Raw genomic sequence first — 72,089 nt, forward strand, 5'->3', positions numbered from 1 at the left:
GCTGTGGGCATAACATATAGGCAGCACTACTACTGTCGGCAACTGCTGTGGGCATAACATATAGGGAGCGCTACTACTGTCGGCAACTGCAGTGGGCATAACATATAGGCAGCGCTACTACTGTCGGCAACTTCTGTGAGCATAACATATAGGCAGCACTACTACTGTCGGCAACTGCTGTGGGCATAACATAGACAGCGCTACTACTGTTGGCATTACATATAGGCAGCACTACTACTGTCGGCAACTGCTGTGGGCATAACATATAGGCAGCGCTACTACTGTCATCAACTGTTGTGGGCATAACATATAGGCAGCACTACTACTGTCGGCGGCTGGTGTGGGCACTACATATAGGCAGCACTACTACTGTCTGCAACAGTTGTGGGCATGACATATAGGCAGCGCTACTCAGCAACTGGTGTGGGCATTAGGTAAAAGCAGCAATACTACTGTCAGCAACTACTGTGGGCATAACATATAGGCAGCACTACTACTGTCGGCAACTACTGTGGGCATAACATATAGGCAGCACTACTAATGTCGGCAACTGCTGTGGGCATAACATATAGGCAGCGCTACTACTGTTGGAATTACATATAGGCAGCACTACTACTGTCGTCAACTGCTGTAGGCATAACATATAGGCAGCACTACTATTGTCGGCAACTGCTGTGGGTATAACATATAGGCAGCACTACTACTGTCAGCAATCAGCCGTATAATTCCATGTGTGCTGTATCAGGTCAGGGGTGCCACCATCTGTGCCGTATAATTCCTGGGGTAAGCCAAGTCTGGAAAATACTTCCTGGGGTGCTACTGCTGCCAAGTGTGCTGTATCAGTCCAGGGGTGATGCTAAATGTGCTGTATCAGTCCAGGGGTGATGCTAAGTGTGCTGTAACAGTCCAGGGGTGATGCTAAGTGTGCTGTATCAGTCCAGGGGTGATGCTAAGTGTGCTGTATCAGTCCAGGGGTGATGCTTAGTGTGCTGTATCAGTCCAGGGGTGATGCTAAGTGTGCTGTATCAGTCCAGGGGTGATGCTAAGTGTGCTGTATCAGTCCAGGGGCGATGCTAAGTGTGCCATATCAGTCCAGGGGTGATGCTAAGTGTGCCGTATCAGTCCAGGGGTGATGCTAAGTGTGCCATATCAGTCCAGGGGTGATGCTAAGTGTGCCGTATCAGCCCAGGGGTGATGCTAAGTGTGCCGTATCAGTCCAGGGGTGATGCTAAGTGTGCCATATCAGTCCAGTGTTTGTGCCACCCACTTGTGTCGCTTATCATAGTCATCCAGCTACCTTGGTGCAACCTTTTGGCCTAAAAACAATATTGTGGGGTGTTCAGAATAGACTGGAAATGAGTGGAAATGAATTCTGCGATTTTAGCAGTTTTTATGCTTTTTTGAAAAAAACAAAACCTGAAGAGAATCAGAACCCAAGACATGAAAAGTGGCCGGTGTACACCCCTATATATAAGCAAAACTACTACTGTGGACATTTTGTTTAATTGGCACTACTGTGAAGAGTAATGTGAATAAGGGGCACTAGTTGCTGTGCAGGGCAATAACTAGGTGTGTGCCAGTAGTGCCTTGCTTATTTGCACTGTGGGTACATCATGTGCTCCAGCAACTGCAGTTATTGATTGACTGTCAGACCGAGAGCTCTGATTGGCTCAAAAGCTGGTGCCCTATTTGAAAATCAATTCAGTGCCTCTGCTGGCTCTGCTGGGCTCAGGATTGAACAGGACTGGATTACAGAGTGAGCAGTACTGAAGGCATACTGAAAGGCACTTTTCTGGGCATTGTGTGTAAAAGCAGGAGTACTTGGGGCATTATGCATAGCATAATGTGTGGCATAATGTCATATGGGCATTAAAGTGTGCAACATATTGTGTAAGGGGAATTACGGTGTGTGCAAGAATGTGTAAGCGCATCACAATGTGTGTCATAATGTGAATTAGGCAGTACTTTGTGGCATTACCGTGTGTGTCATAATGTGTAATGGGCATTACGGTGTTATTGGTATTGTTATGTTGCCACGCCCCTTCCCCATGAAGCCTAGGTGGAAAAGCATGCATCTTTCAGCTTCAAGTTTGGCAGCTATACTGATGTAGTAACGCAGCCCACTGCTATAATGGCCCCGCCCATTTTGTTTTGGTGCCGCCCACATGAGGCCGCTTCCAGAGATTTTCCAGGGCCACTTTTGGTCCCCAATCCGCCCCTGCTCTCTGTCCTAGTTAAATCTGGTCACCACAGCTCTTACAAATGTTGTTAAATAGAATCACACCATGCTAATTGTCCATTCTGCAGTTTTATTTACAAGATGCATAATAATCAAATGAATGAAAAATAGGCATTAAATATCTATATTCTCTTTACATGGACATCAGAACTCAAAACAGCTTCACTGATCCATAAACATACAGTACAACTATTGTAATCAGTTCTTTATTTTAGCTGCCTGTTAAATTATTCACAAACAAATCATCTATGCTTCTGTTCACAACCACAACATTATAGCACACAATGCTGCTACAGTGTGCTTCTGAATGCTACTGTCAGAGCCAAGATTCACAGAGAATCTACTTAGTGGTGGCAATGACTCCAGGTCTGTATCTGTCTAAAAAAAGAGATATGCATATATTCCAGAATACATGGCAGCAACGTCTTTTAAACAGGAACTGCTATACAAAACAAATTAGTATGCATATCATACATAATAGCAAATAATTCACTTATGTGTATATGTTTATATTATTTTTCCTATAATACAATAACTTTTAGTATATTCACTGTACCAGGCATTCCCAAACAGGGCCGGTGCTAGGGTGTTCCGCGCCCTCCCATACTTTACAATGGGACAGTGCACAGCAGAGGCGCGCGCTGAAAAAAAGGGTGTGGTCTCACAAGAAATGGACGCAGACACGGAATAGTAACCCAATTATAAATTACGACACATGGTAGCAAAATCTTAATCACATTACACAACACGTAGTGCCCCTGATTCTTATTACACCACAGTCCCCCTTATTCACATTGCACTACACAATAATAGGCATTCTCACAAATGCCTACAGTAGTAGCATCCCTTAAACACAAAATAATTCTCACAGTAGTCCCGTCCCTTATACACATAAGACCTTATTCAGGTCCGTTCGCAGCAGGGCTGCGTTTGCATGGGGACCAATGTTGTTTTACTGTGCATGTGCATTTCTGGGCACGTGCATACGCATGGTTCGTGCACCCAGGACATCGGGTGGGGGGTGGAGAGCAGAGAGGGGCGTGGGGTGTTCTCATGCTAATGAGGCCATGATGCGAGTGCGGGGGGTAGACAGCTGACATCACCGGATGTCAGCTGCCCACCCATTACCTTCCCAGCATGCATGCATATGTAAGGTTGCTCAGAGCAAAATGTCGACATGGGGTTTTTCACTGGTTTTTTTTGAGCCCACATGTACCAACAGTCAGTATTTCATGCCCTACCATCTCCCATGTCGACATGTTGACTGTCGACCTAGACACTGTCGAACTAATGACCTGTCTAACTAACCTTTCGACCTAGAACCATGTCGACCTTTTGACTTTCGACCTAGACACTGTCAAACTAATGACCTGTCGGACTAACCTTTCAACCTAGAACCATGTCGACCTTTTCCCATGTCGACCTAATGACTGTTGACCGTCATGCTGTAGATCAAATGATCCCAACCCGCTTCTACTACCATCCCCTTCCTGAAAATACCTCCCACCTGTCCAACAAATGAGACACCAGTGAGACAGAGCTCTCATATAGGGTCTGTTGGGAGATGTGGCTTATTGGGGAAATGCTGATTGAGTGGTTGCTATAGGTAACCTCTCCACTTTATTCTTTCTCATTATTGTTATTTTTTTTCTCAGGGAAGCACATACCCATAAACAGGGTCTTACACTTATTATGATGTGTAAGAAACATTTTGCCACTGTATCCATGCCCAGTTTATATGAAGGATAAATGACTTCCTCAGTCACAATGGAACATTTATACATGGCAGGCTGTGTATTACAAAGACCCTGTAATCAGATTCAGAACACTGTGATCATTTTGAGCATAATCTGCTTGTTATGATACTAAGTGTTTGGGAACTGAGCCCCTGGAGTCAGCATCTCTTATTCGTCAGATCAGGAACATTTTGTCAGTAAAGAAGTCTACACTCCTGGTGCATCTCTTTCCTAGGATACCGGACTTTGTGTTCTCTGTGCCGCAGGAAATTCATACTATAATGGTATATATAATTGCTCATGAGAGATGAGTTACATGTTCATCTGTGTATTCAGTTTTTCTTATAGCAACTCTAATCAAATACAGAGTATTTCGGATCTGTCATTTTTCAGGTTGCTAGCTATTGTGCTTGGCTCTCGCCATCTCCCCAATTCCACCAGTCCCTCTCCCTACCTCTCCCATATCCTCCTGTTCATCCCATCCATCTGCTTCTATTCCTTCTGTCCGGGTTATGATCATTTGGTCTACAGCATGATGGTCGACAGTCATTAGGTCGACACCATTAGGTCGACATGGGAAAAGGTCAACATGGTTCTAAGTGGAAAAGTCATTAGTTCGACAGGTCGTTAGTTCGACAGGTCATTAGTTCGATAATGTTTAGGTCGACAGTCAAAAGGTCGACACAGGGTTTTCACTGTTTTTTACCTTAATGTCAACACAGTCGACATGGACACAGTTTAAAGTGCACCTCATCCCCTCGCATCGCTTGCTATGCGTCGGGCACGGTGCCTCGCTACGCTTGGCACACTATTTTATTCTCCCACCACTCCCTAGTGGATGGTAGGGCATGAAATACCATGTCGGCTCAAAAACAGTGAAAAACTCCATGTCGACCTTTTGACTGTTGACCTAGACACTGTCGAACTTATGACCTTTCGACCTAGAACCATGTCAACCTTTTCCCATGTCGACCTAATGACTGTCAACCATCATGCTGTAGACCAAATGACCGCATCCCTTCTGTCCCTGTCTGTGTGAGAAATGTATTTTATCAGAGAATTAAAGGAACTACCATCACTAGAGACAGGATTATATGCAACATAAAAAGCTTGAAATATGCATGCAAATATGCATGAAAAATACTTAAAATATGCATGAAAAGTGTTAAAATATGCTACATTAAATAATAAAAAGTAATTTTTAACTTATTTATTTAAAAATCAGCATCCTATTAGTTGCAAATAAACTTCAAAAATAGGCCCACAGCACCTGCAGATGTCTAGTGCTATACACAGGATTTTTTTTCTTCCTGGCTGCTACAGCAGACTGCAGCCTCCTAGGCTCTTCTGGCATCAACTACACGGACCCTCATCTCCTGCGCCGATGGATCAAATGTCAGCATAGCGTGTGAGGGCGGCGCAGTGGAAGGCTTCCTCCCTGCACCGCATACTCACTGTGACACGGCAATTCCTCCACGCCGCGTGATGTCACAACTCTTCTGCCCGCCTCCTCTGCTGCAGAAGTCTGTCTCTTGGTGTAAAGTCCCAGGCCAGGGGCAGACAAAGGTTCAGGAGCTTCGTAATGGCATCCGCCCGACTGACTTTTATCAACATGGATTTGCAGCCTAGAGCAGTGTCAGACATATCGTACATCCAAGTTTCCCCACACTGCACACATATTACCCCAGCCTGCACACTCTACCACTACCTGGCCAGCAGCAGCAGGGCAAAGCAGTGCTGTGACTCGTGGGAGGAAAGGGGGCAGGGCCTAAAATATGCACCATCACTAGATTTTAGGTAAAATATGCAATAACCAGTGAGAATGGGCAAAACATGCAAATGCATATGCAAATATGCAAATACATATAATTCTGTCTCTAACCATCACCTTCCAACTGTGACATCTTCCGCATGGCTAAATAAAGGCTCCCATACTGTACTACAATTCCCAGTTTCCCCAATTACCCCAGCCTACGATACCGCTAATCCGCTGGCCAGTGATTGGCGATTCATCAGGGAAATTAAACATGTAAAAATCCCCTGATTAGCTGATGCTGACCATGATTGGTTGAGATATTTAAACAAGTTTAATATTGACTTCCGGTTCCGGTTTTATGGGGAGTGCAGCCTAGCCCCGCAGCTCCGCTCGGCAACCGGCAGTTTTAACTTTTTACACAGCTCTATCAGCCTCCAAGAGCTCCAGCCGCAACCCCCTGACAGGGGAGCATACGGAGATGGACAGAGCAGCACCAGCACCGCAGCCGCCACGCTCCCAGCAACAACAGGGGAGACAGGTGAAGCGAGGCCCGTCCTAGGACATGGCGGCGCCCACCGGAGACGCACCTCACAATCCAGCGGCAAACAGAGGCGCTGAGATAACGCAGGGAGAGGATTTGAATACTCTGCAATCGAGACAAACGGGACCTCTTACCTATGATGACATGGTTGATGCGATCACTGCCACGATGGCGCCCCTGCTAGCAAAAGCGGTGAGTGATATCTCTATGCAAATACAAAATCTCACTGTATGCATGGACACTGCTGAGAACAGAATTGGGGCACTGGCACACAACCTGGCTACATCTCAGGGGGAAATCAAAAGACTAGAAAAAGAAAATTACACCTTGCTTAATAAAATGGAGGAATTGGAAAATAACTCCAGAAGAAATAATATAAGGCTGGTGGGACTACCTGAAACTATTAAGGGCGTAGCCCTGGAAAAATTTGTGTCACATACCCTGCCGCAGATTCTGGGCATTCAGAAAGACTGTGAAAACATGACGGTCGAGAGGGTGCATAGAATTGGCCCGAACCCCAAACCCAATGACCCACGCCCGAGGGTTACAATATTCAAAACCCTAAGCTACACACATAAACTGGCCATATGGAAAGCTTCCAGGAAAATGCCAGTAATTAAATGGGAAGGTAACAATTTAAGGCTTTTTCAGGATTTCTCAGCATCTGTCACTAAAGCACGTAGAGCCTTTTTGCCTGTTTGTACCAGCTTGATTGAAAAGAGGCTAAAATTTGCCCTAATCTATCCAGCAAGATTGAGGATTTTCAGGAATGATAAATACTATGACTTCTCAGTTCCAACTGATGCTACCGAGTTTCTCAGAGACGTGGAATCCCACAGAAGTGAGGACATTACAGACCCGTAATACACTATGTCCAAATCACCGAATAGGAGTATTTGAAAACCTGCTAAAGTTTTTCTTTAAAGCAGCTCGCTTAAGTTTCTAAGCCCGGTACCGGACGGAGTTCTTTTCCGGACACATTTAAGTTCTTATACGTTTTAATAATTACTTAAGGGATGACCTTCCTTTACATTACCTACCGAAAGTTCTTTAAACACGTAGTATACCACTATGCGGCGCTGTGCGCCAGAATGTTCATTTTATTTGTTGTTTGGTGTATGTGTCCCCCCCACCCTTATGTGTCTTTTTCCCTCGTAGATCATTCAGGCCTCGTCTCAATTAAGTCACACCAAGGTAACTGTATGCAACCACACCACACATGCAAGGAAAAATATGGCCAGTATTAAAATAGGTACCCTGAATGTAGGGGGATTTAATTCACCAATAAAACGAAGGAAAATCCTAATGTATTTCAACAAATTAAAATTAGACATAATTTTTATTCAGGAGGCTCACTTGGTTCCGGGTGAATATGTTAAACTACAAATGTTGGGGTGGAAGTTGTTGGATTGTGCAGCCTTTAACTCTAAAGCCAGAGGTGGAACTACCCTCATCAAAAAAACAATACCTGTTGAGATTATAAAATCAATAACGGACCCAGAGGGTAGATTCACTATATCACAAACTAAAATTTACTCCTCTATTTTTACTTTATGTAATGTATATGCTCCGACAATATACAATAAGAAATTATTTTATACCTTACTGAAACACCTGATACCCTTTATGGATGGGGCTCTAGTAATTTGTGGTGACTTGAACCTGGTTTCCGATGTAGGCCTAGACAGGTCAGAGAGGAAAACCCGCCCACCCCCCATGCCGAGACTGGGAATCCCTCAGTTCTCATCCCAATTAAAATTAGTTGACATCTGGAGGAGTTTGAACCCAACGACTAGGGGGTATACTTGCCTCTCTGCGGCACACCATAGTTTATCTAGAATAGACTATCAACTAATATCCGAGACATTGTTCTCAAGGATCACAGAAGTGGAGATAGAACCGATCTCCGTCTCAGACCATGCCCTAGGATGGTTTAAATTAACTGTACCTGAAGAGAGACCTCAAGTTCCGCACTGGCGCTTTCCTGATTATATTCTTACTTCTTCTGATTTTAAAAAATTTGTGGTGGAGAGGTGGGAGATGTACTGCTCCAGCAACCAGTCGCACGCATCCTCAGATCCGTCCCTTTTTTGGCTAGCCGCAAAGGCGGTCCTGAGGGGTGAAATTGTCTCTTATGTAGCGCAATTAAATAGGAAATTCTCCAACTCTTTCCTTGATTTACAGTAATCTCTTACCCAGGCATATTCACAATATGTCCAAGCCCCTACACAAGTAAACAGAAAAAAATTACCTAACAATACAGACACATTATAATTAATACCTTAATAATAAAGCCCATAAATACAAGAAAAATACAGAGAAAGGCCCCAGGGCCAGATGGATTCGGCAACAACTTCTATAAATTTATGTGCCCACACATTATAGACCCCCTCACTAAGGCTCTCAACCATATGCTCCATCAGGAAGAAATCCCCGCCTATTTCAATACTGCACACATAAAAACACTGCCCAAACCAGGGAGAGACCTGACATCACCTGCATCATGCAAAAAAGAGGGAAGGGAAGAGGGGAGAGGCCGAGGGCACTGGGTTATAATGACGGAGGGTAAGAAGGCATACTCCAATCAATGTGATAAAATATAATTGGATATAATAGAATTGTGGAGGTGCATCCCAGGTTGACACCTTTCATACTGAACCCTGGATGACCCTGCATTTCTATGAGAATGTCATTAGAAATGGACTTTTTTAAGCCCACAAAGATGAGGTAATTATAGAGAGGGATAGAGGGCAGACCTTTGCAGACATTGCAGGATTTCAGGGGTTAAATAGCACTGCTGTGGTCTGTTGTGCCACAGAGCTTGCACAGTGTCTTCCTGCATGCTGTGTGATCGCGAATACAGACATTGCAGGCTTTCAGGTGTTAAAACGCACTGCTTGGGTCAATTGTGCCACAGAGCTTGCACAGTGTCTTCCTGCAGCTATGTGATGTCTCTGCAAATCCACAACAACAGGAAGTTGCCCTGCATAGCCAATCAGCATCAGAAGAGGCAACATGTCCCTGCACCTTTCATACCAGCCAGTAACCTTGGAAGGTCCCTGGAGCAACCCGGGTAGCAAGCAGGGTTGAAATCCTGGGGCATCTGTACCTGGATTTTGGCCCTGGACCCTTTCACACAAGCACTAGTCCCAGGGCAAACCCGGCATTTTGGCTTGTGTGAAAGGAGTATGAGCCATCTCCTAAACTATTTGCTCTTGTTAGGATAAAGTTGATTACTTTCAGATAATGTAAGGAGAATATGATATCTCCCTATTTTCATTCAGAAGTAATCCTGTTGAGACTTTTTGCAGTGTAATATATAAATTCCCCTAATGAAATACACTATTTCTGTACAAAATAGTAAAATGAACTAAGTCAGTACAGACAAGAGGAGTCCAGCAAAATTATTTATTAATGATCAATAATCTAAAGGTGCTGACACACAGAGCGATGTGCTCTGTACCAGTGGCGTAACTAGATATTCACAGGCCCCATAGCAAAAGGTCGTAAGGGCCCCCTATTTAGCAGGTGATAAATGTATGTAAAATATATTGCTTACACAGTAAATATGGGCCCCCTGCAGCTCTGGGCCCCATAGCAGCTGCACCCCTTGCAACTATGGTAGTTACGCCCTTGCTCTGTACGTTTTGTACTAGATCACATCTAGTTCAAGGCCCATTCTGATGGTGTGGGGTCTGCATAGGTGCAGACGCCAGCAACAAATGGCTTCTGAGAGTTACATACTTGCTGGGCCGTTCATTGCAGGGAGTGAGGGCCGCAGTAGCGCACGCAGGGGGGGGTTTCTGAGTACCGAGAAACCCCCCAGGAGTCTAAGGGCCCGAGCCTGAAAGCTGAAGGTCCCCTCTTTCCATGGGAACAAGAATTTTAAAAATCGGCCATTGGGAACCGGAGATATCTGACTTCAAAGCAGTGGTCCCCATCCAAGCCTGTTAATTGCCCTTCCCAGTCAGATATTTCAGGTTCTGTCTAACTTAGAGTTTTTCTGAGGGTATATTCCAAAAGATAGGACTCTCCACCCTTGAGGAACACTAGTAGCTTGTCTCTACTGTTCCCACAACCAGAGATATCAGCCTTCCAGCAGCTGGTTACTGCTCCAGCTCCACACACCTGGTATGTAGTTTTATATACTCGTTGGCAGATTGCTCTGCCTCCTAAACTCTGATCCCCTAGACCCCAATATCATTTAGTAGGTGGGATTCTCCAATTTTTAATTCCATTAAAATCTAAGAAATCGATTTCTGGAAACTGGAGATATCTGCAGTCAAGCAAGCTGTCCTCCCACCAGAATATTATGAATAATAAGCCCACTCCACTATACACCCCTCCTCTGCGTATTAAACATCCTCTACCACCCTGGAAGTTATGTATCAGGGCCCGTTCATTAAGCCCAATGCCCCCTTCTCCCACCATCTGTGCAGTAAAGGGGTAATTAGTGGAAATTACTGATCCAGGCCCTACATGCTGAGCGGTTGATATAATAACCCCTACCACCCATGGGACATCAAAGCTTCCCCCACCCCTACCGCTGGAGGATCGGTAGGGGCCCTAATACATTGCTATGCCCAGGGGTCTACACTGCTGTTGATGCCCCCGTATGTATATGTATATATGTATGTGTGTTTGTGTATATATATATTTTTTTATTACTATTATTATATTTATTAACATTTGATCTATCTATAATACTTTAACTGACCCGACATATACTGAGTCACCTAAGTGTCCATCTCCGTGCTTAGCTCCGCCCCTCTGGAAACCCCCTTCTGAAAATCCTGCGTTTGCCCCTGCGCCGGGGGCAGAAACGGGGGGTCCCCATGAAAACGCTTGGTGTTCCCATAGGAACAAAGGCAAGCCAATGCCTGCCGGGGTGGACGGCTGACATCACAGGCCCACTCCTCGCGGACACTGGAGAAAATAAAAGTCAGGAGAAATCATTCAATGGTCGGCGACCATCAAATGATTTCTCTGGCTAGCGAATGCATGCGAGGGGGATGGCCGTTTGGCGGGGCAGCGTTTCAGAGCAATTTTTGCTGCTTAAACAAACTAAGCTGAATCAGGGCCTAGATTTGATGTGATCTAGTACAAAACATACGGGATGCACATACTTTTTGTACTTTGCGTTGTGAAGTGCGCGGGAGCACGCATCTCATGGCAAAAACGTACCGCACATGGACACCTTTAGGTCCAAACTTACTTGAGGGGTGGTTGCAGCTGAAATTGTTTGTGGACAACGCATACCCTATCCCCAACTTTAAAATGGTAAGTTCTAGGATGTTGGTCTCCAAAACGTAATGTGGAATGAAGCCTGAACTAAAGCTGCATTCAATTTTCTCCAGATGTACCTCAAATGCAACAGTAACAGTCTAAATAATTCCAACTGAAAATTAAAAAATCTATTATTTTTCAAGGTAAAAACACTTGTATTTCTAGAAGAGATGTGTGGCAACATTTGTATTTCTGTAAATGCTAATCCTAACGATGGTAGGAAACAGAGGCACGTGAATAGCAGGATTTCAAGAGGAAGTTTAAAAGGTTTCTTATGACTCAATAATAATATAAACTGTTTTGTACTCGACTTTAGAGCATTTAATGCTAATATATTATATATAACGGTCAGTGGCATAACTATCAAAACGGCGCCCCCCCCCCCAGTAAAGATAACAAACACCCAACCCTTGACCCCCCCCCCCCTGCCCTTACTTTCCGCTGTCCTTCAGTGACAGGGAGTCGCAGCCGGCTCCCCTCCTGGCTTCTGCTGGTATGAAAAACGGCCCATACCAAAATGTCCACCCCCGTACTGCAGACAGTTTCAGAGAACTGTCTGCTGTATGGGGCGGACATTTTATGATGGTTCATTTCAGCAGAAGCCAGGAGGGGAGCTGGCTGCAGGTCCCTGGCACTGAAGGACAGCAGGAAGTAAGGCACGGGGACATGGGTGGCGGTGGCAGAGGGAGAGGGGGGGGGGGGGGTATGTTTGGCATTACAATAGCCCCGCAGACCCCCGGCACCCGCACTTACACAGCGCCCCCCCCCCCCCCGTGCACGACTGCGGGGTTTGCAGGGCTATTGTTACGCCACTGATAATTGTGTGACAGTACAGATTCATATTGCTTACGCCACACTGGCTGTCCCACTCCATCACCTTAACAACTGGGTTTTTGTTTATTTACAAACAAAAAATACAAACATATTTAGATTAATATATTATTAAACCAAAGTCTGCTTACCCTCCACAGTCCAATCAAAGCTCAGCCTGGAAGAGTTTTTTTAACACCAAAATGCCAATTTCTTAACAGTTACAGGAGGCATGGTGTGCTGCAGACGGGTGTGGTATAGACGGGTGTGGTATATGGTCCCGACAGTCGGGATCCCGACTGGCCGGACTCAGACAGTTGGGAAAGTGCAACAAAGCCCCTTGCGGGCTCGCTGCACTGTGGTCACGGTGGCACGCAACCTATTCTATTCTCCCTCTATGGGGATCGTGGCCCCCCACGAGGGAGAATAGCTAGTGGCCATCGGGTCCTCGAGTGTCAGGGTTTTGACTGTCGCAATCCCGACGTTGGGGTAATGACTATCGGGATCCCGACTGTCGGGAAGCTGTCCGGAACCCTGCAGACAGTGAGGTACTTATGTAATATCTGTGCTCCCATTTTTCTTATGAGACCGCGTCCCTTCGCGGGGCTCGCCACGCTTCGGGCACGGTGGCTCGCTGCGCTCGCCACACTATATAAAATCAACTCCATGCGTAGTTGGATAGTAGGGGTATGAAAAAATGGGGTGCATTTAACATGGGAGCCCAGATAATACATAAGTACCGACAGTGACATTATCCTGCAGCGACCCTTTAAAAAGTCATGCCCCCTTTTTGAACACACACATCTCTGTTGCTTGCAGGGGGTCTCTTGGCTGCACTGGTTGTCAACGACCCTGATATTGTCGCTGGTCACACACACTGTCATTTTTTTTGTTTATTATATACATTTAAGATCTTATTTAAAATTGTCATATAATGTGCATTCTATTAACTTCGCTATCTAATTTTAATTTATTAAAAATCCATATCTAATCAGTGGCAAACGCAGGATTTTCAGAAGAGGGTTTCCAGAGGGGCGGAGCAAAGCACGGAGATGGACACTTAGGTGACCCAGTATATGCCGGGTCAGTTAAAGTATTATAGATAGACCAAATGTATATAAATAATAATAATAATAAAAAAAAATAAAAAAATAAAAAAAAAATTATATATATATATATATATTACACTTACACCCCCGCAGAAGGATGAAGACCAGCACTCAGGCGAATTTCAGGTGAAGAAAATAAGAAGTTTATTCCATGTGCAAGTAGATAGCAACAATGGCTGTCCCAAAAGTCATGAAAAGTCATGAAAAGTCATTTGCAGGGACAGATGTTACATAGCGGCAATCATTTCGTTAAAAATTAAAAAAGAAAAATGAAATGTTAATTGCGGCAGTGCCACAATTAGTAATACATAGGCCCCTAAAACATAATAGTCACTAAGCAAAGACCTCAGATCTGTAAAATATTAAATAAAATACTTGTTTATAACCGTTACTGAAAGACTAAATGTACTCTATAAAAGCACTATAAAAAAAACTTTAATAAATAATGAATGCTCGTAGTTAAGATCTGTACGCTGCAGATGAATATCCTGGCACTAAAGAACTATCCTCGCTACTTGCATGTGTTTGCTGCCACACACTTGCCTCCTAGTGTTAACATTACGTAAGTGCACCCCTATGTGATTGAGCTCCATCAAAATAGCTTCATGTTGCTGCCTAACAGGGTTTTTAACAGGAAACTTCCCAGGGTTATGACTGACTTGGGTACCTATGTATTATCTGGGCTCCCATGTTAAATGCACCACATTTTTTCATACCCCTACTATCCAACTACGCATGGAATTGATTTTATATAGTGTGGCGAGCGCAGCGAGCCACTGTACCCGAAGCGTGGTGAGTGCAGCGAGCCCCGCGAGGGGACGCGGTCTCATAAGAAAAACTAGAGCCCAGATATTACATAAGTACCCTGACTTGTTTTAGGGCCTATTATAACCACAGGTAGAAGTGGGATTTATATGGACATTAGTATTCTAAGGTGGGTATTCAATCCCCACTGCTATTTCCTAGGCAGGAAGTAGCGTCTATTCAATGCTGTCTTTCCCGACAATATTGAAGAGGTATTTTGGCAGAACATACCAAATTTTAAAAGCAGTCGGTCCCGTTTTGCAAAAGAACAGCCACGGATTGTCGAGATCACGGTTATATCTTGACAATCCACTGCAGTTTACGCGGCCACGCCCTGGCAGGTGGGATATTGAATCCCGACTGCAGATAAACAGGCGAGCAGGCCAAGAACAGGTCAGGATCACGACTGTTAGGACGTCCCGACAGTTGTGACCCAGAAATGAATACTCTCCTAAAATTGTCCCATGCATCATTAACGATGCACATACCCACCGATAGTTAACGATAGTCTATGGTCTTCCATCCATGAATGCAGGAAGATCATAGACCTTTTATAGAATCTTTTGTGAAGTGTATCTGAATGTTCCATGTGTAAGCACCTTAACTTGATACACTGGTGAATTTCAGATTGCTTCCGGCATCGTTCTGTGTGTATGCACCTTTACAGTCTCACAACTGTTACATTCTTATTTCTCACAAACTCCAGTCTTCTCTTCCCTCAGTTTCCACAAGAGAACGTGAGTAGTATCGCTGTAGTGATGTAACTGCTGCAGTTATCATTTTCTATTTGAAGAAACAGGAATAGAAATTACTTTTTGTTAAACGACTTCTAAAGCTAGGAAAGGGGAGTGTTGTGTCAGCACTATTATATACAGTACAGGCATGAACATGTCTTAAGCAGCTGGTGATCCCAGACCTTAGCAATTAGCAAACAATGGGGGTAACTGCATTCCAGCTACAACAATGTTGAAAACAGTATGGGGGAAAAAAAACATTTAGCCTCGACTATGCCAAATAAATAACCTTTGTTTTTTTTTACCAAAATTGCGGGGTTCACCTTGGTTGTAGCCACCTGAGGTTTGTGTGCTTCAGTGAACTGCTGAAAAATAATAGAACTATAGTTTTAACAAACCGTAAATGTGTGATTGTCCAGTGACCATCTATCTGCATTACAGTGGAAGATGACACGTCACTTTATTTATTGTTATTTGTTTTTACACCACCAAAGCTAACCATGCGTTCTCACAAGATACCTACGGAAAATTTTGTTTATGGAGAAAACCCATTCCGAAAACACACAATCAAAAAGATAACCATACCTGGATAATGATGACAGACCATTTCTGATTTCATTACACATGTAGTGATTTAGGGGCATTTTCTAAGCAATCGCACTAGATCGCTTTGAAAATGCCCCTACATCGCTCTCTGTGTAGGGGCACAGCCATAACAATGTGCAGCCCCGCACGTCGCTATTTCCCAATGATTAACTTAGAGCAGTGGTAGCCAACCCTAGCCCTTGAGAGCTACCAACAGTTCACAACCTAGCTGCTGCACAGCTGCACTCATTAATCACTGACACATTTTAAAAGATACACAGATGGAGCTAATTAGCTCACTTGTGATTCTGTGAGGAGACCTGCAAAACATGCACTGTTGGTAGCTCTCAAGGACTAGGGTTGGCTACCCCAGACTTAAATATAAATATAGTTCATTGTTCATTGCCAGGGCCAGTGTTCAGTGGAGAACGCTGGCCCTGACAGATTGCTCAGCACACATCGCTGTGTGCTGAGCGTTCTAGCATCACTCACAATGCATAGCATTGTCCCTACGTGTGTAGTTCCCTTTACAATGAGATAGCTGAGGTAACAGCCAGAAGCCCACATAGATGCAAGGTTCTGCAATTTACTATTTCAGTTCAGACATTAATAACGCCATTTATTAGCTAATCAGGAGGATGGGCTTATTATTAAAAACATATCTATCCTAATAAAATTCAAAAGCAAAATTATTAGTGTTTACTTTAAATGTACTTTATATTGTCTGGTAGGAATATCCTTTTTTTTTTATGTCCGCAGGATGTAGCCTGAAACTAGATGTGCATGTATCAATTACATCGTTTTTATGCTACAGTACAAATGTATAGGTTCCGAGTACAGTCCAAGCAACGTTTGCTTATCCTAACAATGCTCTTCTAATTACACTTCCCAGAAAACCATGTTATTAGTAGAAGCAGAAAGCGCTTTGTAGAACATACAATCCATTTAACTTATTACCCAAAATTACTGCACCAGCCTGCATGGTATACGGTCGTTATGGGGACACCACTTATGTAGACATGCATTGGGTCGACACCTCAGAAAGTTGACAAGCATTCCACAGTCAAAAGGGCGACATGGGGTTTTCACGTTCATTCATTTTGAGCTGACAGGCAGTATTTCACTTGGGCAAAGAGGGAGAATAAAATGTGCCAAGCGTAGCAAGGTACCCTGCCCGAAGTATGGCGAGCATAGCAAGCCACATGAGGGGACACGGTGCACCGATACAGTGTACATGTCAACATCTGGGACAAACAACTGGAAAACCCATATTGACCTTGCCCATGTCGACAATATGTGATGTTGCTCTAAGCCCATGTCAACCTTCAGTGGGTGGACCCAGTGCATGTTGACCTTAGTTGTGTCGACCCTATGACCTATGCCCCCCCTGAATTAGGCTTGTTGTGCTCTCTAGGAGTTTTGTTTTCCCGTATGATTTTTTTTATTTCTGTAATACAAAATCCTTTGCAAAATTATATATTTTTTTGTCTGTAAAGCAACAAGTCCTACTGGAGAAAAGTGCTATATAAATAAAATGACTCATTATTATGGTCTACTTCCCCTGAGCCGGTGATTTTTGCTCCAATTAGTCCAGAAATCCTTTTCCTCTCACAATGCATATGTTGCTCTGAAATTTATCATATACCATCAGTGTCTGCGCTGGAATAACGCATAAATGGCTAGCTGCAATGTTTGCGGTTATTTTCAATCTAGAACCACTTGTTGACATTAAAGAAAATGGATTACTGAACCTGCTGACTCTACTGAAGTGAAAAATGCCGGAGAATGCAGCCTTTGGGCTCAGTACAATTCCATGAGCATTGAATATTCCAGCACAATGTACAGGGATGGTCAGGGCACACATCTTCCATATACACAGTAGACTAATATCATACAACATCCTGCGCACCCCTAGCAATCTGGTAGAAAGTGCACATACTGTAGCACTATGTTCTTCTAGTAGGGAGCAGAAATCCCATTCACAGCTCCCTTTTATACCCTGACAATGTTCGTGTTCTTTACACCCTCTCTTGGAAACAATTGTACTTTAACAGATTTTTAGGCCTTAGAGCAAAAGACTGGAGAGGTACAGTCTCAAATACAGTGCAGAAGTTTTTCATTGCAACCAATAAGCTTTTTCACTGCTTGATAAATCACCCCAAAGGATCTGTGGTAAGTGAAGAAAACAATCATACCTGAACCCACAACAAGTTGCTGAGAGTTGACAGGGCGCTGTGACTTCTCAGCAACTTTTTGGAAAAGCCAAACTCCTACACGCTTTACATACTACTAGTTGCAAAATGTATTATTATTGCACTGTAAACCAGGGGTGCAAAAACCTATATGCATAGAATATTTTGGCGACTTTACGTGCACTTTCTATACGCCTAGCTAAAATGTTGGTATATTTAATACTACTTTGAGCTTGAGCCAGTTTTCATTCTTCTGTATTCCATGCATTCATTTTATAGCATTTATATTTTGTTAACTGTGTTTGACAAGAGAACATTGTTATGACTGGGGCGATAGATTGTTAATGTTATGCACAATTCAGAGATCATTAGGGATACATTACACATATCATATAATATATATGCTCAATATTGTCAATGATCGCCCCTGACCTCCTGTCATATGGCCATGCAGCTCAATGTTGACTATACTATGCATGTACGGAGTGGGGGTCCTGGTGACATCACTTATCGGTCAGTGTGTATGTGCTATATCACCTGCCGCACCGCCGATAGGGTTAACACTACCAGCAGTGCCCAGCATTGCATAGTCTGGCAACAAAGTAGAACAATTACCGTATATACTCGAGTATAAGTCGACCCGAATATAAGCACCTAATTATATTACAAAAAAACTGGGAAAACTTATTGACCCAAGTGGGACCCTCACTCGAGTATAAGCCGAGGGGGCTTTTTCAGCATAAAAAAATGTTCTGAAAAAGTAGGCTTATACTCGAGTATATATGGTACCTAGTTCTGCTGAATTGCAACTTGTCTCGTCTTATCAGCAGTTTAAGTTTGAAAAGGGCCAGGGGACTCATGTGGAAACCAGAAACACAGAGTACCAGATACATGTTCAGCACACAACACATTAACCTGTGTGTCTTTCTGGGTACTTATGTATTATCTGGGTACTTATGTATTATCTGGGCTCCCATGTTAAATGCACCCCATATTTTCATACCCCTACTATCCAACTATGCATGGAGTTGATTTTATATAGTGTGGCGAGCACAGCTAGCCCCGCGGTCTCATGAGAAAAACGGGAGCCCAGATGTTACATAAGTACCTCTTTCTGTACTACGAAAAAAACAAATAACCTATGAAAACTATGAATCAATCTGACATTTGGTATGATGTTGTTTAAAAGATGGTACCACACAAAAGTAATACCAACTTTCTTATTGATCGACCCATGTACATTACAAATGTATGCTGAATATCCATGTGGATTCCTTTTTTGGTTTTTATCCCTAATACAATACAATGCATGCAGACTAAAAGACAACTTTTACCCTCCACCACAAAGTACAGTCTGCTGTAATGGGGTATCAAATGCTAATCATGGAGTTATTCTAGCTGAAGTCTTGAAACACTGACGAATTGCTCTGAGCCTTGGAGTATGATAAAGTGGGGAGAGATAATGTACCAGCCAATGAGCTCCTAACTACCATGTTATAGGTAGGGTTAGAAAAATTATCCAATACAAGCAATCTAGTCTATTGTAATAAAGTGACCAGAGAGTGCATGGTTCCATTCAACCATGGCACTGGATCCAGTGTAACAGCAGCAAAAAAACAAAATAATGCAATTTTGCATTTGGACAAACAAAAAGTCCAACAGGGTTGTATTAATAAATTACCTTAACAAAAAAAAAAAACACAAAAATAAAATAAAAATCAGGTTATACTTCCTGTAACCAGTAAAATTCAAATCAGTCCTTCCTAAAAAGAATCATTATAATAGACCACCAGCACCATTTATGGAACCACTGCTTTACTCCAGCAATAAAATTACTTTAAGCTGCAATTCTTAATATTGACAATGTAGAATACATATCACACTCGACAATCCAAAGGGATCTCATTTTGATTTACAGTACTGCAAGGCACATACATAACTTTCCCTCACTTACACAGCAGATATACTCCCTGAAGTAGAATTTTTAAAAATTCAGAATAAAATTTAGAAATACTATAAAGTTAGCATTTTTCTGGATTAAAAGAAACTGAAGATCATGCAATTTTCTTAAAAATGATTTCATAGATTCATATATACACATTCTCTGTTGCTTATATGATATTTTTTAGTGAAGAAAATTACCCTGAACTGGAACAAAATGCAGACAATTATTGCTTTCGGCATAGGGTGCACCATAAAGCTTCAATATTTCAGTAAAATGTAACACAAAAAGCAAAAATGTGTTTCAAGTAATACTATATTCATTTCTGGCCAAATTTGTAGCACTGTGTAGGAAAAAAATTAAAAATAACAGCGTCTCTTTTCTTAGTAAATACTAAGTAGACAAAGACTCAATGCATATTCATATAAATGTACATTATGTTTGTAAATAAATGTGAGGAGCTGCCCATTTGTTGCATGGATATTTTCAGCCAAATGTGATTGGTCACAGTCAGAGACTGCGCTACAGTCAAATTGGCCAGTGTGGTTTCCTCGTCAGTGCATACTGGACATTGCTTTAAATCAGACAAACGCAATGTAGCAGTTATTTTCCCTTATTCAAAATACAAGTCTGCCAATGGTGCTGAAACCTCCGTCTCCACCGCCTCCACTGGGACCACAGCTTCCCGGAGGGTCGTTGTCATCAAAACCATTAGGCCGGAAAGAGCAGTTAGTGGAAGCAGCTTGTAGGGCACGGGCACGCGCATTGAGTTCTTGTTCCTGGGGAAAAGCAAAATTTAGCAATTACCAAGCATGAAAATCTATGGTAAGCTTTCATGGCATAGTCAGCCAGAGTAGGAAGTACAGGATTACATTCATTTGCTGTCCTCATTTTGGAAGATAGTGTGTGACAGCTGCGACACATGCATGTTAACAGTGTAAGAGCTATACTTTTCTGGCACTCCTCTCTAAGTTGATTCAATGAAAAGCACTAGTCCTATTGCTTTTGATCCCAGTATCACACTAGAATTCTCTAAAGTCTGTCCCACCTCCTATACATGTGTAGGCAAGCACCACAGCCCGTCCAATGACTCCAACTGCTCAGAAGATGGGTCAGATCATGCCAGAGAGGACCAGCGGGGGCCAACAGAAGCGGGGTATTATAGGGAGAGGCAGAGCAGCACTCAACTAGAGGTGCCTATGTCGGATTCCTTCACTAGTTTGTTAACAACTACCCTTTTCATGCACCATAAACATTTTTACCAGTTATTTAAGTAGCACACATATACTAAGCAGTGCTTTACAGAGTATATGTGATGAATTCTCTGCTTCAGTGACCTTTACACTTTGTGTTCCCTACCACATGTACACCAGAGTTGATTGTATGTCTAAGTACAATTAGTCTACCAGAAGTGACTGAGTGTGGGAAAAACCCCTGCAAACACATAAGCACATAAACTCCATGAAGACAGGGTCTCTGGGGAAAATGTAATAAGCTAGATAAAGAGGTTGGTACTTTATCACCAGCCAACCAGCTCATAACAGCCATTGTTTAAACCCAGCCTGTAACTGGGCAGCTATGGGGCTTATTGGCCAGTGACAAAGTACCAGCCACTTAATCACTTGCCAACCTAAATAAAGGGTGACCTGGATGGACCAACTGGTTAATGTGCAGTATTAAAAGTTATAGTTCATTGATAGCAGCAACCTTTTGTGCAGGTAAAATAATGTGACCTGTCAGACAGTAAATGTGTGCGTTACCTGTAAGTAGAGCTTATTATCTTTTGTAATAGCATCCATGAGCTCCTTCTGAAGTGGGGGTTCTCCATTTACCCAGAGTCCATTGGGTGAGTTATATTGCACATTATCCAGATCACCACAGCTGTGCTTCTTATAGATCAGCACATAAGCAGTGTCCTTTGGAAAGCGACTGGTAATATTTAAAACGGATTGAAATGATGTAAAAGTAACTCTACTGTCATTAAACAGAAACCATTCTTTCGACATGTCATTGCACTGGGCACCATTTCCGACAACAGAGCTGGAGCTTTCCCTGCCAACTAAAGAGGGTTTCTCAGGTTGAGCACATTGTGGTGAGCTGGTGACATTCCTGGCGTATGAATAATAATGTCCACTTTCTGAAGAGGTACCAGAATGTACCACAATGGAGCTTAAAACATAAGGTACAAGTTGTGTGCAGCTAAGATCTTCAATACTAGATGGTTTCAGTTTTTTAGCCAAGTTCTCACTGACATCAGGTACATCGTTCTCTGGAGTCCAATCTCTCGGAGAAGCGACAGAGGTAGTTCTCTCTACTGGTAGTTCCAAGACCAGTGGGATAGACACGTTATCAAGAATTTTACGCCTCACATGACATTTGGGATCATATGAAAACCTTAAAAGAGTTAAAATGAGGTATTCTGGCTCTTCCATTATTTGCATAGTTTTTTCGGCATTTTGGAGGGAAGCACACTTTTCACAATGATACCGATTATCTCCATCAAGGATCTCTGGTGCTAAGAAGTAATTTAATAAGTCTGTGACGGACAGAGGTCTTTCCCGCCCACCATTTCTGCAGGAATCCTTACCAGACTCTGCCGTACTTTCACAGGCAGGTTTGTCCAAAGCGCAGTTACTGCTAGACTGAATATCATGTACAGCAGCATCATTCTCAGGTAACGAGGGGATAATTACACTCACACCATCATTCGAAGGTGCTACATCAATCTCAATACAATCGTCATCTTTGTCCTTGGAGCAACAGATCATGTTATGCACAGGTCTATCAGCTGATGGACAGAAAGCTAGGGAAAGGTCTGTGAAGGCTTCCATCTTCTGTGAGGTGCTTCTGCAGTTTAGACAACAAATGCTAGTCTGAAGCTTTCCTCCAAACATGCTTTCTATTAAGGTTTTGTCTTCCTGCCCCCATCCCGTGTTTTGCTCCGGGGAAAGGACGTCTGCACCTGAAGATGAGGAAGGCTGCACTGCGCCATCAGTGATCATAGCCTCAGTACTTTTTGGTGACAGAGCTTTCAAGGTCTTCTCTTCTTCATGCAATCTAACAAAGGGAAAGGTAAACGGATTACCAATCATTTATAACAACAGCACAACGGAGGGTTCTAGGAAATGTTATACAATAAAGTGGAACTAAATGAATCCTATATTAAGGAAATACCTTTCACCAGCAATTTTCCTTCACTTTAGTTATAAACTGAAGAGAACCATGGCAGCACTTTTTGCCTTTATGTAAACAATGGTCTTTATTTACTATCACCTTCTGCTTCCTTCACATTTATAGAACAGACCCTTTCCTCATTAAGGGGGGTATTCAATCTCCCGCAGCCATCTACCTACATGGGAGATGGCAGTGGGGCCCAATTCAATGCAGTCTTCCCCGACAGCATTGAACAGGGGATCTCAACACAACGAGCCCAACTGTTTGTGAAGTGGCCGGGAAATAACCAGCTCCCCGCTGTAGCTCGCCTCCACGCCCCCTTCTCGTCCCGCTGCAGGCGGGACATTGAATCCCGCCTCCAAATTCTCGGTCGAACAGACAGAGAATGGGACAGGGTCACAGCTGTCAGGCTAGCTCGACAGCTGTGACCCAAGATTGAATATCCCCCTAAGAGTTGCAAATATTCTAATACTTTACTCAACAAGAACATTTAAATTTTGTTCAACATCGGACACACAATAGACAATATAGTGCAATATCATTTATGTAGGATCATTTAACCAGTAGTGGCATGTAATCCATTCAGGTGTCTGTGATTAAGTAACTTTCCAGGCATTATATTACTGGCAAATTAAATAAAAAAAAGTCTAAGTTCCACTATACCTGTCTAAAAGAAATCGAAGATACTCTGAGCAGTCTTGCTGAGATCGTGGTGTAAACCAAGGTGGCCTAGAAGCCTCAAAGAAATTCTGAGGTGCATATGCTTCCCGCTGTAACAAAAATAATCAGATAAAGCATTAACATCCTGTTTTAAGCTCCAGCAAACTGTATATGCTACAGCTTTATTTTAATGAGTGATGTACCTGAGTGTGAGCCAAGAAAGCAAAAAGGTGTTGGAGTGTCTTCATCAATGAGTGGCAGCCATTTAAAGTCAGTGACAGTACTTGTCTCCTAAAACTGAAAATAGATCACTGTCATATGTACTTGTTGGTGCACGTGTACAATGGACTACAACTTCATAGCAGCTGATGACATGGTACTTGGGTTCCAAGATCTAATAAATAGACAATCTCCTAAACATTAATCTAATAATGCAAGTTAAAAAGTACAGGCATCATTGTTCCCTTTGCTTTATTTGGATAGATCTAGCCATAAGTAAGCAATTTAGTGGAACAATCTAATGTATTCCATTTAATGATGATAATAGTAAATAACAAAAACAATAATAACATACAATATAAATCAGTCATTTTATTTTAAATAGATTACTAAACACATCAGAGCCCATCCATTACGGGGGGGGGGGGTACAAAGGTGGGTGAAGGACGTCAGTTAACCAATTTTTGCAGCACCCACCAAACTTTATGGCATTGGGATCTCTCTTGAAGTGTTTGCTACTCCATAGAGTAATGAGCACTTTTGAGAGAATAGGGGAGCGAATCGACTGGACAAAGGATGAGGTCGGGCTGGTGTTACCAGTATTTATAAGATGTGGCAATGAAAATTGCCCTCCAATTGAATTACCCCCTTATATTCTTTCAAATATAAGCCAGCTGTAATGGCCTTGACATGGAAATGGCCCCAATAATTATCTTATTCAAAGTGTTACAGATTAAGGGCCAGATTCTGTAAGCATTAAAAGTGATAAAATGGAGAGTGATAAACAGCCAGCCAATGAGCTCCTACCTGCCATGTCACAGACTGTTTGAAAAATGTCAGACAGGAGCTGATTGGCTGGCTGTTTCTCACTCTCCATTTTATCACTTTTGAAGCTTAGTGCATCTGGCCGTAAACATTTCAAGTGTAATATTGATATGGTCCATCACTAAAGCATAAAAGACCCCTTTTGCATGATATAAATGCTACAGACATTTTATCACAAGTGCTAGAAAACTCATTAATATGGCAATTTGCATCCTTTGCCCAAAATTGAATCCCCCTCTTAGGAATCAGTAGATAAATTCTTAAACTTACTCTGTAGCCATAAAAAGTGCTTGCAAGACACTATTCATGTAGCATGTATTTCCTAGGTTAATCAGCCCAGTTTTTCCAGTTTCTGATTTTCCTGACAACCTGGGCAAACATGATGCCAAAGCATTGGATTGAGATGTCCAGGCACTTTGGTTTAATACAAGTTTAACTTTCTCTTCAGGGGGTTTGGGCAAGTCCTACACAAAAAATAAAAAATATTAAAGTTACTAAATTTGTCCCTTTACATTTATCAATTACATCACACAAATCTTGAAATTATACAAAAGGTGTGTACACAGGTTGCAATGTAGCAGATACCAATATTGATTCCGTATCAGTGACTGCCGAGACCCGGCAGGGAGGGAGGAATGGCGCGGGGGAGAGTAGGGACTATGTTGAATTGAGCAGCATGACCCTCCTTTCGGTCTAGCACAGTGATTCTCAACCTCAGTCCCTCAAATACCCCAAACAGTTTACGTCTTCTGGGTCACCCGACAGCTGCACTCATTAATCACTGACACATTTTAAAAGATCCACAGGTGGTGCTAATTATTGCACTTCTGATTCTGTGTGGAGACATGGAAAACATGCACTGTCGACAGTACAGGTCGAGTATCCCGTATCCGAATATCCGTTATCCGAATTATTCCGAAATACGGACATTCCAGAAAGTGAAAAAAAATTTTTTTTTTGCTAAAAACTCACTGGGGACATATGTAACAGCATCACTGGGGACATGATATGTAACTGGCACTATATATGTGCAAGACAATGATTGCTTGGCATTCAAATTCAGTGCTGAGATAGTACACACATTTTGTTTCACGTTTTGAAACCTTGTTTTTTGAACAATTAAAATATGTTTGTGTGTATTTTATGTGGTAATAAAATATATTTGTGTGTATATTATGTGTTTATACAGCATAAATGCAAGATACTTCAAAATACATCATTGAAATATTAAAATATTCCGAAATACGGAATAATCCGTTATCCAAAATTCTCCTGGTCCCGAGCATTTTGGATACGGGATACTCAACCTGTACTTGGGGAACGAGCTTGAGAACCAATGATCTAGCAGAAATAAACTTGCCTGCACCACCTGTTTCTGCTTTCAATCCCAAAACCACAGAGCGAGGATGGAACGCAGCTAACATTGTGCGATTCTGACTTTCTATTTGATTTTGACTATTAAGTAAAAATCGAATAGAAAGTTAGCACGAATCGCACAGTGTGTACACAGCATTACTTCAAACTACTTCGAAAAAAATAATGTGCACCAGGACATCTCTATCGCATCTGCCACATAACAGGCTGGTTTTGCAAAGGTGCAATAATTCATTTTAAATGAATCCTTTGATTTACTCCTGCCTGCTATGACTGCAAAGCTGGAGCTATTAATGTGGATTATATTTTTATTATATACAATATAAAAATGTAGCAAAACATAACAATTTCAGCTTAAATAAAACAACCATTCAGGCTTTGCATATAATAAGCTGTTCTAATATACAGACCAGCAGGTAAAACCCTTCTATCAGGTGAGATTGTTCTGTGTTCCATCACACATTACCTATCTACATGCCCTTCTAATGCCCCTGCAACCTCTCCGTGAGCCCCGTTCATGTGGTCAGACCTTCCTAGATGTACCTTTTGGGCCATCAGAACTCCCGACCCCGGGTGGGACTGACCCCCCCAAAAAACCAGGATGGTCATGTGTAAATAGGGACAGTTGGGAGGCATGTCCGACATACAGATAATGATTGCAAAAGCGTGATGGAATCATACTGCTCAATTCATGGAAACATGTAGGTAATTGTGATAAATAGAGACCTTTTACCTTAAGCGCTTCCAAAATAGGCTCATAAAGGTCTGGAAATCCAGAATAATGATAGATCATACAGTGCATCAGTTCCGAAAACTGGATGAGGAACGTTGTGCTGGATGGGAGACCGTCACTTTTAAAAGAATGAACCAGGTTAACAACATGGGGAACAATCTAATGAAAAAGAAGAAAGCAATGAGTCACAAAGAAAAATGAATCCTGAACAAAATAACTTTATATTATTTGAAAAATAAATAAATGGTGACTTTAAAAATAGTCATGTGCGGGTTACATGTTGTGATTGAAATATGACAATGTAATGTACGGTGGGAATTGTAACTGCAGCTTGCTGCTCGCAACAATGCCTTGCTATGGTCGGCTTTCTCAGGACCAAAGTCATGCAGACCGGATTAGTGCAGCACTGATAAAAGCCAAAATGTATGAGCATGTATTACTACCAGACATGAAGGCAATGCTGGTGCTCCGGCTATAAAGCAGAGGGGAATAATGAGCACAAGATCATGGAAAGCAAGAAGACTGGAGTCCCATTTACTGCTGGTATTGAAATAATGACCTTATTTTCTTTACACCTAAAGAAATGGTGTGTTCTTTGATGGAGGTTTTTCAACCTAGTTTAGTTTGAATTAAAAATATGCCTCAAAATAAGACATTTACCAATACAAATGAAATGTGACATTGACAGCTTAAAATGAAATTAGGAACACATAAAGCAAATGGCTTACCATGTGGAAAGCCTCTGGAGAATGTTGAAAGCTAAGCAACATGTGCGAGAGGACAGCCAAAGCCCCAGGCCTTACCAGCGGAAACCAGAGTCTATTGAACACCTGAAAGAGGGAGACAGTAAAATGTAAAAAAAAAAAAAAAAAAAAAAGTGAAACGTACCATAACTAAAATGATCAAAAATTGTTTATCATGAAAAACATACACCCCACCCCCAGTTCTAGTTGGGCTGTTTAATGCAAAAGGACACGAGATGTACATGGACACACCTGTACAGATAGCTTAATGCTATCAAATTTATCTCTAGGCAGAGTTTGACCTCTCCCCTCTCATTACCTAAATTAATTCTTTCTCCAGGGCTACCCTATGGTGCTCCATGCATCTCATGATCAAACAGACCCTCAGCCTACAATCTTTTCACACCTTTCTTAAAATCCAATGTATCGCTCTTTCCTATTACACCACTCCAAGGCCATTCCTGCTGTATTATTTGGTGATGTACCATTGCTCCTATGGTGTACCTTTGCCTCATTCTTTTATATTGCAAACCATCACAAGAAAGACCTACAGTATTACATCTTATGTCTGCAGCATAATAAATACAGGCATTGTAGAAGAGTGGGAGCGAATTTAAAGTGGCATTATTACATAGTTATAGTTTGAAGGAGGCAGAACATATATTAATTTGGTGTTGTCATATTACTTGTTACACTTGTATTTTGTACCCCACATCTCAGTATGCTTTTTTTTGTACTAATGTATTTATTAATAGGGTGACTTTTATGGCTGATATATTTTGGTGATGCCATTGTCTGAACATGGCACCATATAAAAACTTGGTTAGTAGATTTTCAGAATATTGGTGGTTTAATTTGTGTCTGCGTTTCTGAGATATGGGACATAACGTTTCCTACAATTTATCACCATTGTGCTCTGGAAACCGTGACTGTTGGTGAGCTTTCCATGTGACCTGCAGGATGGCCTGGAAACTGTGACAGTTATTTGCAACCACCCACTACACAGGGATTCCTTTCACAATTAGGCTCCTAAAGGTGTAAAATGTTCCCTCCAGCTAGTATATTTGTACCCCAATTATCACTGAATAGAAATAAACATATTAAGACATTCTGTAAAGTAAGGATGGCCACAATTAGCAAGTTTTTATGACTTTCCACTGATGACTGGTTTTCAAATGATGGCAGGTCAGGGGTGTGGTATGGGCCTCCGACAGTGGTGGTCCCGATAGTCTGAATACCGACTGCCGGTGCTCTGGGGCGAGTGCAAAGAAGCCCCTTGCGAACTCGCTACGCTGTGGGCCTGGTAGCTCGCTACAGGTTATATTCTCCCTCTATGGGGGTCGTGGACCCCCACAAGGGAGAATAGCCCCTGTGAGTCGGGATCCCTCCCTGTTGGAGCACCGGCAGTCGGAATCCCGACTGTCAGATAGTCATCCGACACCCAAGGTCAGATGGTGGACTGGAGGAAGTAAGCCAAGTGTGCACAGCTCTTTCCAGCATACTACAGGGCAGGATTCCTTAACCCCACCTTCCTCCACCACTGCTGCTATCTACACTATAATATTCACCTATAGCTTGACAGTTTAAAGCTATGGTTTCCTACCATCAATAGAATAACCTACTGTATCCTTATGCACCTTACAAAGAAGTCATCCCAGGAAGCAGGTAACTGCTAATTATGGATTTAAATGGGCCCAAAGATGGCAAATACACCTATGCAAGTAACTTTCTATTTAATTACATATGCACCACTTCAGTGTTACGGGTTATTTGTACAGTTGCTGTCACTCAGATTGAGGTGGTCAGGGATATTTTAGGATGAGAATGTGGGTTCTCTAATGCACAGATAAAAATAATGGTTTGTCTTCAAGATACATTTGCAATCAGGCAGTCCTTATAGGATAGGTGAGGTCCTCACTTCTGGGATTCCCAGTATGTCACTGATGATGTACCCTGCGCACATAGTTAGCAACATCCCAACAGCCCTACATGTAGGGCCGAAGGAAGACGTCACTAGCAAGGGCCATGTTGCCAGTTGCAGCATGGTTGGTACTCCGGTACTGCCAGCATTGGCAACTGTGTATGCACTTGTCAATGCCGGCTCCCTTCGCAGGCAATGTCGCTGGGTACATACATCGTGTAGTGTGTACCCAAGCTTTGTGTTTGAGTTCTCATGGTGATACAAAAATTGGATGGTTTTCATATTTTTATGTAAAATTCCATAGAAATGTGGACTGCTAATTGAACCCCGATCTCCTGAAACGGTCTATACATATGACAACATTTCTAACATCAAAAGTCAAGTTTTGCCTGTCATTGCACACTTCAGATTGGGTAAGAGCTCTATATGCAGGATCCTGCAAATAGAAAGTTTCCAGTAACTGGATAAGCTCAGGTCTTGCTCTATTACATGGATGGGGAACCTTCGACCCTCCAGCTGTTGTTGAACTACCATCCCAGCATTCCCTGTTACAGTTTTGATATTTGGTCATGCTAAAACTACTGCAGGGCATGCTGGGATGTGTAGTTCACCAACAGCTGGAGGGCTAAAGGTTCCCCATCTCTGCTCTATTAGGAAAGTGTACAACAGGGCTGTCTACACATCCCAGCATGCTCTGCCAAATATTTTCTATTAGAGAGTGCTAAAACTGTGGCAGAACATGCTGGGATGTGTAGTTCCCCAATACATGGAGGGCTTTACGTTTGACACAGCTGAAATACATCTGTCCAACAAACACCTTCTGGTTAACCCATTGAGTGCCAATGTTGCGGTCAAAATTTCAGCTAAAAAGGCCAGCGTTGCTCATAGCAACCGTTCTTTTAATATAAATAAATACAAATACAGCCAAGTCATTTCATTGAAGTTTAAATATTGCACCCAAAAAAATCAAAACAGTCGTGTGGCGCTGGCATTTTTAGCGGATATTCTGAGGATCTGTCTAAGCAACTTTGGCACTCAAAAGGGTAAAGAACCACACCATATTACCCATTATATTGGTTTATTTGCACCCTACAAAAACATGCTAGACCTATATATGGAGACAAAACAAACAGTTGTAGTTAAGTAGATCAAAGTCAATTATTGAAAAGTATAGAGGTTGAACAAGTCAGACTTACACAACTTCTAAAACACACGGCAGGTAGCTGCACTATAACAGACACCTGACGTGTGGGCCTTTATGCTTGTTTTGTCATTACAAATAGTGACACAGCACAAAAAAAAGGGGGGGGGGGGGTGTAAGGTGGAGTAGATTTCAGGTTATGTCCTATACAAGAACTTGTTATTCCTATGACACAGAAAGTGGTTAGGGGTTACACAGGTTGCATACCAATTAGCCGGTCCAAGCTAATTATAACTTATACTGTCACACACCGTAAAATCCATAAGACACAATATACATTAACTACACCAGCTGCTTTCTGTCACTACTGTAAGGCTAACATGAGTGCATGTGTGCCAGATTGCTGGGAGTGTTGCTCACACAAATACACACACTCGTAGCTTACCAAAACATACATTTATACATATGTTTATATAGATCACACATATACAAATTTATATTTAGCAAAGTTACAGCAAAAAGGAAAGATAAAACAGGACAGAGTATTTAAGGTTACATGTTTATATTAAGTCGTTATTTTTCTTCTTTTTAAGAGTGATTTTTCCCCAAGGGTCAACATGTCCTTATTGCGCTACGAGTTAGCAGGTGTTTTGTTTTAGGACCCAAGAAAAAGCTAGTTCCCCATTAAGGGGCAAGTTCAATTAGCTGCAAGGTTCTATAGGGGTGACTGTATGAATGCCGACACACATTAGGTCGCCACATGGAAAAGGTCAACAGAGTCAGAAGGCAATGGGAAGGTCGACAGTCAAAAAGGGCGAAATTAGTTTTTCATGTTTTCTGTCCCGGATTTCGATTTAAGTCGACATGGACACCGTGGGCTAGCCATGATTCGGGAAGGGTGCCTCACTGCCCTTGGCACACTATTATATTCTCATTCCACGCCCTAGCGGATAGTAGGGTGTGTACCGCCTGTCGGCACAAAACAAAACAAACGTGAAAAACCCATGTTGACCTTTTGACTAACGACCTTCTCATTGTCAACCTAACGCTTAGGTTGTATTTCCGACCTCGGTTATGTGTCAACCTAAGCCCTTTGGTGGTCTACCTAATGTATGTCGACCTTCATAGTGTCAACCTAGCGACCGTGTCCCGTTCTATCATAACAGTGCAAACTAATACTCAGTAATGTTGGCATTTCTGGACAACCGCGTTCCAATAACCTCATACTCCATGAACATCGTAGTGCTTCCAAGAATGGTTTTCATTCTCTTTGTGCTAGGAGTGTGCTTGTGCATTTATCCTTATTTCTAGAGAACACAGATCTCAATAGCAGTTGACTGTGTCCTAATAAACAATATGTATACCTGTTTTAAAGGCATGATATTAAAACGGTTAAAAAACACAGAATTTTAAGGCTGAAATCATACAGTAGAAGTCATTATTTACGTACCAACTCAATTTTCAGCAATGTGACATCGATGAGAATAGTAAATTTCTGGACTGCAGCCAGTCCCTTCAGCAGGGCAATCACCCATGTCTCCACATGCTGTGCTAGAGGCCAGGAAAGCCAGTCAATCATCCTGAAAGAGGGGACAATATGTTCTTAACATAGTGTTTCTCTAGGCTCAAGAGATTCAATAACGCTAATTAGAGGCTGAGTCAAATGATATGTGTACTAATGAGCCAGGCTGGTTTGTAAACATCACCCTGTGATACCAAAAGATGGGTATGCCGTCTCAGTACACAGTCAACTGCCTATTAGTTTTCATGTAGATAAACCATTTTCAACTCTGTGTGGTCACTGTAGGAGTAACAGTCACTAGAAACAATGCAATACAAATAATCGAAAGACTAATATATGATGTCCATTTCATATGAGAAACAAAACACTAATATTAAAGGACAGGTCAAGCTGGGCGACAACTGGCAAATTTTAATCATTTTAGCCAAAATAGTGTTTTTAACTAAACTAAAAAAAACAAACAAACAAAAAAACTTATGTTTTAGATGTCAAAATGTTTACATTATTGAAAATGTCAAATTATTATTTGAGTGCATTTACTGTGCCCATAAGCGAAACAAAATGTATGAATATTTTTATTATAATGAAAAAGATTGTTGCGAAAAAGAAAAAACCATAGTATTCACAGAAATTGGGAAAAAAAATTCTGATTCAGTGCTACTGAAATCCAGCTCATGCTTTAAGGATTCTCTTAATCAGGTAGAGGTGACATAAAATAGCACATTGTACAGTATCTGCAGCTCCATAAGGGCTAATAAAGACTTTCACACTAATGTATTTGCAAATAAAAACTCTACATTTAGGGGGTTATTCTGGTTTACTCGCAAATGGACAAAACCCATATGCACTGCAGGTGGGGCAGATGTAACTTGTGCAGAGAGTTACATTTGGGTGGGGTGTGTACATCGAACTGATATCTATAGTGCAGTGTAAAAGCAAAGCAGCCAGTATTTACCCTGCACAGAAACCGAACTCTCTCTGCACATGTTACATCAGCCCCAAATGCAGTGAACATGGTTTTGTATCATGGTTTGCAAACATGATACTTCGAGTGCAAATCGCGAGTGTTTTTAGAACCTGCGATATACTGCATGCATTAACTGCCATTACAGCCCATCAGATAAATCATATGGTACAGGGGTATGTAGTAAGATCAATTGCACGCCAGTTGTCATGACTTGATAAATCACATGAGATATAGCTTATGTGCAATAAGCACCCAAGTACAAAATTGGACCTGCAGGACTCCCGGTAAGCTGTCATGGAGTTCAAAGGAAATCGGATGCCGGTTGAAGGCTCAGATAAGTCACGCTAGTGTATGGGCAACTTTTAAGCTGGCCATACACTACTGCGACTTCTCTCCTTGGAGTAGTCACCAGCAATTCCTCCTTGAGCCGCCTGGAACCTTCCTGGGTGGCAGGATCGCATGCAATATATATTGCATGTGGTCCATTTGCAGGCAATAGATTGTATTCAATCGCAGTCAAGCAACAGCTTTCAAGTCCAATAAGATATAGTACTGAGCAGACAAATGGTCATTTCAGTATATGCATCATATCTTCTTTAAGGCAAAAGACCTAAGGAGCCCGTATGGAGTATCAAATACAATGTGCTATATTTGTAAAGTTAAAAAATTACCAATATATGCATTGCGATAGACTTACAGCAGAGAGTAATCCTTGGTTTCGTCTAGTGATGAGCGGGTCCGGATCTCCGAGATCCGGATCCGCACGGACGTCCTGAATCCGAATCCGGATCCAGGACGTCCGCGGACTCCCGCGCAGGCCCGGAGCCGAAATCGAGGCCCGACGTCACATTGGTGACGTCGGATTCTCGCGAGATCCGGATTACATAAAAGCCGGGACCCGCCGCCGCCATCTTCATTCTGTGGGGCGACGCAGAGCAGGCAGCAGTGCTGCCAGAGAGGGGGGTTTTATTTATTGCTCCGTGAGGGGGGTTTGCTGGAGCGTTGTGTGTGTCACTGTGCTGCTTGCTGCTAAAGAGCTGCAAGTACAGAGGGGGTTTAATCATTTTTATTGTGCTGCTGGAGAGTGATTTTTTTTTCTATATTGCTGTAGCCTGCTCATCTGTAATTTGTGTCACTGCTGCTGCTACAGAATACTACAGACAGAGGGGGGTTTATTGTACTGCCGCAGAGGGGGTTTTCTTTCTATATTGCTATAGCCTGCTCATCTCTAATTGTGTCACTGCTGCTGCTAGCCTGCTACAGAATACTACAGACAGAGGGGGGTTTAATAATTTTTATTGTGCTGCCAGAGAGGGTTTTTGTGCTGCCTGGCTACCTGTTATATGGTTGTAAACACCTACCAGGCAGTCACCTCTGTTGTTGCCAGTGCCACTACCTTGTACCTACCTCTCAGAGTATATAAAAAAATAAATAAAAAAAAAATTAAAAATATATAAAAATATAAAAAAAAATAATTAAGTTGTTGTTGTTGCTGACACCACTGGCTGCCGTTAGATATCGCAGACTCAGTAATTAAATTTTTAACTGTGGTTTGCTGACGCCACTTGTTGTGTTACCTACCAGTGTATCCACTTTTGTATCTTGCTGCTGTTGTCACTGGCTAGTGACAACAACCAGCTGATATCTGGGTATCCAGTTTGCTGCCACCGCTGCCGTTACATATATCGCAGTAAATAACTCCGGTTTGCTGACGCCACTTGTTGTGTTACCTACCAGTGTAACTATCCACAAAATAAATATTGTATCTTGCTGCTGTTGTCACTGGCTAGTGACAACCAGCTGATATCTGGGTATCCAGTTTGCTGCCACCGCTGCCGTTACATATATCGCAGTAAATAACTCCGGTTTGCTGACGCCACTTGTTGTGTTACCTACCAGTGTAACTATCCACAAAATAAATATTGTATCTTGCTGCTGTTGTCACTGGCTAGTGACAACCAGCTGATATCTGGGTATCCAGTTTGCTGCCACCGCTGCCGTTACATATATCGCAGTAAATAACTCCGGTTTGCTGACGCCACTTGTTGTGTTACCTACCAGTGTAACTATCCACAAAATAAATATTGTATCTTGCTGCTGTTGTCACTGGCTAGTGACAACCAGCTGATATCTGGGTATCCAGTTTGCTGCCACCGCTGCCGTTACATATATCGCAGTAAATAACTCCGGTTTGCTGACGCCACTTGTTGTGTTACCTACCAGTGTAACTATCCACAAAATAAATATTGTATCTTGCTGCTGTTGTCACTGGCTAGTGACAACCAGCTGATATCTGGGTATCCAGTTTGCTGCCACCGCTGCCGTTACATATATCGCAGTAAATAACTCCGGTTTGCTGACGCCACTTGTTGTGTTACCTACCAGTGTAACTATCCACAAAATAAATATTGTATCTTGCTGCTGTTGTCACTGGCTAGTGACAACCAGCTGATATCTGGGTATCCAGTTTGCTGCCACCGCTGCCGTTACATATATCGCAGTAAATAACTCCGGTTTGCTGACGCCACTTGTTGTGTTACCTACCAGTGTAACTATCCACAAAATAAATATTGTATCTTGCTGCTGTTGTCACTGGCTATATATAGTCCACTGGTGCTGCACTGCTGCCTGCACTGAATCTGCCAGTCTGGTGGTCTGTGGTCTGGGGCTCACAGCCTAATAAATAATAATGCCCTATATCTTATCTAGTTACCTGTGTGGTCTGGGGCTTACTGGCTAATAAATAATTAAATATTGCCTGCCTAATAAATAATTAAATACTGCCGTATATCTCTACCTTTGTGATCTGGGGCTCACTGGCTATACTGCCGTATATACCGTCTGGTCTGGGGCTCACTGGCTAATAAATAATTAAATACTGCCGTATATCTCTACCTTTGTGGTCTGGGGCTCACTGGCTATACTGACGTATGTACCGTCTGGTCTGGGGCTCACTGCCTAATAAATAATTAAATACTGCCGTATATCTCTACCTTTGTGGTCTGGGGCTCACTGCCTAATACTGATGTATCTGTATAACTGCCTGCTGGTGCATACCCACTGACATATATTAATTGCACTCCAGTGGCGCTGTTCTGTGACATAACTCCGCTGCAGTGCCACTCTTACATGAGCCACGTGTTTGGGCCGCACACTTGTGTGGCTTAGCATAGTTATCCAGCTACCTCGGTGCAACCTTTTGTCCTAAAAACAATATTGTAAGGTGTGAGCTGTTCAGAATAGACTGTAAATGAGTGGAAATGAATGTTATTGAGGTTAATATAGCGTAGGAGCAAAAAAAACACCCAAATTCTGCGATTTTAGCCGTTTTTATGCTTTTTAACAAAAAAATCAGAACCCAAAACCCAAAAAATCCAAACACAAAACACTTAGGAGGTGTTTTGCCAAAACCCATTAGAACCCAAAACCTCAAGGTAATCAGAACCCAAAACCCAAAACCTGAAAAGTGGCCGGTGCACATCTCTAGTTTCGTCTGCAGGTTAGAGAAGCTCTCTACGGTCATTAGACCCCAAGATGCTTGGTTTCATTCATTTGCTCAATGCGGCCCTATTCTTTTACAATAATCAAAGTATATAGACAAGACTATGCAGAGAAAAGGCTGGTATAAGCATCACATTGTATTAATGTCTCTTGAGCCTCTGCAGCAGGTGATGATGACTGGTGGTGATGTTATAAAATGCAAGGTAAATGGCTGTGAAATCCAGGGAATCCTCACTTCTTAATGCAAAACGCATAGTGGACGTATGTTGGGGAGAGAGACAGTAATGACTCACAATCCAAGACTAAAAAGGTCAACTTGTGACAAGAGTGAAATGCCTGCCGGCGTCAAGATATAACTAAAGACCTGCCCAGATATAAGGACTACAGAAAAGAAGGATGAGAGCGATTATGTGCCTTATGTTACCAACAGCTCAGTCTACATTAGTGAATTTCACAGGACCAACAAGTGAGGTGCAAACTGCACCTGGGTGTTACCCTGCCAGGAGGTGATACCAAAATGGCTGTTCCTCCACAGTGACAGGGAGCAGTTTTGCGACGTGTCACTAAAGAGGAGTTAACAGTGCAGCCAGTGTCCAGAGACAAACAGGCATCTCTGGGAATGCTGGGCTCCCCCTGGAGTGAATAACATGGGCTACCCACGAGACCACAACCCTCCCAAACTTTCCAACCACTCATATGACAGGCCTATTTGTGGCTTCTTTTGATGATGAATTGTAGATCCGTTGGAAAGGATGAAAAATTTGATGGGGAAGACAACGTCATCTATGCTACTGTGACTTATGATCCCGTCTGGCCAGTCACTATCGTGACAAAAGATAAAGTCATCTCTGAAACCACCTTATCCTCCGGATGTTCGATACTACATTAGCGACTATGTAGATAAAGGTCATCTTTGATACCATAACTTATGATTTGGTCATCCAATTAACCATTGGTAATGAAAATATCTCATAAAAAGCCAGAAAAACTAACTTATTAAGTGGCTTTGGGCTAAGTTTGGCAAAACACAAAAGAAAAAATATCTTGGATTTTGATAAGTGACTTATGATCCTTTAATCCAATGCATCATTGGAGATGATAATGATAACGTAATCTCCAAAAACAGACTCATTAAAGTAGCTTTGTGCCAAGCTTTGCAAAACATCAAAGAGCACCACAAAAGTACAGGCTATCCTGGATTTTGAGGCCACAAAAGAAAAGAATAAAGAGAAAATTGCTAACAAGAAGTGAGGAAAAAGTAATCTTAAAGACTGAAGTAGACACAAACAGAAAGCCATCACTGTCTATGGCTTTGCCACCTGTTGCCTAACATTATAGAAGAAATTAATAAAATGCTTGAGGACTGATAAAACAGGTGGTTTCAATGAGACAATAAAACACCACATACACAAAAAAAATAGCAATAATAAAAAGTATTCACGGTACTGCTGATTACTGGTCGCATAGTAGTTATAAACCTAACAACTGATCTACAGAACTTGGGTACATTTTAAAGTGTTATTTTCCTATTGTTGAATACTCCTTTTACACCCAAATCCCGGATCCGACCCGGCATTTGGAACACGGATCCAAGCCAGGTCGGATCCGGGATTTGCACCGTTTATACTGCGGTGCCTACCGACGACATCATCTCCAAGCGCCGGGACTGCCGATCGCCGCACCCCGCACTGGGGGAGAGCCCAGCACTAAGGTAAGCTGCTGGACTTCCCCCAGCCCCCATTGCGAGGTGAATGGATGCCGCACACTGGCATCCGTTCGGGTCAGGATCAGTTGGTCACCAGCAAGTTGTTAGACAGTCATTAGGTCGACATGGGTCTAGTTCGACAGCGAAAAAAAAAATATTTTTTTTACCCTTACAATAGCAATTAGTACAATTTATAGATTAGAGTTCGGCTGTACCTGCAGAGAGCCCGGGTCATGCTTGCATCTTTCACATTAGGATCAGTGGTCAAACTTCTGATGAGAACAGTAATCATCTGTAGGGGAATGTGCTGCACAAGGCTTGCCAGGGCTACTGACGGTTCAAATGAAGCATCTGAAATACAGTTAATTCCTTTATACACACACTCATCTACGTGTTAAGTGACCTGCCTAGTCTAACAATTTAAACAGTGAGTAGTATGGGTGTGAGTAGTATGGGTCTGACTCTGCGGATAAGTTATATTATCATGTCAGACAAATAAGCTGCAAAAAAGAAAACAATATTTCTCAGGTGCTTCTGCGCTCAACAAGAGTTTGTCTGGCACCGAACAGTGTCGTTACACTAGCAGTCATATGGGGCCTGATGAATTAAGCTTCAAAACATGATAACATGATAAACAACCAGCTCCTGTCTGACATTTGCCAAACACAGCCTGTAACATGACAGTTAGGAGCTGATTGTCTGTTTATCACTCTATTTTATAACTTTTTGAAGCTTAGTGCATCTGGCCCATGGTCATAGAAGAAACAGGATCATCACATTGTGAGAAGTCAAGTGTAAATCTAATTTCCATAATGACGCTCTACAGATTTCTCAAATATAATTATATTTAAACCCCTTTCTTGCCTCTTTTCTTGTGCAAATGACCAACCTCTGTGCACGATAGCAGCTAATTGCCATTTTTAAATGAAATAATTCAAACACATGCTATGTCTCATCAATTCCAGCCCGGTACCAGTGGCAGCGCAGCAACCTCTTTTGGAAGCAAGCATGCCCACACTTCCTGAACAAATATGTATTTGGGTATATAAATAATAGCCGGGGGATACAAGGACAGTAGGTTGAAATTTTAAAAACAATTAGGCATACATATGTAAAAATATTGTCACTTAGCAAATAGCACATGTATTATTTTATCTTATTTATAACGTCCAAACACACACTAACCTGTGGAAGAAATAATTGCAAACACCTCCTGCAGCGATGGAAGTAAAGTGCATGGCTCAGCCTTCCAGATATTCTGTAGCAAGCTACTAACTTTGGTGACTTGAGAAACATATTCCCGGAGCTCCTTTTCTTGTGTGGAAATACACTGGAAATGTCCAATGGTCCTGACAAGCTGCTGGCAAAACGCCACGGACATTTTACCTTTGGGCACACATTGTACAAAGTCACTTAGTAGCTCACTCAGTCTAGCACATAATAAGGGCTCCGGTCTTTCACACACTAGTCTCAGGACTTCCACTTGCAGCACAGCAAAAATGTCCAGGACAGACGGACAGCTCATAATCAACTTGAGTCCACTGTGAATGTAGTCAATAATTGCTACATCTTTGCGTTCTACAGATCTGTACCCTTCCTGTAAAAGGGTCAGGACAAAGTTTCTGTTGAAAAAGTTCTCAAACTCGGTGCGATGATATCTTGCATAGGCTTCTAAAACTTGAACCCCGACTTGCTTCTGAAAGTAGTCCTCGCCTTCCAAAATGAAGCGTGTGGTCAGGCTAAACATAGCTTTGCATTGCTCCTCATTGATAGAGTTCTCCGCAGACTCAACAACCTTTTTCACAATAACTTTTTTCAGATTTAATGGATGGGTAGAGGTTACCAAGCCTTCCAATATCTTGTCCATTTTGACAGAAGTAAGCCTTGCATCTATTAAAGAATAAGACAATTTAGAAAGCATCCAACAAAAGCAGAAGATTTTCACAGAACTGTACCAGTAAGCAGAAGGTAACAAATGTTATTGCAATTAATATAAAGCACTTTTTGAATATGAGCTGATTACTGGTGTAATTAAATTAATCATGAAATTAAAACTACCTCTATACAACATAATATAGTCTAAGCCAGTGGTTCCCAAACTGGGAGCCAGGGGTTGGTGGACCAGGACCAAATCAAGGGGCCCATAAGCAAGTGATAAAAATCATTGCATACGATAAATGGCGCACCAGCCAATCAGCTCCCAATTGTCGTTTTCATGACTGTTAGGGGCTGAATGGTAATGACCCAATGGAGCACGCATTGTTAATAATATAGTAGATACAAAATATTGTTACAATTGATCTTATAGTGTGCACCCAAGTTAAGCTATCCATTGTTTTAAAACCAGTCAAGCCTAAACTTCGCCACCCAAATATGCTTATGGAAAGCTTGGACCAAGTTTAAATAGAACAATCACACTAGACATCACTCAGAAAATACAATTCATAGGTCCGGATTCAAAATGTTTAATTGCGCCCAAACTACCATCTAAAGTGAAGGGAGATTGCAGGGCAATATCCAAATAGGCTTTTTACTCCTGCTCATTAAGGTCAGGATTAGCCAACCTAAATGGGCACGACGCGAAAAGTTCTGTTTGCGTACACAAATGGGTGCCTTTTCCTGCATTTCAGTTCACCAACCCAGGGGGAGGGTGTGATCTGAAATGACCGCGCTGGCAACCATAAACCCTGAATGAAGATACATTTGAATAGCTACAGTGGGCACCCTGTATTTATTGCCGACATGTAATCATTTGAACCCGCCACATAGACAGTAACTGGCTATAATTTAGTACAAGCACAACACACATATTAAACATGGGATGCTGTCAATATGCCGGCAGTCGGAATCTCAATGTACGAAATACCGACACCGGCATCCCGACCGCCGCAATGCCAGCACTTTGGAAGGGAGAATAAAATAGTGTGCCGAGTGCCCCCCCCCTTGTCGGGTTTCTGACCGCCAGCATTTCATACCGAATCCTTAAACATTCCCAGATGTATGCAATTGTCCAGCCACTTTTTGGGTGTAGTATAGGGCTCCGACAGTCAGTATCCCGACTGCCGATACTCCGACAGGGGGGGGAGCCCTTTGCGGGCTCGCCGCGCTGCAGGCCCGGTGTCTCACTATGCTCGCCACAGGTTATATTCTCCCTCTATGGAGGAGGAATAGCCCCTGTGTATCGGGATAACCCCCTGTCGGAGCATCAGCAATCAGGATCCCCACTATCGGAACCTCATCCGGCACCCAGGTATTTATGGTGGCTATCTCCAGATGGTTTTAGCCCATAGTAGCTTTTGAACTACTCCATCATGAATTTTACTGGAGAGGGATACTACTGTACATATTTCTCATCATTGCCCTTGCTACTACATGTGCAGGCCGATGTCTGTGTATGAGCATTACGCCCACAGTGTTGGAATGCCAAAAGCATAGGTGATAGAGATACGATGATACCTACAAGCAATAATTTACACTAGCTTATTACAATTGTGAACAATAGCTTTACGTCTCAATCAATATGTGATAACTTCACAACTTAAACCCCTTTCACACAGCGTCTAAAATCCAGATTGCAGCTTGGTTTAAAAAGATTAACCCGGGTCCATCGACTTGGGAATCTAACCTGGCTAGCGACCCACGGAGAACCTAGATGACCTAGGGCAGTGCGTCCTGTTCACTGCATAGGGAGAGCTGCATGCCCCACTATTTAGTTGCCAAGTGATAGCAGAGGTAAGCCTATATCTCAGGTCCAGTCTGGTGTAAATGGGGTTGAAACACTTTCAGTGCCACAGGACAATTTCAGGGCATTTTATAAGCATTCTGACTATATCACTTATGCCCCTTTCCCACTGCAGCCTTAAAACGGTATTTTGCCGATTTTTGAGGGCAAAATACCGTTTAAGGCTGCAGTGGGAAAGCGCCAGAGTTGAAATACCGTTTAAAGTTAAACGGTATTTCAACCCGTTTCCAAAGCAGAGTTTTACATGGTAATTTACCGTTTAAGAGGCAATGGGAATGCATCTTAAACGGTAGAGATGATGGCTGATTTTTTCAGCCATTATCTCCGTGTGTGTACGCTGCCGGGCTGAAAGATTAACCACTTTCAGCCCGGCGGTACGCCCCGCTGCCGCCGCCCCCCCCCCCCCCCCGGCGTTTATACTCACTTGTCCACGCTGCGTCCGGCTGGCTGCTGCTGCGGCTGGATGACGCTGGTCCGGCCACATGCCCCGCCTCCCTCCGTCCTGCTCCACACGGAGCAGCACTGGCCACCAATGTTTTTTTTTGTAAGCCAGTAATATATAGATTGCTGGCACATGCCAGCAATCTATATATTTCTGGAACCACTGGGCACCAATGTAAAACGTAAGCCAGTAATATATAGATTGCTGGCACATGCCAGCAATCTATATATTTCTGGAACCACTGGGCACCAATGATTTAGTTATTAGGCAGTAATATATACATAGCTGGCACTGGCCAGCAATGTATATATTACTGTCCACCATGGGTTAAATTGAGCCGACATATAGCACAAATGTCGATGGCTGCGGGATTTGTACGCACCACTGGCCCCTCCCCCACCTTTTATTATGTGAAAACAACTGTGGGTGTGCACCTTTTTATCCCTGAAAAGCCCATTAAAGTCACAGGCACTCATTTGTGTTGTAAAAACGTTTTGAAGAGCTAAAACGTTTTACCTGCAATGGGAATGGTACTTAAATGGCATTTAAAACTGTAATCTGCTGCAGTGGGAATGCTAAATACCATTTAAGATCACCTGTAACTTAAAACGGGTCTGCAGTGGGAAAGCAGCATTAGAAAATGGCCCATCTGTGTAGTGGTAGCAGTACTTTGTTTATAAGGCACCACAAAGTGTCCGCAGTGCCGTACATAGCAAACAAACAAATTACAAGGTAACGTATAGGGTGTGTTGATAAAATACAGCATAAATAGGGGTATAGCTGGTAGAACTAAAATCAGCATCAGTTCTGAAGTAGGTGTTGGAAGTTGTCGAGGAGACTGAAGATGAAGTAGAGGAAGGGAAGAACAGGGCAGGAGCACTGGTGAGGTAAAGAGGTAGGGTGAGTACATGAGGAAGGAGGGCCCTACTCCTAAGAGTTAACAGGAGGCGGGGGTCATACAGATGCGTGTCGCTATCGTCCGTCGATTAATTTCTAGCATGCTGGATAAATCTAGTTAACCACCGGTAAGAGCCAGTGTCCTCTACGAAGAACACTGGCCCTGACAGATCACCCAGTGCTGACCCACAAAATCTATGTTTCTCAGATCACTCTGCAGTGTCAACCCCTTTAGTTGTAAAAGGGTTATTAGAGGGTCACACACAAAAAAAAAAAACACATCTTCTGCAAATTAAATTGTCTGATGCCGCACCTAGCTATGTAATAATCTTGGACCACCTGTCCTGTGAATGACATGCAATGGGACAAGCCATGGCAAGGCAGAGTAAGGTAAGCAAAGGTAGGATGTGCTGGGCACTGGTTCATTATACTGGTGTAATATACCATCACTACCTATCTACCCTCCAGTAGTATTCCCAGCCACAGCAATACACAACAGTGCGATATCACACAGCTTGCATTCGTAGATTACACCAGCACAATCTACAGCCAATACATCAATGACTGGTTCATATTATACATATTACATACTGGGAATAAAAATGATACTGCTGATGATAATGGAGGAGCAGATGAAAGCACAGCAGCGGAATAGTGCCATCTGCAGCGCGCTTCCCGGTGGGCACTGTGCTATTGTGCAGTGTGTGTGGGGGCGATATACAGGTGCCAGGCTGTGCTATGGCAGCCCGGCACTTAGAACAATCACCACCATGACCGAGTGCCCCGGGGCTCCAGCCTCGAGAGGGTGAGTCAGTGATTCCGCCTCTGTTCAGCTACATCTCCGGCCCGTTATTACCCTCCCTGACCCGTACACTCACCTGTCGATGCCGCGACGCTGCTGAGTACTCCGCACACACTGCAGGCCGGCAAAGCACCGTATAAATCCGCGTAACTACTGCTTGTAATCGCCGCTGTCCCCAGTTCCCAGGTACAGCGGCGCCATGTTGTTCCCTACGAGCCGGGTCTGGCGGGTGGAGCGATCTCTGTCGCTGAGTGATTGGTGTGTGACCCGTGACGTCACCGGCGACCTCCCTCCGACTCCCTGTTGCCATAAACATCTCGCCCTCGGTTGGCCGCTAGGTCGCGCGATCACGTGATCACAGCACGCAAATCCTGGGCGGCCATTTTAATTGTGGTCAGGACACCACACAGACGGCGACATCGACGTGTATGGTGTTTCCTACTGCTGGAGATACGAGACGAGCGACTGTTCTGCTGCTAGGTCGCATATCGCACATCGAACATCACCGGCATGGAGTTGTCCCTTACATCACAATGCTACAGTACATTCCCCTAAATCATGCACTAGATCTCCCTATATTCTGCACTTAGGGTTACCACCTTTGAAGCTATTTCACACACTCCGGCTCCTGCCGGGCGGCGAAAAACCTGTATGGCCAGGAAGCCCTGCAGCACACAGCAGTTTAGAATGGAGGGGATGGCCACAGCCCGGCAGCCGTCCCTTGCAGTGATGGGATCTTGCAGCCGGGCCGTGGCCATCCCGTGTGAATGGACACAACTGTGGTCCATTAGTAACTACTGTGCACGGCTTTTGGCCGTGCGGGATTTCGCCGCCCGGCACGAGCTGGAGTGTGTGAAATAGCCCTTGTTGTGAGATTCCCGGACAATGCCCCACCCCTTGACACACCTCCGGCCCCAGGCCCCACCCCTTAATGCACCTTATCATGTTTTTTTTTTTAACCTTTGCTTCAATCTATTCTTGATTTTGCACACCGTCATGCCACTTACACGTTACATTACACACTGTAATGACCATTGCACGTTATGCCACCCACCTCTATGCCCATTACATGTTACGCGATACACATTATGCCATACACCGGGATGCCTATTGCACATTATGCCAGGACTCAACAAATTTTTCTCAAATAGGGACATATGGACAGCATACCCTCCAACATGACCCTCTCCATTAGGTACAAAATGCTCTGTTCTTGGACTTCCCTGGCAATGTATGATTGCCATCACCTGTGTTGAACTAGTTAATTGATAATAAAGGGTGTTTGAGCACAGGTGATGGCAATCATACATTAAGAGGGAAGTCCAGGAGCAGAGCATTTTGTACCTAATGGAATGGGTCATGTTGGAGGGTATGGGACAGTGGGCGCCGGAGGAGTCAGGGAGAGTCGATTTGGTCAGATTTAACGGGCCAATTGGTCGCAATCGGACCAAATCGCCTCAGTGTATGGGTACCTTTACCCATAGACATTTCACTTGTAATTTTTTTTCAAATTGCAATACCTGGCACTTATTACCATTGCCACCCAATTGGATACCAATACATTTATTTAATAAAGGGGACCCCTTTGACTCGATTTATATTTTATATGAAAAAGTGCATTACCTATTATAGATGTAAGTTAGGCTTTTATCTTATGTTTTATTGATGCGATATGTTTACGAGTGTAACATGTAAATTTGTATAATTATATATATATACTCGTAGAGTGATTTTTGCGTTACCATCTATATTACAATTGTATTCATTTTGCCATCCCAGACTTGCTAGCTGGGGTACGGCAATTTCAATGAATCTTGTCTATTCCCTGTTAATTGGTGGCAGTAAATGCACCTGGTTATATGTCATCTTTTTTACATTGTTAAATGCTAGCTTTGTTTATTATAACAGCTCTTCAACCTGGAAACAGTTTGCCTAAATTGGTAATATAAAATCCTTTAAACGTCAGCAAACCTAACATTTGCCTGTAGAATACTACAGAATGACATATAATACTTAGATGTCAGAAGGGATATGAGGGGTCGTGCTATTGTATGACCTCTACTGACCACAATTGTCAATCTTCACAAAAAGTATTTTAAACTGAATACCGGTTTAACAATACAATAGCGTCAGTGTTGTTACCCATTGTCACACAAGGTTTGCAGGTCTAGGTCCCTGAATGAGAAAGCCTAATCAGCTATCCTGGGCCGTGTTTTAAAGTCATTATTATTAGAACCATGCTGACTTTGAAATAGGCTCTGTATCTTATATCAAGCAGTTTCCAAATTTGTTCTACCAGGTCATTGTTTCCCGTCTTCAGAAAACCCTAACAGTGCATGTTTTCCACTCTCCTTGTTAGTGCACAGGTGTATCAATTACTGTAGAGGCATTTTAGAATATCCACGGGAAATACAAATTACTTTGCTTGTCATTTTGTTATTCAGCCTTAAAAAGTGTGCTGTTAAGTGTTCTTGAAGACTGGATTTGAGAATCATTGCATGATTGCTTTCTTTTTACTCTTTTGCAAAATACAATTTTTTAGGCATATCCGTATTTTCAGGATTTACTATACTGAAAATCCGATAATTTGTATTCATATTCATGGCACATTCGTATTTGTATTTACAAATACGAATGTACGGTACACACCAGCAAAAGAATACGAATAGGGGTCCCGGGATTTGGCCCCCAAAACACTGGGATTTCAATCCCGGGAGTGGAGTTTCCAATCCCGGGATTTCGGGATTAGACTGCGCATGCGTGCAGTCTAATGCCGGGCAGCGTCTGAGCATCGCTCAGACGCTGCCCGACTTCTCCCGGCAGCACTGCGCAGCGTGACCTCTCAGCGTGAGGTCGCACCCGGCATTGTGATGCCGCACCGCCCGGCCAGCCAGTGCGCCCACCCAGCCAGCCAGCGCGCCCGCCTAGTCAGCGTGCCTACCCAGCCAGCCAGCGCATCCACCCGCCCACCCAGCCAGTACGCACCCAGCGTCATTGACGACCCGTCCCCCCACCAGGCAAACCCTCAAAATGTAAGTGATTGTGGGGCAGTCTTTTTATTAGGAAAGCCAATCCCAAATCCCGGGATTGAAAAAATGTCCCGGGATTGGCTTCCCTAGTTGTATATTGCTGTGGAACTTTGAGTCCCAGTAAGCCTCCCAAGCTTGCAGGGACTTGGAAAACCACAAGTCTCAGCATGCGGGCATTAAAGGGCCTGCTGTAACCTGTAGTTCCACAGCAATACAAATAGTTAAATAAACACACAGACACACAAGAAAAATAAAACGTTATCACATACATAGTCCACACATACTGATACTTATCTACCTTGAGCCCGTAGGTAGCCCTCCATCCATCGTTCCGGTCCTGAAGAAATCCATAGGTGTACCTGTGGAAGGAAACCATACTTACAAGGGTCCTCTGGTGTAGACCTGGTCCTCTTCGTTCCAGTAGCATCCAGGGGAGAAGAAAAATACGGATGTTCGTATTTTTAATTTATTCTTAGTAAATTTCCCCCATTATCTAAAGGCCCCATATTCTTGTCTGATTTGACCTCTTTTCACCCAATTCTGACGTATCAGACTGAGAAATCGGGGGGAAAAGTGACCATCGGAAGTGTTTGACATCCAATATGACATGCGGTTCCATGTGCATCAGAGTCGGAGGTCAGACCTGCTGCATGTCTGACGTCCAACTTGGCCTGCCTCCCGGCAGAGGGAAATGGGATTGCATGCAATATATTGTATATAGATGGACCGCATACGATATATTGGATGTGTCCCTTATCAAAGCTTCCCCTCTTCTTGGAAGGTTTTCACAAGATTTTGGAAATTTGGAGTGGTGGTGCACTCTAGAAATACAATATTTTTGTAATGTTTAATAAGTGAAAGGAGGCGGGCAAGTCCAGTGTCAGGAAGTAAAGTATGTTCACACAGGCCCCCATTGATTGGTGTCTCGCTGCTACTGAGCTCCTGCATATGCAGCAATTCTTCTTTTCATTGCATACCTCATTATATACTTACATGTGAAATAGGAATAGTTGGTTACTGAATTTAGGGTTAGTTATATAGAGCTAGGGTTCTTGCATGTCTGTATCTGGGGTCATTGTTTAGAAGTACACGTTTCCGAGTGACCCATTGTCATTCAGCTTTAGGGTGTACTTCAGACCTGGTCGCACCACCACAAATATGCAGCAGCCAGTGATAAGGTAGATGCCTCCCTGTTATAGTGAAATCCTGCCTTGCAAATTAATGTGTAAGCTGTGCGAATGGATGTGTATACTGTGCGAATAGATGTGTATACCTATAACAGACTTCGCAGCCAAGCAAAAATGACTAAAATCCTTTGTTAGTGGCTCAACATTGAATGATTTTTCCCCCTGGGCACCAGTCATCGCTAGCTAGGAGCAGCCAGGGACTTACTCAGCGGCTGCGATGAATACAGGCATATCTGACCTGGTGCTGAAGTAACACTTCCCTAAAACACTTGGGCGTGCCTGCATTTTCCCTGACACTCCCAGCGCTTTATTTGGCATGCCTAGTGTTTTTGTTGGCACTCCCATTAAACAGCTGGTTACCACCCCCAGATGAATACTTCCTGTCATTCACCTTGCGAACAGCTTGCAAATAGAAAAAGTATCAGGACTTCATCACTGGCTAGCAAAGTGAATACACATTGAGGCCCATAAGCAGTTCATCAATTTGCTGCCATGCCATCAGGTCTGAATGAGCCCTTAGTACGGATTCAAAACACCTTTCACTTGGCAAAAAAATGATTCACATGTCCATGTTAAATAAATGTGGAAAGCATTGATAAGGCTTTTTTTCTTTAGAAAGTGAAATTGTTCTAAGGCAGAGGCCCAGCATTTAAGGAGAGCAGCACTTTGATCCTCACAGTTTTGTTCAAGAACTTTTATTAAATTTACAATTAGGGAATGCCAATCCCGGGGCATTTTTACAGTACCGGAATGCAGGATTGAAAAATGCCCAATCCTGTCATTCCAGGGATCCGGGATTGGCTTCCCTAATAGAAAAAAAACTCCGCCCTGGCCACCCCATATATTTACTTACATGTGCGGCTGGGAGCTATGTGGTGCGGGAGGGAGGGTTGACGGTGAAGCTGGTCAGGTGGGCAATGGAGCTGGTTGGGTGATGCAGCCAGGGTGGGTGGGCGTGCTGATGGAGATGGGAGGGCAGCGCCCCCAGGACGAGGTGGACTGTGCGGCTGTGTAGCCTGCGCAGTGTGACCTCTGACGTTGTCACACTGCACAGAGCCGCACTGCCGTGGACAGGAGAAGCCAGGCAGCGTCTGAGCACCCACTCAGACCCTGCCCGGCATTGAACTGCAGATGCGCAATCTAATACCGAAATCCCAGGATTGGAAACTCCAGTCCTGGGATTGAAATCCCAGTGTTTTAGGGGACAAATCCTGGGATCCCGTGATCCCAATGCTGGGAATGGCCACCCTACTTGCAATCCTTTGTTTTTCATAGGAATCAACTGCATTCTTTTAAAAAAAAAAACATCCATTCAAAAATGTTCAAGTCCAACAGGTCTATACCAAAAATTCATACTTTATTCAAAAATGTATTGTATGTCATACTTCACCTATTTCCTTTATCAAACCATCCATATACTTCCACATTCCATCAACCATCATCTTATAAGTGTCACGGCCTGAAGGGGGACGCTGGCGCAGCGTGGCATACCTTTAAGGGTGCTCTGGAGGGGTCCCACTGGTGGAGGTGCAGGGTGCTGGTGCTGGTCCCGTGTGGCTGGGCGTCCCTCCGGCATGCAGGCAGGATCTGAGCTGTTTGAGCCGGGAGTAGTCCTCTGAGTGCCGGACTCCCGCGGCACCATCTTGGTTGTGGGCAAACAGCCGTTTTTGCCCTTACTTCTGTCCAGGACGTCCCAAACGGATGGGAACCGCCCTAAGGGGTTTTTAAGAGGAAGGCCTGGTACAGGAAGTTGCCAGTGCAACGTACTGTGGCTACTAGTTCTCTGTGCTCTGTTACAGTCGTGTTTAATTCCTGATTCCAGCGCAACTACCGGTTCAGCTACCAGCTTCTGCTGAAGTCCTGTTTGCCGGTATATTCCAGCTTGCCTTGTTCCGCACTCCCGGTGGTCCTCCAAGCCTCTGCATTCCGGTATTACCCTCCGCCAAAGTGCCTACCCTCGCGTCGGCGATGCTGACAAACTTGCGGTTGAACTTTCTGCTACTGTCACAGTCTTACCAATAATAAACCCATTCATGCAACAGCCAATCATTTGTCCAGCACGTTTATTATACAGAGGTCCAGGCACTCCTGAGGTTCCTGTGTCAGTACCGGGTCCACAAATTCCACCAGGCGTGACAATAAGGTTTGATCACTTTTTGACTTTGGGAAATTAGTGTTAGATCTCTGAGCAAGTGTCAATTGAAAATATGGTACCTGTCATGGCCTTCTTTCTTCCCCCTAAATGTGTATGTGTGGAAGTACAGGCATGGTTCGGAATCAGCAGAGAGAAGAATGGTCATGCAAACTTAGGTCAGTGTCACATGGGTAGGTGTAGGGTGGAAGCATAGAAGGAGCATAGAAGCTGGGTTAGTGCACTGAAATCAGATAGAAGCTGAGGTAATGATGGAGACTTTATACTCTTGTACCAGTTTGGTGCACAAAATGGGAATGAATAAAATGTGCAATAGAATCTTGGTGTCACAATAAAATCTAGGTGTCACAATAAAATCTAGGCGGCAAACTGACCTAAGATCCTAAAAGGGCTGTAGAATTGCACGCAAACAACTTGGCAATCCTGCATACAAAGTCAAAGGTGCAGGTGCACAAATTAAACTCCCAATTTAAATTTTTTAAATTGGGAGTTTAATTTGTGCACCTGCACCTTTGACTTTGTATGCAGTTCTACTGAAAGGTCTCCGCAGGGTCGCACCTCTCAATTGGTGTGCACCCCAGGACCCCACCCCTGTATATCTAATGCCGTGTATTTCCATACACATTAGAAGGCCAGAGACCCCTTCTGCGCCTGGTGGTAGCACCCACGCCCACCTGTCCTATATATTGGTTTTAATTAGGTTCCTGACATTTCTTAGACTGCATGCAGAGCAAGGTGAGACCTGCACAAATGTTTAATGGATTATCAGATGGGGGGGTGCATTTCTGGGTTGTGGGCCCCCCTGGACTGGTGTGGCTGTTTGGCCTCAGGAGCAACACAAATTAACACTTATTTTCATATTCACTTTCATCCCTATTGTGTGTTTTATTTCAATGTAATTTATTTCTCACCTTTACCTCTCACTACTTCACCTCTCACTACTTTATCTCTCATTTTTTTACCTCTCACTTACTTACCCCTGCTATCTTTAGCAGCCTCTCTCACTAACCTATCCTCACTTTGTTTCACTATATATTTCTTTCAGTCTTGTGTTGCCCTGGGGTCACTCGGCTGCACCGTTTTGGGGTGCCCTGTGCCCTAGATTTGTACCCCCCAAAATGTTAGGGACTTGCCCGACTAATGAGGTCACCTGGACGCGGTGGGCAAGCCGTTACTTATGGCCATAAATAAGCGAAGAACCTCGCTAAAAATGCAAAATTTTATTGCAAACATTTTTAAATTGGGAGTTTAATTTGTGCACCTGCACCTTTGACTTTGTATGCAGTTCTACTGAAAGGTCTCCGCAGGGTCGCACCTCTCAATTGGTGTGCACCCCAGGACCCCACCCCTGTATAACTTGGCAATCCTGACCAATTCAAGGCAGCATCCAGGCGAGGATGACAACCCGTTGAGGCACATACATTGTTCAGACAATGGGGTTTATTCTAGTTCATTCTTTCTGACAAAATCCTTCTTAGATGGACAAAACCATGTGCACTGCAGGGGGGCAGATGTAACATGTGCAGAGAGAATTAGATTTGGGTGAGTTATTTTGTTTCTGTGCAGGGAAAATACTGACTGCATGATTTTACACTGCAATATAGATCTCACTTTGAAGAAAAACCCCACCCAAATCTAATTCTCTCTGCACAAGTTACATCTGCCCCACCCGCAGTGCACATGGTTTTGTCCATCTAAGAAGGATTTTGTCAGAAAGAATGGACTAGAATAACCCCCAATGTGTTTATCATGATTCAATTTGCACTTTCTTTCATGGTGGCTGTGACCACATTTTTGGACAAATGTGTGTTAGATCTTCACTTAAACTCCATGTTAATTGTAAGGGTTAAATTTAAGAGTTAAGCATGAGTTTATAGAAGTGAGATATGTTGCCCTTAGCCATCAGATTCTAGGAGGTGCTAAATAAATGATAAGTACAATTTGACTGAGTGCTAAGAGATGATGCAGACAATTGAGACTGAAGAAATGTATGGGGGATACGGAGGGGTGGAGAAATGGGTGCTGGGTTAGTAAGGAAGTATCAAAAGTACAATATTTTATATATAGCAAATCCACAGTGGTGTTTTCAGACACGTTGAAGCAGACATGTACACTGAAATACTTTTGACAGTCAATTAGAGAGTTAGTGAGTGTTTGTAGTCTTTAGAGGTTTGAAAATGACACTTAATGACTTATTCTGTATAACTATAGCACAGAAGATCATAGTCATGAATGATTGTGGGAAACAAAAACATATTTTATCAAGCTGACAAGATAACAAAAAGCTATTTGTTATATTCATTAGTTTGCATTTAGACCATTATTGCCAGTATGAACAATTTGCTATCAAAATATTAAGACACTAGCAAACTCGCTCGAAGCAAATGCTTTGAAAGCTAGTCTGCTACCTTGTGATTGCCTCTGTGTTTGTGCATGTGTGAGAGAAAGAGATGTAGTTTTACTCGCTGCCAACAGATGGCAGTGTTTTGGAGACACAGAAATGGACAGTAGACAGAGAGAGAGAGAGATGATTAAAGCTGTGTATACACGCTTCGATTTTTCCCTGTTTTCGATTTGCTTTTTCTTATAGAAGCAAAATCGACTCCACATCAAATGGTTTTTAGGACACTTTCGATCTGCATTCGATTCGATGTACGCTCCCGTTTTCGCAAAATCGAAAAGAAAAATAGACTGTGCAGCCAAGGAAATATCGAATTCGATCCAGTAAATCCAAAGTGTACAATGTACCATGAATGTAAATCGAATTCGATATTGAAATCGATATCTAATACAAAAGGACAGATCTAATACCAAATTGAATGGGAAGATCTAATGCCAGATCTAATAGAAAATCAAATCTAACATTGAATCTAAAGCAAAACGAAGTGTGTGTACCATTGCTGTTACTGAAATGCCCCTTGGGGGGGGGGGGGGGGGAGTGAAAGAAAGAATGTCATGGGAAAGAGAGAGAAAAAGTGGAGCAGGAAAGAGAGGGAGAGAGGGGAGGGCAGGAAGAAAAAGAGGGCTTTGTGGAAAAAGAAGGAAAGATAGAAAGATGTGAGAGCGAGAGAGAGAGAGGTCAAGGAGAGGAAGAAAAATAGGGTATTGGAATGAGAGATCATGTTGGAGAGAATGGGAGAGTGTCAGTTAGAGAGGGGGAGAGAGAGACTATGTCAGAGGCAGGGGCGTAACTAACTATTTATCGCCCCCCCGCCGCACGTTTATTCGGCGCCCCCCACCTAAACTGCCCCCCTTCTTACCTGCGATCTGCGTCCGACTCTCGCCCGGCTCTCTGTCGGGACATTCCTGACGTCACGGTCCCGGCCGGCTCCTGCTGCTACAATGAAAACGGACTCTTAGAAAATGGCTGCCCCCATACTGCAGACAGAAAACTGTCTGCAGTATGGGGGCAGCCATTTTCTAATTGTCAGTTTTCATTGCAGCAGGAGCCGGTCGGGACCGTGACGTCAGGAAGGTCCCGACAGAGAGCCGGACGAGACGCAGACCGCGGCTAACTATAGCCCCGCAGCCCCCCCGGTGGCGCCCCCAATTTCTTTGCGCCCCCCCGCCACCGCGGGGGCTGCAGAGCTAAAGTTACGCCACTGGTCAGAGGGAGAGAGTTTCAAAGATAGAGAAAGAGGAGGACTTCCGGTTCCGCCCCTGGAAGATGCGGTAGTGGGTGAGTGGAGCTCCGCTGACCAGGCACCCCACACCGCTCACCAAACGGCTTGAAAGCCTCCAGACAGCCCGCCCGCCACGCTAAACCTCCGCACATCCCCCCGCTGCATGAAGCGCTACCTCAGCGCCATGCCCAGCAGCACTAGCCGCCAGAAGAGAGACAAGACGCCGGGACCCAAGATGGCGCCGGACGCCATTCCCCGCAGAGCAGCACCTGCCTCCCCAAACGCTCCCAGCACAAACAGAGAAACGCTGGCTACAGGCAGCTCTGACACACACATGGACGCTGACCCAAACCTCCACAGTGAGTACCAGTCCCCAGGGACACACCTGCCGCCCGCATCTGCTCCAGTGACCTATGGAGACATGGTGGAAGCCATTAGAACAGCCATAGCTCCCCTCCTAAAGGCACAAACAGCAGACATTAATAAACAGATAGCGCAGTTGCAGCAGAGGGTACAATCCACTGAACAAACTGTGGGGGCCAACTTTGCAGACATCAGTGAACTTAAAGACTCCCTGCAAGCCTCTCAGAAAGAAATATCATACCTGCATAACAAAGTGCAAGATTTAGAAAATCGCTCGCGCAGATCTAACCTGAGAATTATTGGGCTACCAGAAGCAGTCAGAGGACAAGAACTGTTTGATTTTATCCGCATTACCTTGCCTGAAATATTGCAAGTCTCTGATAAATGTGAAGATTTAATCATAGAAAGAGCACACAGGCTTGGCTCAATTCGCCCACAAGATGGGGCTAGACCCCGGGCAGTGATTTTCAAAACCCTTAACTTTCTTCATAAAGAGCTACTGTGGTCGGCGTCAAGAAAAATTAAGGACATAACATGGCAGGGAACAAAAATTCTAATCTTCCAAGATTTCTCGGCGGAACTATCCAAGGCCAGGAGGGACTTTGCTCCCATATGCGCAAAGCTGATTAATGACGGAACCAAGTTTGCCATGCTATACCCAGCTAGGCTGAGAGTCTTCAAGGATAACACCTTTAAAGACTTCATCTCCCACCTCGACGCAGAAGCATACCTGCAGGAGGAAGCGGAATCCACCCGACCACCTCACGACTGGGCCGATGAACAATCCTAAGGGACTGCACAAAAGACCCAACTCACTGCACCTCATGTTTCTTCCTTTACAGGAACCCCCCCCCCACCCCTCTCCTTTCATTCTCCTCAGACATCCCAATGCAAAAACAGCTTCTGTGAGAGGATTTGCCCTCCTCAGCAATCATCCTCCCTCCCCCCATCTATCCCCCCTTCGCACCTCATGTCACAGATGCTATCTTCACGAAGATCACCCCATTCCCCTAACCGGATCCATAAGTTACCTGTGAACTTCAGTCATGGAGGCAGAAGAGAAGACATACCTCTCTCACCCCCCCCCCCCTCAACCCTCCCCTCCTAACTGGACCTTCTACCCTCCCCTCCCACAGAGGCAAAATCGTCGTAATCAAGACACAGAGAAATGATCTACACGAACTGCCTCCCTAATTTACCACTTCAAGACTCGCGGTCGTTGATATAACCATTTCTCCCCCTCCCCCCCCCCTCCCCTTTCCCCCCCCCCCCCCCCCCCCTGTTTACAGTTCTATTGTTGCCTGTGGCGGGCGATATGTTCAAGTTAACGCCAAATTCAAGTTAACTGTTATAAATATTTGATGTTACACTTTAATGTGTGTGTGGGGAGAACACCTGGGTAGCGGTGTACCCCTGGTCTCCCCAGCCACCCCCCTCCTGCCTGAGTGCCTTGGCTGATGGTCGAGACCCTCAGAATGCCTTTCTGGAAGTCATTGTTTGCATGTTTTCACCCCCCCCTCCCACCCCTTTCTTTATCCCTCCAAGCAGCAATGTTGTTATTGTCAAATGTTGTCCACCAGGACATAAAAGCTTAATGTGTACACCTTATAGACTACCCATTCCCAGCATGGACTTATGTCTGAGCTGACAATCGGTAGTTGGAATGTAGGCGGGATAAATTCTCCGCAGAAAAGAAAACGTATATTACTGTATCTCAATAAGTTACATATTGACGTTGTGTGCCTGCAGGAGACCCACCTTACCCAGCCTGAATCAGCCAAACTCCGGACGCTAGGATGGCAGGTTCTTTCTTCAGCATCTTTCAATTCAAAGGCCCGGGGAGTAGCAATTATAGCGAGAAGACAACTACCCATCACTGCAGAAATACTACATACAGACCCGGAAGGTAGATATACCATATGCCGCATCACCCACACACAATCACAATACATAATTACCAACATATATGCCCCTAACACATACTCCAGACAATTTTTCCTTAACATAATCAAAATTCTCACACCACTATTGCACTTACCCATCATTCTCTGTGGAGACCTCAACTTAATATCTGACCCACAACTTGACAGACAATTCCCCACCCCAAGAAACCTCCCTAAGCTTGGTGTCCCAGCATTGGCGAAAAGACTTAACCTGATAGACGTATGGAGAATCTTCCATCCCACTGAAAGGGATTATACATGCCTGTCCGCCTCTGCTGGAACACTCTCCCGTATAGATCACATTCTGCTATCAGAAAATCTATTCCCAAATATTCTCGCCTCTTTCATTGAACCCATCTCACTCTCTGATCACGCGGTTATCTGGGTAAAAATACGCCTATCCCACGAAAAAAGTCCCATAATAACATGGAGATGCCCCTCATACTTACCTGCCTCTATATCTTTAAAACAGGCGGTACACACAGCATGGGATGACTACGCTCTACACAATAAACCCACTGAACAAACAAACCCCGCCCTATATTGGCAGGCCTCAAAGGCCACCATCAGAGGAACAATGATTGCCCACACTGCATATCAAAGGAAAAATATTGCAAGGGAATTTGTACAAGCCCAAACTTCCCTATCCACCAAATATATCCTCTTTAAAAACTCCCCTTCACCCCTCACCAAAACAGAATACCAAAAGGCAAAGTCCACTTTCGAAGGCTTATTTATCAAGTCAGAATCCCTGTACACTTTTAAATCAAACGCGCGTTTCCATAAGTTTGGAAATAAATCCAGTAAGCTCTTAACTAACATGCTCAAGGGACATCAATCCCCTTCTCTAATTCACCCCCTCAAGAGACCAGATGGATCCCTAACAACCTCAAACAAACAGATAGCCCAAACCCTACACACTTTCTATAGCTCCCTGTACAGCTCCCCAGCTTCAGACTCACGACAAGCCCAACAGTTTTGGGAGGGCCTCCCCATCCCACAACTCCCCCAATCCATAACGGACACCCTCACAGCCCCTTTCACCTCAGAAGAAGTAGCAAAAACAATATCTAGTCTACAATCTGGGAAAGCCCCAGGCCCTGACGGCCTAACTTCAGACTACTACAAACTCCTAGCCCCAAAAATCACCCCCACCCTAGCAGCAGTCTATAATCAAATTATGCAATCCAACAATGCCCCCCCACTCTTTAACATGGCCACCATCAAGGTCCTCCCAAAGACTGGTAGAGATCTCACAGACCCAGGCTCCTACAGGCCTATATCTTTGTTAGATATAGATTACAAAATTCTCACTAAAATTCTCGCTGAGAGACTAAAACCCCTGCTCCCCTCCCTGATCCATACAGATCAGACTGGTTTTATATCAGGTAGAAACCCAGTGACCAACATTAGGAAGGTACTGACAGCCCTACATGTAGCCCAGTGGACGGTGTCGGATGCCCCGCTGGCGGTTTTATCTCTGGACGCGGAGAAGGCGTTCGACATGGTCCACTGGGACCATTTATATGAAACTATGCGCAGATTCTCCCTACCCGAAAAATTCATCAATATTATCCAATCCCTGTACAGAAACTCAGCCTCAAGACTAATGTGTAACGGCCATTTATCAGACCCCTTCCCAATAGCCCGAGGCACCAGACAAGGATGTCCTTTATCCCCATTACTCTTTGCATTAGCCCTCGAACCTCTTGCAATAGCATTACGACAAACCCCCTCTTTTACAGGCATAAAAGTGGAGAATGTGGACCTCAGGGTCTCGCTCTTTGCGGATGATATGTTATTATTTTTAACTGCACCAGAACACTCCCTGCCTGAAGCCCTAAAGATTATCCAAACATTCAGTTCCTTCTCGGGATATAAGATCAACATTTCGAAATCAGAACTTATGATGCTAAGGGGCCCTCCTCCGCTCTTCCGGGCAGGGACCGAGATGCAATCAATAAGAATGCAATCATCCCAATTAAAATACTTGGGAGTCCAAATCCCACCCAAACTGGAAAGACTATATCCATGCAATTTTGATCCCCTATTCACGTCAGTAAATAAGACTATGGATTCATGGACAGACTTGCCTCTGTCCCTGTTGGGAAGAGTGGAGGTGATAAAATCGATCATAATGCCCAGATTATTTTATGTCATGCAAATGATCCCTATGAAGATTAAAAATACAGATGTTAGAAAATTTAACTCCAGAATAACAAAATTTCTCTGGAATGGGAAAAAATCTAAAATAGCCCTCCACAAACTTCAACTCCCCAAAACAATGGGTGGCCTTAATATTCCGGACCTTAAACAATACTCGAAATCTCTCCTATGCCGTTTCGCAGTAGGGTGGTTAACAGAATCAAATAACTACTCAGACTATTCCCTTGACTGCGCCCTCTTACACCCCTTCTCGCCTAATGCCCTATTACCACACCGAAACACAAAATCCCAAAACATATACAACAGAACACACTCTTCTCAGACATTCATGCGGCATGGTGGTCTGTATCTCAAACGTTGAAGCTTGATCCTAAGATATCCCCATGGATTACCCTTTGGGGCAATCCATTATTCCCCTCGGGACTAGACAGCGCGGGTACCCAAAGAATCTTCGCTAAAGGACTAAAAAAGATCTCCCAGGTCTTCGACCCAGGAGGCAGCCTATACTCCGCCTCAACCCTACAGAGCCAATATGGGCTACCCCCCGGCTCTCTTTTCCCCCTCCTCCAAATTTCTCACTATGTGCGCTCCCTCCCTTTGCTTAAACTCAAAGAGCCTGCCATGCTGAAGCTAACCGGAGTGGCCTCCAAATTCACGCAGGGTAAGTTCAAATCTAAAATGTTTTACGAAATACTTGCCGCTACACCTGCTCAGAAATTTATGACACAGACTCTGGGTTTGTGGAAGAGGGATATTCCTTTATTGAATGACTCAAACGAAATCTTTAAATATCACAGTAAAATTATCAAAATACTAAAATCCTCTGTACTACAAGAGGTACATACAAAATTTTTACATAGGGCATACATTTCCCAACATCAAAGAAGCTTCTTTGTGGTGGACGAAGATGGCTCATGCCCGAAATGTAGATCCCCGGGGGCTTCCTTCTTCCACAACTTCTGGACCTGCAGGCACATAACAAGGTTTTGGAACAAATTAATATGTCACATCAGATACACATACGATCTCCCTGCACAACTAGCCCCCCTACCACTCCTGTTCGCCAACTTTGATTCTTGGGACATCCCCCATCCCTCCAGCAACCTTATACCCATACTTACGCTCACTGTTACTGTTGCAAAAAAAGTCATCCTCAACTCATGGATAAAACCCCACATCCCAACAGTGAATGAGGTCGAAACTCTATTATTGAAATATCTATATTATGAAAAATACGACATTATAAGGAACTCCCTCCCCCTCTCACATGAGAAATTCTACAGAACCTGGGGCCCTTTCATCAAAAGCCGCCCGCAAGAGCAAATAACGGAAATATGCAAATTGATAGAATTTCCCCTCGAAGCTGAGTGAGACAACTACAAATTACCAGTCAACTCACCTCGTCTCAATAAACAACTGCTGCCCCCCCTCCCCTCCCTACCCCTCCCCCCTCCGCCCCTTTTAATTTATATTTCACAGTTTATCTTTTATAAATAGAAAAAGAAAAAACTGGTTTGATAATGTGATCTAAGTTATGCTATATGAAGGATGAGACAACATTTAAGATAGCTACAAGAAGGTATTACAGTATGAATAACACACTCTTTCTCAGCCGCCTGGAGGATGAATGTTGTAACCCTCATTCTTAATTGTTGATGTTATGAGCTGTATTTTCTACACCCACCTGACAGGTGGAAGTGATGTAAAATATTTATATCCACATGTCAAAACCTCAATAAAAACAATTTGAAAAAAAAAAAAAAAAAAGATAGAGAAAGAGTCAGGCAGAGAGAGTGTTAGTGAGAGGGAGATGAAGGGGGGGGGGGGTAGACTGATAGACAGAGCACCATGTAGGGAGACAGAATGACAGATAGAAGGAGGGTGCAGCATAGACAGACAGAAAGGTGGTGATAATAGACGGTCAGACAGAGCACCACATGGAGGAAAAGTAAGACAGATGGAAAGGGGGGGGGGACGACCAGGCATGGACAGAACACCATGGCGGGATGAACTCACAAACAGACAGATGGGGGGTGGGGTTGTTCTTACCATCCCCAGCGTGCCCACTTCCTCTCCTCAATGGTATGGCTTGGGGCAGTGGCAGCAGCAGAAGCGGCTCCTTGCAGCGGGTCCACCTTGGAGCATCGCCGGGCAGCAGCGGGTCCCATACCCCCCCCACACAAGGTGGCCATCTGTAGTGCTGCTCCGGGACCCCTCCTCCGCCAGGGTGTGGCTCTGGGAGGCAATGGTAGCCGGTCTCCTCCGCCAGGGAGCGGGTCTCTTGCACAAGGGAGTAGCTCTGGGCAGCAACAGCAGCGGGTCCCCTCCTTCACTCCGGGCAACAGACAGTGGGTATTGTCCTCTTTCCCCCTGCCAGCTCCATCACAGCAGCCAGGCTACGTGTAGGTGTAGCAAGCAGTGGGACTGCATCTGCACTACCGGCTTCCGGGTAGCGACTGTGACTTTCCCCCTTCCTTACCTGCACTAAAAACGATGTCCCCAGACCCGCAGCTGCACTGCTATCTTTAGGGGGAAATACAAATAACACAATTATAGAGGGTGCAGGGGATAGCCTGCTAGGATTTGGGCCCTCCCCGAGACCCGGGTCCCATAGCAGTCGCACCACCTGCACACTCTGTAGTTACGCCACTGGTGTGTACATAGCTTAACATTAGTTCATTTGATTGCACCCAGAGGTAGTTCATCTCAGGTGTTCATTGTGGTTACAGGGCACCAAATTTTTTAGTTTTGACAATAGATTTTGACTATATAGTCAAAATCGCATGCAGATCGCACAGGTTTTTTACCTTGCTATCCTGATGCTCCAGTGACAACACAAATCGAAACCCAGATAGACAGGGCTGCAATGACTACATAGTGCAAATCGAATGTAGATTGTATGAATTGTATGTAAATATTTTTTTTTTTTTTTTTTTATAATTTTTTATTCCATTTTAATATCACATACATATATACATATATCAATTTCATCTCTTTATACATTTTAGTGTTACAATAATAAATTGACATATTAAGAAGAAATTTAACATAGTCCATATTTATAATTACAAACCCGCCCCCCCCCCCCCACCCCCCGCCTGGTTGTTCTAGTATCATTTATTAATATTTTGGTAGTTTTGCGTTTATACTATTCTGCGCATTCACCTAATTTTGTGTTCAGGTCCTGCCACATATGCTGTTGTCGTTACATGTTGGTGATGGGGTTACGGTCATACCTTCGTACTATACGTCTATATTGTCTAAAATTAGTGATACATAAGTGTTAGATAATGATATCATTCTTATACAGTGAAATAAATATGAAAATATCCCCATTGTGATTTATAGGTGTGTTCTATCTATGTTATCTTGGTATTTATTTTACCATTTCTGGTCTCCCTCTATACTACTACCTGTGTATCTAATCAGTACATCTCTCAAATTAATAAATAAATTGAATTAAACATTTGTGTTTGTTCCCCACATAATCATGGGGTTCTATATACTTGTGTTAGAATCTAATTCTTCCCACCGATGCCAAATTTTATTGTGCTTATATAGTACATTTCTACTTATATATAAATATTTTTCGTGTTTGAGCGTGTAGTTAACCAACCCCTTCCAACAATTTAGATCAGGGCCTTTATTCGCCATCCAACATCTTGCAATTACCACTTTTGCCAGCGAACAAAGGTTGTTAATATACTGTCGATCCCCAGGATTCAGCAGGCTTGTGTCTAGAATATTTAGTATACATCCTCTAGGGGTCATAACTTCTCTAGGTATACCGGAATCCACAGTTATTTGTATCACCTCCTCCCAAAATTTAGCTACATGCTGGCATTGCCATAGGAGATGGAAGAACGTGCCATAATTGTCTTTACATTTAGGGCATACTGCTGAGGCTACACCTTTAAATTTAACCAACCGTGTGGCTGACATGTAGGCTCTATGAATTACAAAAAATTGTACTTGCTGTACTCTAAGGGCGTTAGTAGACTGTGCTATGGATGCTACTGCACCTTGCCATTCTTGTACGTCGATAGGCCCTAAATCCTGAACCCATTTATTTCTCAGATCGTCCATTAGTTCCACCCCTTTATCTTGATTAAGTCGTTTATATATTCTGCTAACTAGGTTCCTATTGCCTCCAGCTCTTATCACCTTTTTTATTAGGGACTCTTGGATATCTGGTTGGCCCCTCGAAAATTGGGCCTCCAGGGCTGCCTTCAACTGCAGATAGCGGTAGAAGTATGATGTTGGTAGGCTAAATTCTTCCTGTAGCTCCATAAAGGTTTTTATTCGGCCAGGGAGATAAATCTGCCCGATAGTGAAAATGGCGTACCTATTCCAGACCTCACGAACCTGGATTAACTTCAGTTCACTAAAGGTTATGGGGTCATCTATTAGGTGCATAGGGTCAATCCCCTGTATTCCCAATAACTTTCCCACCTCCTGCCAGGTCTTTATGGCTTGTCGCACTAAGGGTGGGTCGCCTATGTACAAAGATGGTTGAACTATTCTATTTTTAGGGTGGGATCCGGGTGTAGCCAAACTTACCACTCCCAATGCAATATCACTGTCTTCCTGGTCTAGAAACCAGGATCGCAGTTGCGCCATTTGCGCAGACAGATAATAAAGCCGGAAGTCTGGTAAACCCAGGCCCCCGCGCCCTCGACCCATCATTAGTTTTTTTAACTGTACTTTTGGCCGGGTATTGTGCCATATAAAGGAGGACAGTTTACTGTTAAGTTTCCTGAATAGGGATTTAGGGAGGAAGACAGGGGATTGCTGGATTATGTAGAGCAACTGGGGAAGCACCACCATTTTAATCAGGTTAATCCGCCCTGTGTTTGTTAAAGGTAGTCTGCTCCAGGATTTAAATTTCTTATCCAATTTTTCCATTAATGGGGTGATGTTATGTTGTATAAATTCTTCTGAGTTACGGGTTATCTGTATCCCTAGATATTTAAATTTGTTTGACCAAGTTAAGGAGAGAGGTGGCGGCAATGATTGAACCGGCGTGTTTCCCAGATACATCACATGTGATTTATTCCAATTAACTCTGAAACTGGAAAATCGTCCAAATTCAGAAATTAATTTGAGGACGACAGGAAGAGAAGTCCTGTAATCAAATAAATATACCAGCAGATCATCTGCATATAGAGATGTTACATCTATATTATGGGCCATTTGTAGTCCCCTTATACTCATGTGGTTTCGGAGCAAACACGCCAGGGGTTCGATTGCAAGAGAAAATAATAGGGGGGAGAGGGGACACCCCTGTCTAGTACCCCTAGTAAGCTCAAATGCTGGTGATGTCCACCCATTTAGAGTGACCCTAGCCGTAGGGCCTTGGTATAGCAATTGTACCCATTTAATATAGTTTCCACCTAAACCAAACGCTGTCAGGACAGCCCAAAGATATGGCCATTCCACGACGTCGAAAGTCTTGGTGGCGTCCATGGATACCACCACTGGCTGGCTATCTGGTTCAGGTGGCAACTGTAGGTGGGCAAATAGCCTCCGGAGATTCTCTGCTGTCGCTTTACCTGGCATGAAGCCGGTTTGACTAGGGTGTATGATTTTGAGTATATATTTTTTTAGTCTATTGGCCAGGATTTTTGCAAGAATTTTGGCTTCATTTGATAGGAGAGATATGGGGCGGTATGAGTCGAGACTATCAGCCTCCTTCCCCGGTTTTAATATTACTACTACTTTTGCTTCAACCATTGATCCAGGTATCTGGCCTTCTTCGAAACAGCGGGTGAGTATTAAATGAAATATCGGAGCTAGTATATCAATGTATTTCTTAAAAACCTCTACTGGGATGCCATCTAATCCCGGGGCCTTGCTGCCTGGTAGATCTTTTATTGCCTGGCGCACTTCGTTGATATCTAATGGTTTATCTAACTCTTGACTATCTGATTGGGATAGGCTAGGTAAGTTGATCTTATTTATGTATGACTGTAGCTCTTCAGGAGTGTTATCGAACTCCGAGGAGTATAAGTCTCTGAAATATTCACAAAACGCATTACCTATCTGTGGAGTATCATATAGCATCTGGCCATGTACATCCTTTATTGGACCAATGGTGGAAGGAGGGGCTTCAGCCTTAGCCAGGTATGCAAGGTATCTCCCTGTCTTATCGGCTGTTTGGTAGGCCTTACAGGACTGCTGATTCATCCTTCTCATGTTATCGTCCTGTCTTGCCGTCAGCCATATTTGTTGGGCCTCCAGCCAATTTTGCCGTGTGCTTTCAGATTTATTTAGTATGTAAGTTAACTCACAATCCATACATCTATCTTCCAAGGTCTGTAGTCGTTCCCTGCTAGTTTTTTTAGTTTCCACTATTTGCTTTCTAAATGTCCCTCGCATGAAGGCCTTAAAGGCATCCCATTCCGTGGCGGCCTTAGTTGTACCCTGATTGAATTCCCAGAACTCCTGCCATAATTTTTTATTGTTCTCCTCTTGCCCCAAATAGTTCAACCATGAGGGGTTTAGCTTCCAGAACCCCTGGCCTCTTTCAGTCACATCAGAGAATTCCAGAAATATAGGCGAATGATCTGAAATGCCCCGTGGTTTATATTCAACGTTAGTTACTGAGGATAGAAAAGATCTTGATGCAAGTATTAGATCAATTCTGGAAAAAGTCTGATATGACACAGAGAAACAGGAGTACTGTAGAGCCTTGGGATTTCGTATGCGCCAAAGATCAATCCATCCCACATCCTTAATGAAGTTAAAAAAGGGGGTGTTCCCACCCGATACCACTGGGGATCCACCTTTCCATCTATCTAATGAGGGATCTAGTATATTATTAAAGTCCCCTGTGCAAATCACCGGGGCGGAGGGATTGGAAGCTGAGAATGCAATGGCCTTAATTAATACTTCATATGCGAAGGGAGGGGGAATGTAGACTGCAAGGATCACTATTGGAAGGGAGTTGATTGCACAGTCCAGAAAGACATATCTGCCACCGGGATCTATTTCCACCCTATTTTTTTTTAAATTTAAGGTTTTTTTAATAAGTACTGATACCCCACGGGATGATGTTGTAAAGGAGCAGTGAAACATCCACCCCACCCACCTTTGTTTGAGTGCCATAAGTTTCCCCCCTTCAAGGTGCGTTTCCGTAAGACATACGATGTCTGCCCCATAGGATCTAATCTGGTTCATCACCAGGGAGCGCTTAATCTTGTTATTTAAGCCTCTGGTGTTCCATGCTAGTAATTTTACCATCTATTAGCTATGAGAGACAGTTTAACTAGCTCTGTGGTAATTGTTTCCGGCACATACTGGCAGAGCCTGATTTTCATACCCTTCATAGGATTGTTTAGAAATACAAAATATCTATCTGCAAAATCTACATTACAATTATACAACATATATTCTTTGGCTTTACTTTTTAAACTATACTTGTTTACCCCCAGGCGGTATCCTCCCACCCCCCACCCTGTATACCCTTTCCCTGTAGGCATACCTATCTCCCAACCCCCCATATCAAAAGAAAAAAGGACCCATGCGGGTAGAAAAAATACAAAAAGAGAATGAAGAAAAACGTAGAGAGAAAAGGTTGCCCTGGACGGGCTAGAGGGCATAAAAACCAAGAAAAAGAGCCACCCCTGAGCGTGGGGAGCTCCCCAGCGGAGTGACAGTTACATAGTGTCAGGGTTTTTTTTTTTTTTCCCCTTAACAAATTTTCGCTACACCGTCGCCAATTGCTTTGAACCCAGGAATTTTTGGTCTAGCCACTGAGCCGCTTCATTGGGAGTGGAAAAGAAGTGGGTTTGATCGTCGGCTGATACACGAAGCTTAAAGGGGAACATCATTGAATAGCTTAGGTTGTGTTCACGCAGTCTTTTCTTGATGTCTCCAAACTTCGCTCTTTCCCTTTGAACCTCAAGAGCTAGATCCGGAAAGACAGAGACCTTATTTCCATTATACAACAACGGACCATTATTGCGTGTTGAGCGCAAGATAGTGTCTCTGTCCACAAAGTTCAGAAATTTAACTATAAAAGTTCTTGGTGGAGCTCCAGGTGGAAGGGGTCTTGAGGGGACCCTGTGAGCGCGTTCAGCAACAAATTGTATGTAAATAGTACAGAGATAGCAAAGATTGCATAGCACTCAAATCTTAAGTAGAATAGCAAGGGAATCTCACCGTGTGTACACACCATCAGGTGAATTAATATACCAAAACGTTATCGGAGCAATAACAACTTCATGAAAGAACAGTTTATTCCTTACATATTGTGTAGGCATAGTAATAAACAGTGCATTCTGTAGATGCAGCTTATTTTTTTAATTTATTTTTTAAGAGCAATTATACCTACAGATACCTCTTTCTTCTTGGCCTTTAATATGATTAACGGAGAAAGAACAGTCACACTAATCCCCTGTTAATCCCCTTGCTGTATTGTTCTCTCTATTGTATTGCAGTTGAGAACAATAGATGAAGGAAGCATTTTCTGTGCCTAGGTGCAGAAACGTAGTCAAGATGAGCCCGGCTCTATCTGTATTTGTAAAATGTCACTTCCTTATATTGTGTACTAGCATTTATCCGCAGCTTCGCTTACTTGGATGTCTGTTATTGCACAACAGAAGTAACATGTTCTATACGTACAACATCTGTTATTTCCTTTATTGCTCAATCCCCATGATATCCCCATGATATCACAATGAGATCATGCATATCTCAGTTTTTTTCTAGGGCACTAACATACCCTCCAACATGGCCCATTCCATTAGGTACAAAATGCTCTGTTGCTGGACTTCGTTGTCAGTGTCAGTTGCAGATGTGAGCCTGCAGCACAGTCCAATATTCAAAAAGGGGAGCCACACCTACTGCCACCCCAAACATTACTGTCCTGGACTCACTGACAGTTGATGTGACCCCCCCCCTCTTTGAATATTGGACTGTGCTGGAGCCCCTTTGTAACTGCCACTGGCAGGGAAGTCCAGGAACAGAGCATTTTGTACCTAATGGAATGGGTCATGTTGGAGGGTATGCACTAACTATACAATAGTGAAAATGCTATCCAAATTCATCCAGTAGCTTTTGCGTGATGTTGACAGGAACAGATAGACAGACAAATAAATGAAAAAATAATCTATGCACAATAAAAAAAATTGTTTTATTATATGTATAGATTTTTTATATTTGAACTGTTCTCTTAATGAGGTACAGTCGGACTTACCCTAAATAAGGAGTTTAGAATATGCCCAGTTTTCACCTGTAGACATAGGATGCAGTCAAAATCCCGACGGTCAAAATCCCGACAGGGTCAAAATCTCGAATGGATTTTGGATTTTGACCGTCGGGATTTTAAATGTCGGGATTTTTACCCTGTCGGGATTTTAAATGTCAGGATTTTGTCCATTCGGGATTTTGACCCTGTCTGGATTTTGACCGTCGGGATTACATACCGAATCCGTAGACATTTTTTAACCAATCCTTCTTGCAGAATAAAATAAACGTATGCTCATTGCTTCGACTTTTACATACAGTATATTCAGCTTCAGGCTGTTAAACAGGTCTAACGAGGCAGCATAGTATACCACATTCACAAGAAAATTCCAGAAAAGAAAGTTGTTGAATTGGGATGTAGTTGGTATTCCGATACTCAGGATGTCGAATGACAAACCGGCACTGGAATCCCAACAGCCAACATCACAAAGTATCTTGGGCAGTTTAGGGTTAGGCTGCGAGGGGGAGGATTTAGGATAGGCTGTGGGTAGAGAGGGATAGGGATAGGCTATGGAATAGGAGGTTAGGGTTAGACTGCGGGGGAAGAGGGGAGGGATTAGAGTAGGCTGTGGGCAGAGAGGGATAGGGTTAGGCCAGAGGTTCCCAAACTTTTTCGGTCCATGGCACCCTTTGGGTCTCCATAACTTTTTCAAGGCACCCTTCAGCCAAAATCAATTATTATGAGTAACTAGGTGGCCTGTGCAAAAATGTCATGAATAAAATATGATCAATTTCATAGCGAGGTTAATGGTTTGTAGTAAGATGAAAGAAGAACCGGTTCGTTGCTATTTTGAGTAGCCAAGCAAATCTGATCATTTTAAGGGGCCTACACACGGGGTCGCTGTACTAGATCGCTCAGTACACAGCAATGTGTCAGTGCTGTGTGCTGAGCAATCTCTCAGGGCCAGTGTTCTCTGGTGAGAACCAAGGCCCGGACTGATTAATATCCAGCATGGTGGATATTAATTGGCGGCAATAGCGACTAGCGGGGCCATGCCTCACTATTGCTATGGTCCCTACACACGTAGCGATGTCCCAACCCTTGCATCTCTCCATCCCTACCCCTGCGTATCTCCATCCCTACCCCTGCACCTCTCCATCCCTTTGTCACCGCTGCATCTCTACGTCTCCCGTCATCCTTACACCTCTGCCCCCCCATCACAGCTACACCTCACTGTTCCCCATAATATTAAAATATGAGGCATAAACCTGCATATTTTGGTACTTGTGAGTTATCCGGGCTGCCGATTTCTAAATCGGGTCGGATCGGGCACATCGCATCGCATCGCATGCGACCATCGGATGCGATGCGATGCGATGACCCGATTTTTCCATAGGAATCAATGTTAAAATGGACTGAGTCCATTTTAACATGGAATTCAATGGGAAAAAGGGGTCCTTTTCATACCCCTACTATCCAAGTGGGCATGGAGTTGGATATAAACCTGTGGCGAGCGTAGCGAGCCCCGCGAGGGGACACAGAATACCGTCCCCTCGCGGGGCTCGCTTCGCTCGCCACGCTTCGGGCTCGGTGGCTCGCTACGCTCGCCACAGGTTTATATCCAACTCCATGCCCACTTGGATAGTAGGGGTATGAAAAGGACCCCTTTTTCCCATTGAATTCCATGTTAAAATGGACTCAGTCAATTTTAACATTGATTCCTATGGAAAAATCGGGTCATCGCATCCGATGATCGCATGCGATGCGATGCGATGCGATATCGCATCGCATCGCATCTGATTGTATGCCTTAATACAATCAAAAAATCGGCAGCCCAGATAACTCACAAGTACCCATATTTTCTATCCTAGACAGCAGGTGGGCAGCAGTCGATGGTCAAACGTGCGGGCGGCAAGGCGATGGCCAGGGCAGGAGGCAGGATCCTGTCTCCTTCCCTGCAGTCTGCAGGTTAACATATCGCAGATGCCAGCCGTGGCTCTGCAGCACTGCTGGCTGTGATGGCTGACAGTGGGAGTGGAGCAGCGTGAGGATCAGATTGCTGACAGATTTAATCCGTGGATGGAGCGGGCCCCATCAGAGAGGGGGGCCTAGGGTTGCTGACCCTTAGAGCCCCCCCGTAGCTCCCCACTATTATGTAACAGTTTCCCCCTGTCAGGAGGACACTTGTTTGCTGTGCACACTTCCACAGCCACCACTGTCTGAGCCCAGGCACGGTAAGCACCATAAGTCACCTGGTCAACCTTCCCCCGCTGCGGCAGGCTGATTACTATGACAGGTCACTGACTGGACTCATCATCCCGCAGTCCGCACCTCCAGCCCGGCGCTCCCCCCGGTCCCCGCCCCCCTCCCGGCACTCACACCTTGCACCTCCAGCCTGGCGCTTATTCCCAGTCCCCGTCTCCCTCTGGCTAGTTTCACACACTCCGGTTTTGACAGTTGTTTCTTTCACATTGTCACGATCCGAGCTCTCAGACAGACTTTCTTACCGGCTAAGTGCCTCCGCAGGTTCAGCTTGCGGTCCAGACGTCATCCCTGCCGGCGTCCTGTCTGCCGTGCGCCATCACCGCTGCCATCCTCCAGTCTGCTCAGCGCTGCTGAGTCCGCGGCTGCGCGGCGCACCGCTCTCCTTGTCCCCAGTGACAGTACTCAGTGCACGGCAATCCACCTGTCCGCCGCCATTGCTCCCAGTATCCAGCATGGTGTGCACAAACATACTTTCCCGCCATAGCCTGACATGGGGGCTGCCATGTTTTCCCAGTCACATGTCATTCCCGTCCAATCCTGTGTGATCTGATCTCCCAGTCATACCTGCCCGGCCAATCCTGGCCACCCAGTGGGTATAAGTATGCTGGGAGCTCTCAGATCAATGCTAGTGCTTCAGTTGTCTCCTGTATATGGTCAGCTGTCCTTGTCTCCGTGCAAGTGTCTTTCTCTGCTGGTGTTGTCTTCCATGCTGCAGTGTATTCCAGGTTATTCCATCTCCTGTTGAAGTCCAGGTTATTCCATCACCTGTGAGCCTGCCTCGTCAGCCCAGCGATCCAGCCTAGCTCCAGGACTCTGGTCCTCCGATGCTCCCGCATCATCCGTCTCCGATGTTCCACCATCGATAGTCCGATACTCCGGACCCACAGTCAAGCTTCCGTCCGTCATTCCGGACCCACAGTCAAGCTCCTATCTTCCGTCCGTCATTCCGGACCCACAGTCTCCATATCCGATATCCATCCGATGTTCCACCATCGATACTTCATTCATCATACCTGTAAAGTATTGCAATCTGCATGAACTGTCATTACTCCTGCATACTTTACTGCCTGTATCATTACAACCTTCTGCATAATAAATCTGGTTGTACTTTTACCTCTGACTACTTATTGGCTCTGGGTGCACTGTCGCGCAGTTCATGCGCAGGGGTCCTCTCCAACCTCCCCGGTTCAGGTACCGGTCCAGGTCCCCACCAGAGGTCTCAGTCTTGTCGACTGAGTCCCCTGGTGTGACAGTAAGCACTAGCCAAATGGATCCAGCCGCAAACCAAGCTTCTCCACCCAGCCCTGTACAGCAACTGGCTGTTCGCTTGGATCAGCAAGAGGCTGCGCAGAGCCAAGTGATTCATTGCCTGCAAGATCTGTCTTCCCGGCTGGATAAGTTACAGACCACTCTCAGTGGCCCTGAGCCTGTCAGAGAACTTCCAAGTCCCGTTCATCCTCCTGTAATGGCTGCTGCACCTCGCCTTCATCTGTCTGTCCCCACCAAGTATGATGGGAACCCCAAGACCTGTCGAGGCTTTCTCAATCAGTGTGAGATTCACTTCGAGCTGCAACCCAGCAACTTCCCTACTGAAAGGGTCAAGATCGCCTACATCATCTCCCTCCTGTGTGGAGCGGCACTAGAGTGGGCGTCTCCCTTATGGGAAAGATCTGATGCCATCCTGTCCAATTACAAGGACTTCGTGTCAACATTCCGGCGTATCTTCGATGAGCCTGGGCGATCAGCATCTGCCTCCACTGAACTCCTCCGTCTCAGACAGGGATCCCGCTCCGTCGGGCAATATCTGGTCCAGTTCCAGATTCTGGCGTCTGAACTCTCCTGGTGTGATGGGGCCTTATACGCAGCTTTCTGGCATGGCCTATCCGATCGTATCAAGGATGAACTTGCTACAAGAGACTTACCCTCAGGTCTAAGTGACCTTATTTCATTGTGTGTTAAAGTAGACCTACGCTTCCGAGAAAGGGCTATAGAACGTCACAAGAGCGCTCCAGTTAAAGTGCCAACTCCTCCGCCTTCTTTACCCACTGCTCCTGCGGTCCACTCCAAAG

General features: G+C 43.9%; 1 protein-coding gene across 1 annotated transcript; it reads right to left on the reverse strand.

The window, feature by feature from the left end:
• Positions 1 to 19,440: 19,440 nt before the first annotated feature.
• USP38 (ubiquitin specific peptidase 38) lies at positions 19,441 to 44,395 on the reverse strand. The gene is made up of 11 exons (XM_083173183.1): positions 44,179 to 44,395; positions 39,405 to 40,109; positions 38,435 to 38,570; positions 31,975 to 32,104; positions 27,448 to 27,549; positions 26,720 to 26,878; positions 24,883 to 25,076; positions 23,772 to 23,865; positions 23,572 to 23,678; positions 21,495 to 22,791; positions 19,441 to 20,513 (listed from the first exon to the last, which is right to left on the reverse strand). The coding sequence occupies exons 2-11, from the start codon at positions 40,084 to 40,086 to the stop codon at positions 20,352 to 20,354; spliced, it is 3,063 nt and encodes a 1,020-aa protein (XP_083029309.1). The 5' UTR covers positions 40,087 to 40,109; positions 44,179 to 44,395; the 3' UTR covers positions 19,441 to 20,351.
• Positions 44,396 to 72,089: the final 27,694 nt, after the last annotated feature.

The sequence above is a fragment of the Crinia signifera genome, chromosome 1 (assembly GCF_055691185.1).
Source record: "Crinia signifera chromosome 1, ASM5569118v1, whole genome shotgun sequence".
NCBI lineage: Eukaryota > Metazoa > Chordata > Amphibia > Anura > Myobatrachidae > Crinia > Crinia signifera.

Bases quoted from the DNA above. Each gene is read 5' to 3' on its own strand.
- USP38 (XM_083173183.1), bottom strand. From the start codon at position 40,086: ATGGACAAGATATTGGAAGGCTTGGTAACCTCTACCCATCCATTAAAT. The intron at 27,550-31,974 runs GTACGTAAATAA...TCCCTCTTTCAG, and splicing joins CATTGCTGAAAATTGAGTTG to GTGTTCAATAGACTCTGGTT. The intron at 26,879-27,447 runs GTAAGCCATTTG...CTTTTTCATTAG, and splicing joins CTCCAGAGGCTTTCCACATG to ATTGTTCCCCATGTTGTTAA.